The 72,089-nt window shown below is 40.5% G+C and overlaps 1 protein-coding gene across 2 annotated transcripts; it reads left to right on the top strand.

The window, feature by feature from the left end:
- Positions 1-15,122: 15,122 nt before the first annotated feature.
- FHIP2A (FHF complex subunit HOOK interacting protein 2A) lies at positions 15,123-49,449 on the top strand. 2 transcript variants are annotated; one of them, XM_025880460.2, is made up of 17 exons: positions 15,123-15,504; positions 21,794-21,872; positions 26,261-26,430; positions 28,116-28,220; positions 28,677-28,799; positions 33,726-34,019; positions 34,205-34,401; positions 35,450-35,564; positions 36,144-36,220; positions 36,303-36,495; positions 36,671-36,840; positions 37,225-37,368; positions 38,484-38,574; positions 40,454-40,597; positions 45,420-45,560; positions 45,921-46,024; positions 46,126-49,449. In XM_025880460.2, the coding sequence occupies exons 1-17, from the start codon at positions 15,460-15,462 to the stop codon at positions 46,229-46,231; spliced, it is 2,298 nt and encodes a 765-aa protein (XP_025736245.1). In that variant the 5' UTR covers positions 15,123-15,459; the 3' UTR covers positions 46,232-49,449. The 2 variants fall into 2 exon arrangements, with proteins under 2 accessions (XP_025736245.1, XP_073760263.1); XM_073904162.1 differs by lacking the exon at positions 15,123-15,504 and adding an exon at positions 16,107-16,295.
- The last annotated feature ends 22,640 nt before the right edge of the window (positions 49,450-72,089 follow it).

Genomic DNA, 72,089 nt, shown 5'->3' with positions numbered 1-72,089 from the left:
ACATCTTGGCTCTTTCCACAGTTTGGCTATTGTGGACATTGCTGCTATAAACACCGGGGTGCAGGTGCCCCTTTGGATCCCTACGTTTGTATCTTTGGGGTAAATACCCAGTAGTTCAATTGCTGAGTCATAGGGTAGCTCTATTTTCAACTTTTTGAGGAACCTCCATACTGTTTTCCAGAGTGGCTCCACCAACTTGCATTCCCACCAACAGTGTGGGAGGGTTCCCCTTTCTCCGCATCCCTGCCAACATCTGTCATCTCCTGACTTGTTAATTTAAGCCATTCTGAAGTCCATGTTTCTTATCCCATGCTTAACCTCCCATCCTTGCTGAGGTGGCCATCTTCTTGTGAACCCACTGAGTAATGACAGGAGTGGTCGGGGAAAGAGGCTGATGGACCCCCACAAAATGGGTCATCTTATCCAGCTGATTAAAATTCTGTACATAGGTTGCCTTCTGAAGAGCATTTACATGGGATGCAAATATATTTATACTCTGTTCCCACTCAAAGGGCTCTATCCACGTACTTCTTCTTCAGACCTCCTTGTCACCAATCTTCCAGTCATATCTTTCCACGTTTGGCTGACCATACAGCCAAACCATTAACCATATCTCAGGAATCAGTGGACATCCATATCTCTGGCTACCTCCACTTTCAGGAAAAGCAAACAACCTGGTGCACTGTTGCACATTCTGCTCCCCAGAGGCTTCTCTTCCCTGTTTTGCAGGGTCATCTTGGAATGGGGCCATAGTGCTGTCCACATCCAGGTGCTACCATAGATCATGCAAAACCATCTGGAAACCAAACCAGAATTTTTTTTCCTTAGCAAACTGGTCAGAGAATTCTTCATGAGGCCACAAGTGATAACCAGGGGAAAAACTGTTGTAGAAGTAGGGCCATGGTCATCTGGACCACTTCCTTATGCAACTTACTTGCATCTCCAGAATCTTCTTGAGCCCAATCTTGTATATATGAAGTGCTGCTGGGCATGCCCGACTTAATGGATGACTTTATGAGTCACACACCACCAGGTCATTAAGCACAGCTTAGGTCTCATGGTAACGTGGTGGTCCACTGTCAAGCATTCAGTGTACACTAAGGCCACATGATAAGTAAGAAGCTGCTTTAAAAAAAAAAAAAGCATAGTTTTATATATACAATTTTATCTGGCTTTGCTCCAAAATCCTGAGAGTCTGTACTGCAGCTCTTGTTTAAGAGGCTTCCAGGTGCTCCAGACAGTAACGCTATCTTCCTCCTGACACGTCATACACCGTTGAGTCTGCTGGGTCATAGGGCCCAAGTGGCAGACCAGCATATACCACAGCCTGAACCTGCTACAAAACCTTCTATCGTTTGGAGACCCACTCAAAATTGGCAGCTTTTTGGGTCATTTAGTCAATGGGTCAGAGTAGTGGACAAAAATGAGGTATATATCGCTTCCAAATTCCAAAGGGGTCTGCCAGGTCTTCTACCCTTTATTGGTGGTAACATGGGGCCAGATGTCACAACTTGTTCTTCACATGGAAAAGATATCTTGATGTGCCCCAGACCTTTGAATCCCTAGAAGTGTCTCCAAGATGGCAGGCCTCTACATTTTTGTGGGTCTTCTTTCCCCCCTCCTGGCCCATATGTCTCTTAATAATGTGCATAAAGATGTTAATACTTCCCGCTCAGCAATCAGCATAATATCATTAAAGTATTAGACTAGCATGATGTGCTATGGAATGGAAGGGTAATCAAGATTTTTGCAACCAGATTATGACAGAGAGGTAGAGAGATCTTTCAGCTAAAACAGTGAAGGCATATTGCTGGCTCTGCCTGCTGAAAACAGACTGTGCTTGATAATCTTTACAAAAGATCAGCAAACTGTGGCCCAAAATAAAAATCTGGTCCACCACCTGTTTTTATAAATAAAGTTTTACTGGAACGCAACCCTTTTCATTCATTTACATATTGTCTATAGATGCTTTTGCACTACAATGCAGATTTGAGTTGTTGTGACAGAGATCTATGGCCCACGAATCCTAAAATATTTACCATCTGGCCATTTACAGAAAAGTTGCTGATCTCTGATAATGAGGTAAATACATTTGTCTTAGTAATAGCTATGAGCCAGGTGCAAGAGGATATGTTGATTTGCTTCAGCAATGAAAGCACATCTGGAACAACGGCTGCAGAGTTACCACCTAATTGGGTTTACAAAAATCCACTGTGGTTATACAAGTTTCATCTGTTTTCTGTAAGGTAAATAAGCAAGCTGAATGGAGATGTGGTAGGATTCACCATGACTGCACCCTTTCAATCCTTAATAGTGGCACAAATCTCGGGAGTCTTTCCATTAATATGACATTGCTTTACTGTTTTCATAAAGAGAGGACATTCTAGGAGTTTCCACTTGGTCTTTTCTGCCATACTAGCATTCACTCTATGAATCAGGGAATCAATGTGGATTCTGCCAGTTGCTGAGTGTGTCTACTCCAGTTACGCATTATAAAACTGGGCAAACACCCACAGGCTAGATTCAGGTACCCACCGGGACCACTATGAAAAGAACCTGAGCCAAAACTCCATTGATCACCTGACAGCGATTTTTTTAAGGCCCTACTCTGGCTGTTGGGTTACAGTGACATTCTGGTTCTCTAAGAATTCAGTTCAGAGCCAGTGTCTAGGAATCCCTTAAAAAGTCTGACTTTTTCTCTTTCCCCAGCACAGAGTCATCCTGGTAAATAACAACACATCCTTTGGAGGAAGGCTAAAAGGAAGACCAACACTATAAATATTTGGCAGTATGGCATGGTCCTTTCTCAAGAGTACCTGGCTTCCCCTTTATTCAAGTGACTCCAGATCTGTGAAATGACTCAAGTCTGGGAAATGACTGAGTAATGGAGGCTGTCTACTTTGGTGATTCAAGTCGGACTTCTGTTCATTAGATCAAGTAAGACATTAGTGGTGACACCCATCTGCTTTAACTGTAGGGACACTATGATTAACTAGCTAATGCCAAAGATCTCTGCAGGTTAGGCTACTCTAATTACTGCTTTGCCTCTGTTGCCCATTATGGTAACTAAATCTACCTTGACTTTGGTAATTAAATGCTGCCACTTGGCCCCTGCCATCCTATGATCCCGTCATCTCCATCCCCATTTAAGGATCCCAGTTCAATGGTAGCAGTTCCCAACTGCAATTACTTGCCTAGAGAAGAGCCACCACAGAACTCTTCAAGGAGGCTGGGGCTCCCCTGGTGACTCTATTTCTCACTGCTTTGGTAAAGAGTGTATCCCGTGCGTCCTCCTGAATATAGTGGGAGGCTGGGTGAGCAGGTCTTATATGATTAATCACTAATATTCCAATTTCCTTAAACCATACAATTTCCTGAATAGCTTCCTCTATAATATATGAAAGAAGTTTGGCATTTCTACTTCATGTAATGAGAGGTGCTTTTGGGTCCAGGTTTTGGGTCAACCAATCAAACAAACCCTTAAATCTATTCCATGCTCACTCAACACACTGAATCTGGAATCTCTGATTAGTGAGCCAATATTTGGCCCAATCCAACTTTATATTCCTTCCATCCTGATCGTGCAGCCTTAAGATCTATTTCCAAACATAAGTTTGGAATAAGTTTCCTTATAAATGGTCAAAATCATGCTGTGGGACACATTACCTTTAAGAAAGCAATACTAAAACTAATAGCTGACTTCTCAAAAAAAAAAAAAAAATGAAAGCCAGCAAAATGGAATAACATCTTTAGGGTAGTGAAAGAAAAATACATACCAACCCAAAATTCCAGTGAAATATTATTCAACATTGAAAGTGAAATAAGTGAATAAAGAGATAAAGATAAAATAATACATAAAGGTAACAATATCTTTCAAAATAAAGGTGAAATAAGGATGTTTTCAGGCAAAAAAACCCCAAAAACCCTAAGACCAAAAAAACAAAACTCAAGAGGCACCTGTGTGGCTCAGTTAAGTGTCTGACTTTGGCTCAGGTCATGATCCCAGGGTCCTGGGACTGAGCCCCGTGTGGAGCTCCCTGCTCAGCGGGGAGTCTGCTTGTCCCTCTCCCTCTCCCTTTGCCCCTCCTCCCACTTGGGCTCCCTCTGTCTCTCAAATAAATAAAATAAAGATCTTTAAAAAAAAAAAAAACAACTCCAGGGAGTTCTTTAGGGCAGAAAGAAAATAACCTAGAAAGAAATTAGGAATTGAAGGGAGGAATGAAAAACAGAGAAAGTAGATATGTAATAAATATAAATGGATGCTTGCTGCTCATAATAATAATAGTAATGTCTTGTGGGGTTTATATAAAGCGTCTGATAATAATCCAAAGAGCAAAAGGCAATTAGTGAAATTAAGATATTTTAAGGTCCTAGCATTATCAGAGAAGTGATAAAGGTAATAATTTGTATTAAAATATGTCAAGGATGGGCGCCTGGGTGGCTCAGATGGTTAAGCGTCTGCTTTCGGCTCAGGTCACGATCCCAAAGTCCTGGGATTGAGTCCCACATTGGGCTCCCTGCTCCTTGGGAGCCTGCTTCTCCCTCTGCCTCTCTCTCTCTCTCTCATGAATATATAAATAAAATCTTAAAAAAATAAATAAAAAATAAAAAAATAAAATATGTCAAGGATATATGTTATACTCTCTAAGCTAACTGTTAAAAAGAAAATGTATAGTTATCAATTTTTAATAAATATATAATAATATATATAAAATATAACAGTATTAAATAATAATGAATTAACAAATAGAAAAAAATGGAAATAAAAAAATCTTGATAAATCCAAGGAAGGTAAGATATGAATGAAAAGGAAACAAAAAACATAAAATAGAAAACAAATAATTAGATGGTAAACAAAAATCCAAATATATCAGCAATTACATTAAAAGGATTAAATATTCCAAAAAGAGAACTGAGACTCTCAGACTGGGCAGAAAAACAAACAAACAAACAAAAAACCCATGTGTTGTTAACAGACATGTCTTATTTTTTAAGCACATAAAGTTGAAAAGTGAAAAGATGAAAAAATGTACTGTGCAAGCAGCAACCAGCTATACTACAGGAGACACAGTAGAATTTAAGGCAAGAAGCATTATTCTTATAACAGGGACATGCATAAAGATAAAGGAGTCAATCCATCAGTAAGTTACCAAAAGTCAAAATCTGAATATACACATAACATAGCTTCAAAATAAAACAAAAATTGGCATAATTAACAGTAAGAAAAAAAAAAGCCATAATCATAGCAGATGACTTCATCACATCTCTCAAAAGCTGACAGAACAAGCCAATCATCACTAGGGGTATAGAAGATCAGAACCACGAACTTGACTTTTAGAACACTGCACCCAAAGATGACAGAATACATATTACATCATTCCACAAATATGAAGTTCAAAATGAGGCAAAACTAATGTATGGCGTTAGAAGTCAGAACAGCAAGAGCCCATGGCAAGGGTTGGGGACTGGGAATGGGCACTGAGAGGCTCCTTCAGAATGCTCTTTCTTGATGTGAGTGTCCATTGTCCCCGCCATTCACTTTGTGGTAACTCACTATGCTTTACACATATGAGTTTTCTGTGTTTATTATACTTCTATTAACATTTTTACATGAAGAAAGGGGGAAACCTTTGGGTTTCATAGCATTGAGAATTACTACTTTCCATGATCCGACTCCTGGCCAACCTCCCTAACTGCATATGCATTGAACTGCTTTCCTCAATCAACTACCTACTCCAGCCACGCTGCCTTCCTCACATATGCCAACATCTTTCCCATCAGAAGGTATGTGCACTCGCTGTTGTCTCTGCCAGAAACGTTCTCTTTCCTCGGCGCAAAGCTAATTTCCTTGCTGTATTATGTGGCACCTCCTCAGAGAGGACTTCTTTGGCCACTTGATTTAAAATAAGACTTCCCCAAATCATCTTCTCTCCCCTTACTCTAGTTTACACTCTTTATATAGTGGGCCTTTGGTCTTTCCCTAGGATGTAACGTGTGTGTGTGTGTGTGTTGCTCAATAAAGATTTGATTACAGAATGAATATTGAGTCTTTGGAATTTCCTTAGGCTTCCTCTGTGCCTTGGTACATAATCAAATTTTCTGAATGTTCCATCTGTGCTTGAAAATGTGGTATCTTTGATTGGTATAAATTTCTACATAACTTTTAGTTCAAGCTTGTTAATCTTGTTAATCATGTAATTCAAATACCCTGTATCTTTTCTTATTTTCAGAGCTTGATGTATCTGTTCACGTTAGGGGTGAATTAAAACTTGGGGTGCCTGGGTGGCTCAGTCAGTTAAGCAGCTGCCTTCGGCTCAGGTCATGATCCCAGGGTCCTGGGATTGAGCCCCATGTCAGACTCCCTGCTCAGCGAGGAGCCTGCTTCTCCCTCTCCCTCTGCCCCTGCTGCCCCCCCACCTGTCCTCTCTGTCAAATAAATAAAATCTTAAAAAAAAAAACCCTCTAAGTACAATAGATTATCACTTTATCTCTGTAGTTCTGTCAGCTATTGCTTTCTATATTTTGTGTCTATACCATATATTTTGTCTATATCAAGTATATTCACGAACATAAAAATTATGTCTTCTTGATCCACTATTATTTTACCAATATGTTATATCTGTTTTTACCTCTTGTGGTGTTTTTCATCTTCAATTCTATTTCGTCTATAGTTGTTACCTGGTTTTTCTTTGTTTCATATTTCTAAGGTACATCTTTTTCTATTCTTTATTAGAGCCTATCTTTACCCTTTTGTTTTAAACATGCCTCTTCTAGAAAATATGGTACTAGGTATTTTTAAAAATCCAATCTATGCATCTCTGGCTTTTAATTGGTGAATTTAGTCCATTTCTGTTTATTGTAATTAATACAAAAACCTATTTTGTTTTCTATTTTTCATGCTTTGATATATTTTTTACCATATTCCATTGGACTGAGCAAAATTTTTTGCACTGAACTTGAAAGTTATACTTTGTATTTTTATTTTTCTAGTGGCTATTCAGAATTAAACACTACATTTCCCAACCACCAGGTGTGGTTATGTAAGTTCTGGCTGATGAAATGTTAGCAGAAGTGTGGAACTTTCAGAAAGAATTTGTTAAAAGGGAAGAGGTAGACCCTTTTCCCCTTGCTTTCCTCCTGCTACTTTTCCCAAAATTGGAAACTGGACGTGTAGCACCTGTGTGGGGCCATGAAGTGATTTTGAGTGTGGCAGTGATAGATGGTATACAGAAAGTTAAGAGTGTATCTCCATGATAATGTCCTAATACTAGTCCCGGCTACTGACCAGGCAAAATTCTTTTACCTGACTTTAAGTCACTGTTATTTGGGATTTTTTTTTTTTTTTTGTCACGTGCAGCTGCTGGAGCTAATATAGCATCGCTCAATTCCAGGAATTATTTATTTTATTGTAATTAATCTCTTAGCCTATGAGATGAATGTGTATCTCCCTTTATGCACCCAATTAATTTGTGGCACTTGGCCTTTCCGTCTGGACTTCTTCCACTCTAATTCCCACACACAGTGGGTTTCCTCAAAAGTAGAGCCTGAGATGAAGACTTGACTGTAAATAGTTTACTTCAGATCCTGGGAAGTGAGGGTGTAGGGAGAATAAGAACGAAGGAAGAAAGGCATAAGAGGGCTACTGAGGTCACTACTGTGGTCAGTAGGTACTCGATCCTACTGGGAACTCCCAAAGAGTGCTCAGAACACTTCCTAGAATTGTTTCCCACCACAGAGACGGGACACTGCAGTATTTACCCACTGGATTCCAAACCCTGTTGGCTAAGAGTTGTCCTCATGGGTTCTAACTCCACCATGCTTTTGGAAGGAGCAGGCTCCCCATACAGAATTTTCAGGGACAGAAATTCTAACGAGAGTAGCATGAGACTGAGATGAGATGCCGTCACCATGAAGTGAGTCTGAACTTGCACAGAACTGCCCACCACAGCTGCAACCGCAATCAGAAACGGGCAAAGGGAATGCGGCAGCAGACACCAGTGGTTATCCGCTACGCTGGCCAAGGAGTTTTCACAGTTGCTATGTAAGTTTCTGAAATCTATCGGCTTCCTCCTTGTTTCTCCGGCAGCTGTAGAGCTGAGTTCCGGAAATGAAGTGTGTAGCCTATGCAAATTCACCATTTTATCTTGAACCAAACTCCCACTTTTAGAAACTCACTTCTCCCTGAGCTTTTTCACAATATGTTTTCCTATCTCTTTGCTTTTTTCCATTGAATTCCTCCTCCCTATTCTGGCCCTTAAATGCAAGCCATCCTCATGTTTATATTCATTCTTTTTTCTTTCACTACACTATCTCCCTGAACTATCTCCCTCATTGCTGTATCTCATTTACCACCTATAAGATAACTTTTCCAATCTTTATTTCTAGCCCAGATCTCTCTCCTGATTTCTAATTCAAATTTGTCACCCCATAGTAGACATGGTCACACAGATTCATCATACAGGTAAGCAAATCTAACATATTAAAAAAAAGATCTTACCTTTCCACATCGCAATTAAAAGCAATCTCAGTCTTCACCTAACCTCATGCAAGCTAGAGACTCCATCACATTTTTGCTTTCTTCTTCTTTTCTCATATTTAATCATTTACAAAAGTTGGGTTGCTTTTACCACATCTTTCAAGACTACGCTCTCCTTTCTATTCCCATAGTAATTAACCTTTATAATCTTCTCTGAGTTTTTTAAAAAGTACCAAAAATGGTTTCTTGCCTCTAGTTTCTCCCTTTGCCAAATAAAAGGCATAGTGTTTATACCAGTCTATAGTTTAATCAATAAGTTTTACATGGTTTGTTATGAAAGCCCCTATCCTTCCTCCAAAACTCCCAATTTCCTGCTCCATAGAAGAATCTCTCTCAACACCTTGAGCAGACTCTTATTTACTTCCTTTCTTTAAATAATATGCCCATAATTTCACTTCATGATATTTCTGTTCTAACCAGTATCTAATGTTTCCTCATGACAGATGATAAGGATTTAGCTTATCTCTCTCTCTCTCTCACACACATACACACACACACACACACACACACACACACACATCCCGCCCCCACTTCCACCACATATCCATCCTTTCATCTTCCCAATATAGCAGCAGTAACATAATTTTAATTAGATCAGTGTTTACATTATTACAGTTATATAGACATATCTGTAGTCGAGACATGTATGTATTATGATTACTTGTTCCTACAGAATATTTTTTTAAAGGTCATTTATTTATTTTTTTTAAAGATTTTATTTATTTATTTGAGAGAGAGAGAATGAGAGATAGAGAGCACGAGAGGGAAGAGGGTCAGAGGGAGAAGCCGACTCCCCGCTGAGCAGGAAGCCCGATGTGGGACTGGAGCCCGAGGTGGGACCCGATCCCAGGACTCCAGGATCATGACCTGAGCCGAAGGCAGTCGCTTAACCAACTGAGCCACCCAGGCGCCCCCCTACAGAATATTTTATTTTCCTTGGTGTTCATAATGATCTCGTTTTTTTCTTTGCTTAGTTTTCTTTATATTTATCACTAGTTAAACCTCAGACTCTCCTATCTTGTAAATCTCCTCAAACACATAGATAATCCAGCTGTAAGTTTTATCTTCTTGAGGACATCTCTTCTGACCTATTCCAGTCTGGACTGGTTGGTTGGCTGTCCCAACTTGATGCATAGTTATCCTGGAATTCTGCTTCACCAACACCCTAGGAATTTCCTTCCCCTCCTTCTGATGATGCGCCCTCTGATCTGATTCCTTTATCCCTTTTGCCTTTGGTTTACTCCCTGAGGTTTCATGGAGCATGTCTTCTGATAGCTTCTTGAGAATGCAAGGTAGGGGAAATTTTCAATACCCTGCACAACTGAAATGATTTATTTTATCCTCATACTTGACAATTTCTTAGTATAGAATTTTAGATTGAAATTATTTTCAGAATTGTAAAGGCATTGCCCCAGTGCCTTCTTAGTTCCCATGCTGTTGTAATTCTTAATTCTCTGCATGGACTTTTCTTTTTTTCTCTCATTGGAAACTGTGTAGGATCTTCTCTAAACTCAGTGTTCTGAGTTTCACAGTAACATCCACTAGAGTGAGTCTATTTTCATTCATAGTTCTGGCATTTAATTGAAAATTCATGTCTTTGAGATCTGTAAAATTATATTGAATTTTTAGTTCAATGATTTCCTCCCTCTGTTCACTCTAATTATTCAGATGTTGGATCCTGGATCAGCACTCTAATTTTTGTAAAATTTTCCCATTTTTCATCCCTATATCATTTTTGTCCTAGTCTCAGAGAAAATATTTCAAATTTATTTTCTATCCTTTTATGTTGTTTTTCATTTCTGTTATCATATTCTTGATTTCTAAGATTTCCTTTTTGTACCCTAAATGCTTTTTAAAATAGCATACCATTCTTGTTTTAAAAGATGCTATATCTTTTATCTGAGAATATTAATGATTTTTTTTCTTCTCCACCTCTTCCTATCGAGTGCAATTAATTGTTCCTTTCAAATTTCTTTTTTGTCCTGACTTTTCTTTTGGTCTCTATCATTAACTTTTTTCAAATTGTTGATGACCCAGACTCTCTGATCCCATTTAAGAGAGGTGCATGAAAAAACTCAGTGGATGCTCCAAGCATGTGTACAAGCTTGTCAACTACAGGCTGCACTGTAGGGTTGTCTGGTTTCCCTCTTCAGTATGTTTAGGTCTTTTCTCTTAGACTAATCAGATTCTCCAGAGAGGATACCTATTTTCGGGGGGGGGGCGGTGGAGAGAGGGTGGTGGTCAGCCTGATGCTTTCATTCTGGGGGCCAAGAAGAGGATGAGGGTTGGGGATGTGTTCAATATACACAGTATCTACCTTCACTTCGATGTGATTTGAAGGTTGGGATTCAGAGCCAATGGCCAAGAAAGAATTCTTGAGATGTCTTCAGTGCAAAAAGGTGGTTTTATTAAAGCACAGGGACAGGGCCTGTGGGCAGAAAAGAGCTACACTGGGGTTGTGAGGTGGGGGAAGTAAACACAAAGGGAGGTTTCCAAAAGGACTTTCATATACTAAAGGAGACTCACAGGATCCTGGAGGTCTAGCTATTGTTGGGAAAAGGTCATTTATTACTGTTTAGTAAAACCCTCAGTCATGAGACCCTTCAGATGTGTATCAGTGGGCCACATGCTTGGAGGATGATGGCTGTAACTTGGGGGTAGAGATAAAGGAAGTCTCCAAAGGAACTTTTGTATTTAAAAGAAGATTTACAGGATCCTCCAGGTCAGGCTAAGGTTGCCTTTTGCCCCTTAGCAAAGTGTCAACATCGAGGCAGTTGAGCTCCCAGAGAAAGGTCACTCTACTGGTTTCAAGGACTTGCCAATGCGCTGTAGGCAGTAAGGAAATTTAATTTTTTTCTTTTGCCTTTGATTCCCACATCAACTCTATCCTCTTCTTCTCTCCTGACAATATGAAGCCTCTGATCTTTCCTGGAATTAGTCTCTAATCTGAAACCAGGGTGGAGAAGGGGAAGTCAGCCAGTCTTGTACCATGGGGATGATCTATCTACTTCTAAACAAGCTTTCACTCCATCCTGCTATTTTTCAGTCCCACTTCTACCTCTATTTCCAGAGGTACTTATTTTTTTTTTAAAGATTTTATTTATTCATTTGAGACACAAAAATACAGAGAGAGAGAGAGAGAGAGAGAGAGCGAGAGAGAGAGCGAGCGTGCATGAGCAGGGAGAGAGAGAGGCAGGCTCCCTGCTGAGCCAGAAGCCTGATGCGGGACTCGATCCGAGGACCCTGGGATCATAACCTGAGCCGAAGGCAGACGCTTAACCATCTGAGCCACCCAGGCGCCCCTCCAGAGGTACTTATTGCTACTGACTTCAAAGTCATTGAGAAGGTTCTGTAAATGTATTAATATATCACTTTGGATCTTAGTTTTCTTAATTGTTGCCTTAGGATTCAGCTTTCCTAAGGCACCATATCAGTTATTCTCTTTACCGCTACTTTCCAATTCTCAAAATTTTGTTGCCATTTCCTTTCTTAATTTGTTTGTCCTTTTGGGCTTATACTCTGAGAAATCCCTTTACTGTAACTGTAGTAGCATTTAGGGAGGAAATGTTGCTAAATTCAATCTTACCTATTTAACCAGAAGTCTGCCAAACTTTGGAAGTAGGTTTCATCTAACTCTCGGTCCTCATCCAAACTGAGTTTCGGTTTTATGGATTTTTCTGTGACCTTGCTGATTAAACTTCATTCAGTAAAGGATTTAGCAAACTCATTCACTCTGAAGTGTAATGAATGACAGAATTTGATGTATTCTCTCTCCCAAGGGTATTTTAATTCTTAGTGGGGACTAAATTTCTTATTTCACTTAAGTCAAAGGAATAAAGAAATAAAGTGCTAATTGAGGAATTTCAGCTTCTCGTATCTAAGTGGCTTGGAGGCCAGGGAAGCCTGTATTATGCTTTCTCAAATCATACTTTGTTGTGGGAGGTCCAACCCTGCCCATGTGCCACTACAAACTTTCTAGGATGAGAAGAGTATCTGCTCAATTATAATTCTAGCCCAACTTGTATGTCTTGGAACCTAGATATCAGGGAGATGAATCATCTTCCTAAATATTGATATTAATCTCAAACAAAACATTTTTTATGATGTTCATAATAAGTATACAAAGATGGGCATCATCAAATGCAAACAACTCTCAATAAGCCTGTGTTAAACAGACCCTCTTATACAATTAGTGGTTGTAAGGCATTATGAAAATACAAAATACCACATAAATGTATTTATTAGGTCAGGAAAATAATTATGGTTAATAATATGACTAACCACCTCAAGCTGTGTGCATGATAAAAAATATGTCCTCTTGGTTGAAGCAGACACAATTAATCAGAATTTGGTAGGGAGCACATTTCAATTTTTAAGCAAACAACAGAGGGTGCCTCCGGCATTCTGGAGACTAGTACACAGAAAATTAAAAGTCACATTTATTTACCTGCATTGCAAGGATATAAGCAACAGAAACAGAGGAGAAAAGAAGACAAAATTACACACAGTTCCCAGTTTATAACGGTCTGACTTAACGATTTTTTTGACTTTATGCTGGTGTGAGAGCGACAGGCATTGAGTAGACACCGTACTTGGAACTGGATCTGTTCCCAGGCTAGTGATATGCCGAAGGGTGCTCTCGCGATGCTGGGCGCCAGCACCTTCCACGGCTCCCCATGGGCCGCTAGGGTAAACAACTGATGCACTTAAACTCATTGTCACTTTCAGTAGTTTTCAATAAAGTACATGAGGTATTCAGCACCACTATATAACAGGCTTTGTGTTAGATGATTCTGACCATCTGTACGTTAATGTAAGTATTTGTCCTGAGCACATTTAGGTAGACAGGTAGACTAAGCTATGATGTTCTGTAGGTTAAGTGTATTAAATGCATTTTGACTTAAGATATTTTCAACTTATGGTGGAGTTATGGGGACATACCCCCACTGAAGGTCAGGGGAGATCTATAGTTAAAGTGTCCTCCTTGGGGCTCCTGGGTGGCTCAGTCGGTTGAGCATCAGGTCCTGAACCCAGGGTCCTGGGATGGAGCCCTGCACAGGGCTCTCTGCTCAGCAGGGAGTCTGCTTCTCCCTCTCCTTTTACCCCTGCTCCTGCTCTCTCTCTAATAAATAAATAAATACAATCTTTAAAAAAAAGCGTCCTCCTTAAACCTTGATTTCTGGCTCTATCATTTTGTTAAATACTACTATCACTACTACTAATAATGGTAATAACAAATGCCAATGTACTGCTTACTATGGACTGGACATGGTTAAAGTATTTTACATATGTTAATACATTTCCACACAATCTCTCACTGGTAGGTGCTATTATCCCCAATTTCACAGATGAAAAAAACTAAAGCACAAAGAGATTAAAAAACTTGCCACGGTGAGTGGCAGAGGGATTTAAATTCAAGACTACCCACCTCCAGAGCCTAGCTCTTAACACCACTCCACATCGCTGCTACTTTTCTGCTTTTTTTCTGTTCAACAAACTCAATCACAAATCCGTATTTTCATCACCAGTTATGCAAAACTTACTCCATGCTCACCTTATCAAGAACTTAACAGTCCTTTTGATAAAATACCAATACTAGCAAAAACAAACACAAAGTTCTCCAGGATATGAACATTTTTCATAACTTGTATCAACCCAACCTAAAATTTACTACCGCACTGTGCTTCTTCAAAGCTTGGTGAATATACTGTTGCATAGTGTTTGTTTGTTTTTTTTAAGATTTTATTTATTTATTCATTCATGAGAGACAGAGAGAGAAGCAGAGGGAGAAGCAGTGTCCCAAGGAGCAGGGAGCCCGTTGCGGGACTCGATCCCAGGAGCCTGGGATCATGACCTGAGCCGAAGGCAGACGCTCAACCATCTGAGCCACCCAGGGGCCCTGCATAGTGTTTTTAAGGAGCCTCCACCCATGGGCTTACAATGTAGCCCCACTCATCTGTCCTATGCATTTAGCAGAATCCCTCCAGATTCTTTCCCTCACTGTTTTCCAGTATCATCTGATAAACAGAATAGAAAATGCAATACTGAATGCCGTGCACCTATCAAACAAGTTACAAACTATTGACTGAACCATCTTACCATTTGTCCATTTGGGGCTTCCTGTTTTAATGGTGAATAATTAACAATTAATAATATATTTTCCAGTTAGCAAAACCATCTCACCAACATTAATTGATTTGTTCTAATTCTTAGCATTTATATGCACGGACCAATTTTGCCTTAGGAATACTGTACTGTTTCTTACGAGTCTCCCAAATCTGCCCTTAAAAGACGAATCTCGGAATATTATGTACAGATATGGCTACGTTTCCCTACAAAATCGGCCTGTTAACTGCCCCCGCAGAAACAAAACTGAGAGGCTGGATGAATTTTTCAAACGTGAGGACTACAGTGCGCCAGGCGCGCGGGAGCAGGGAGAGGGCGGCGGCCGCACCCGTCGGGTTCCCGCCCCCCGCCCGCTGCCGCCTCTCCGCGCCGCTTCTCCCGCCCCCGCGGCGTCCAGCTGCCCCGCCGCTGGGCAGGCCCGGTCGGGGCCTCCCCGGGCCGCGGCGGCGCCCCCTGCAGGCCGCGGCGGGCAGAGCGGGCGGAAGGAACCCGAGCCGCGCTGCCACCGTGTCCGAGCCGGAGCCGCAGCCCGCTGCCGGAGCGTCGCGGGGCCCCGAGTCCGAGCCGAACGCCCTCCTCGCCGCCCGCTGCGTCCCAGCGCCCGCCGGAGCCGCCGCGCCGCCCGCGCACCCCCGAAGCGGCCGGGCCCGAGCCCGCCTCGGCCCTCTGCTCGTCCTCCCCGCCCCGCACCGGCCTTCACTCTGGAGCCGCCCCGGCAGCCGCAGCAGGGGCGGCGGCGGCGGATCGAGGAGCTCTCCAGGTCGTCCCGGGAGAGGCTGCTGCAGTCCCGTGACAAGATGTTCTCCAAGTTCACCTCCATCCTGCAGCACGCCGTGGAGGCGGTAAGGCCGCGGGCAGCGGGCTCACGACAGACCGGGGATGGCGGCGGCCTACGCTTCCTGCGGCTTCGGCCCGGGCCTCCGTGGCCCGGTTCCCGCGGGGGGGCGAGGCCTGGGGGGCGCTTCGGGGCGCGGCGGGGCCGTCGGGGCGCCGGGGCCTCGGGCCTGGCTCGGAGCAGGCCCCCTCCTCGCCGTCCTGCCCCGGGCCGGCGCGGGTCTCTGTGCGTCCGCGGGAGGGTGGGCGGGGGTGCCCCGGCGGGACAGGAGCCCCGGGCCGGCGCGGCGTTCGCCTGACTCCTGGATGGGGACGGGGGGTCGGGAGTACCTGGCGGGGCCGCAGGGCGCACCCCCGGACTCCCGGACCGCTAAGCTGCTCCGGATAAAAGGTGGTCAGCGTGGAGCAGGACAAAAGAAACGGCCAGACGTGGCTGGGGCTTGGGTTTGGCTTGGTGTTGTGCTGACTTTGGAAGGTGGGGTGGGCGGGAAGGTGTGCCCCGGTTGGGGGTGGGGGCGACTCTGGGAGGAGGCAGCCCGCTAGACCCGGTTTCGTAATCCTGCTGGCTTTGCCTTCGCAGGCCTCACGGCCCGAACTCAGCTGCACTGTATTGATTGTTGTGAAATGGGAGTTTGGAGGGGTCTGGTCGAGTGTGGTCTACACTCTTCCAAGCCCTCGGCAGAGCAGCGAGACCATCTGTTTCCTTTCTTGTCTTCTCTTCCTGGACTCTCTCCTTTGAGGATTTTAGAGACCAGCACCGAGAGACGTTCAAATGCCCGAACAGACTAACAGAAGAGAAGTAAAAGAAAATGCCTTGCTCTGTTTTCATAATAAGAGATCTAGTTTGCTTTACTTTGGTTGTTTCTCTTTACTCAGGGACAGTTGCCCAAATTGGAAAATGCATCTTGTGCAAGACGCCAGTACCTTGCTAATTTAAAAAATGTCATTTTCTTTCTATGTTTAGACTGTGTGATATAGCACCTTGAAATCCACACAACTTAAAAAAAAAAAAAAAAGCCAGCTGCAATAGAACCATTTTTATGGTCAGATAAAAATAAAATGGATTTTTAAAATTAAGTTTGAAAACAAAACTTCAGTACAGTTGTTATTTTAAGTGATATGTGGGAAATGCTTAAAAATCATTTAAGCTCTACCACAAGTTCTTGGGAAAACGTGTATCAAATCAAAGAGAGGGTTTTCATGAATGAAGAGCAGTACTACACATGGAGGTGACAGTTTTAGACTTTAGGACAATTTTTAATTTTCCCTTGTTATACACAATCTACAGCAACTTTGTTAAAAGAATTTAACCGAAATGTATAAAAACAGCGGCATTTACATTTTATATTATTCTTTAACTTAAAATCACTTAATTTTAACATTGAGTACAGGTTAATACTGAGATAATTGGGAATAAAAAATATGTTACATTATTTACATCCTTTACCTATCAGGTTGATACTTACTGAAGTAAGTACTTAGAAAAAGAAAGATAGCTTTCCTACTCTGCCAGTAAAGACTCATTTTTATCCTGAGGCTTGTGTTTTCTGTCCTCATTGTCTTTTTATAACTGTATATGCTAGCATCTACCAAATTACCCATGTAAATTGTCTGACTCTGGCTCTGTCATATCCAGCTTCTTTGCTGAGGTGAGAAAAAATTAAGAGTGGATTATGTTCACTTGGTCCTAGTAACTGATCCATAGCATTTAGAAAACTAATGTTTTTATTTGATTAGAGTTAATGTTTTCAGCTGTGATGCTTTGCAGTTTACCTTGATAGGTTAAATCAGAAAAAAATTGGCAAACTTTTTCCTTTTTCCATTCTCTCTTGGGAATGAACTCATATATAATGATAAATAAGCCATTCTTGTGGTATTTGAAGAATGTTTTTGCCTAGCCCAAGACTGGTTTCCATTTTTTCAGTTCTGTTTGCCTTGCATTTTCTTCTGTAAACTGCTTTTATCATTCATCAGTTCATTTCATTAGCTTTTCTCTCTACTCCTTTTAATTTGTATGCCCAATTAGCATTTTCTGATACAGTATTGCAATTAACATAATTATCTGGATTTTTCAGAGGTGGGACTTTATCCTATGTGCAGGTGCTGACATGACCTGAAGTGTCACTGTTTTCAGCCACTTTGATATTATTACTTTATAGGTTTCTTTGTACAATTGTGGTTCAGCCTTCAAATCTTCAAAAGTTTTTTTTAGGGTTGACCAGATAAACATATTCATTTAAATGAGGTTTACATGTAGAGTTTTCCTTATTGTTTAATTAATAGTTTCTTCTTACTTCCTGTTAACTAGTACAAGGAAAAAATCTATAAGATTTTCAAGATTAGTACTTGAAAATGTGTTATTGAGCTGACCGATTACATTTTGAGTTTAGAAGAGAAATTCATATCTTGATCAAAAACAAAAACTGTAATGTAACTCTTGCTTCCCTTTTCAGAAGTGAATCTTCCCTCAGAATAAAAAATGATTGGCCAGTAAGTTTGCAGTGAATCCATTTTGTTAGCCTGTTGCCACATGTCATAAGAGTGAAATGTTGTAGTTAGTTCCTAGGTTGGACTAGATCATGTTAGCACAGTTTCTCCAAAGTACAAGTAAAACACTTTCCATTTAGTACAATTAAATATTTGTTGAGGGCCTAGTCTGTCCTAGGTAATCTGCCAGGAGCTGGTTCTTTCTAAATTTCAGCCAGTTTCACCCTTGGAGGGCAGATTTATTCCAAGAGGATAAGGGAAGAAAGTTTTATCTACTTTAACGGGTTAATTCAGTGGATGTCCTCGTTCAGAATTTGAATCTTTTCTTTTCAAATTACAGTTAAGAGTTGATGATTGTTGGGACCGGCAATATTTTAAAAGCTCTTCTGCCCTGGGCATTAAAACCTCAAGTCAAACATACGTAGTGTCTTCTTAAGTGTATTCTTTTCTGATGGGATCTCAAACTTTTCATCCTTTAGTCATTCAGCTAATGTTTTATGAGCCTGCCACGAAAGTGTGGCACAGCACGGAGGAAACGGTATACCTGCGTCCTTGCTCACAATGCTTACAGTCTAATTTGGGAGACAAAACAAATACACAAGCTAAAAATTAAACAGTGCACAAGAGTGAGCCCTAGCCCCAGAGCCATCCAGAATAAGGTTTCAGTCCTGCAGCCATCCCTCCCTTCTACACAGGAAAAGTTACTTAATCTTTGTACATTTCAGTTTCCTCATTGTAAAATGGAAATAATTATACCAATCTCTTAGGATTATTGTGAAAATTAAAATGAGATAATACATATGAAGTGCCTAGTGCAGTGCCTGGTACATAGTCAGTGCTTCATTAATGTGAACCATTGTTATTAATTTTTGGATGATTGTTCATCCAGTGAGTTCTGTGGGGGCAAGCAGTTAGGATTGAAGGGCTTGGGGGAGAAGGCCCCCTGGAGGAAGGGAGGCTTGAGCTGGACTTGGAAGAGGGTGGGGAGATAGGGGGGCCTTAGGGATGTTGGAAGGAAGAAGCACATTCGAAGATCAGGGTGTGGACTGTTCATGAGACACGTGAGAGAGTGAGCAGATGGGGCTTATGTGGCAGATGTCTGGCTCTCCTCTGAGTTACTGCTCTAGGTCCTTCTGTGTGGTAGGCCTTCTGGAGAAAGACGGTCTGGGTTTTTAGTTACAAGCAGTTTTTCCCCTTGGGTGAGGCAATTAACTGGCTTTCACTCTTAATAGGAGTTTGGGGAAAATCGGAGTTTATTTTAAGATCATTTAAGACCATATAGGAATTGTAAACTTTGCAGCACTGTGCCTGGCACATAAGTACTCATTAAATGACAGCAACTGCTGTGCCATTGGATTAATCACTCAGTGACTGTCACCGAATGCTTACTCTGTGCCATCACCGAGTTGAAAACCAACCGGGAAGTCAGTGATGAAAGAGACGACATGGTCCCAGCCCCTTGCTGAGTTTGCGATTGAGTGGAGGAGATCAGCAATGACAAATGTGGGATAAGGGCTAAGAGAGCGAGCAGGCTGGGAGAGGGTGCCACAGTTTGTGGAAAGGACTGGATCCTCGGCAGGAAGTCTGGCAAGGCTTCTCAGAGAAAGCCATGCCCAACGTAGGCACTCAGGTCCAGTTTTGGTTGAGAGTGTGATTGCATGAATTTTCAAAAATTTAATCTCTGTTTTGCAAAAAGTGAACTCAAGTGAGAATCCCCTCATGCTGATTCACTCACCTCTTCCTTTTTTTATTTTTACCCATCGCATGAGTGTTTCTTTTATGCAATGATAAAACAGGTAATTTGCATGTTAGAGTTAGTAATGAAAGACAATTTTAGTAGGAAGTTTTATATAAATAAGGAAACTTACTCATGTTTGAACAAAGATTGTTACTAAGTTGTTAGCAATTCGGAACTGTCTCCCTGTCTACTTAAATAGATTTCTTACTTAAATCAAACTCCTGGAAGAGAGGTATTCACAGGTAAGCAACACCATCCTGCTTTGAGTTGGACTAGAAGAGCAAAGGTCCTAACACAAATCCTGTAGGACCTCTGATCTAGTGACTTAACTTGGAAATGGAGTTAAGTCCCACAGGTAAAATAATCTGGAGCAAGGATGCTGTAATTCCTTATAGACCAAGGAGATGCCCTCAGAAAAATTTAACAAATTGCAATATTTACACTTAAGAAATTAGGTAGTTTTTTTTGAAACGCCAAATTTCATTTGACTTTATCCCAATTGTTAATACATTTAACTATAGAAAGATGGTGTATAAAAAACCAGGTCCAAAAAAAGAGAATTTTGACATATTTTGAAGACGATCCTAAAAACAAGTAGCTGATTAAAACATTTTTTTAATCTGAAAGTTTTGGGAAGATTAATCTATCTTCCCAAGGTAATACTTTCTAATATTCTTTTTAATTTTTTTTCTCAATGTCTCCCAAATAATTTCTCTGCCATGTTCTTCTTGAAGGATAGTAATCCCAAAGGCTTTAACTACTTTTAAAGATCTTAAAGCCTTTTTAAAAATTTCCTAGCACTCTATTTGGAAATGAGGTGAATACTTAGATCTCTTAATCCAGTGTGATACAGAGCAGTGCACACAGGCAAGCACGAGAGCGAGCCTTAAAACATTGGCGATTGCCACGAAATGTTGAGGTCCACTTCTTCCCTAAGGACATTTCATCAGGATTGAAGGTCGTAATGTGTCTATGACCAGTGTTTATAATTTGTCCAGTAGTTTTGAGATTGTTTTATTAGGATTCCAGACTTTGAGGTCTCTGCTTGAGGACACAAAAAATCAAAATGGAACACGTAGAAGACAGGAGTAACGTGATCCCTGAGGTCATCAGTTTAGATGAAGTATCTGGGAATGAAAGATGACTGTGCCAGGCTTTCGGTTGCCAGAATAGAAACCTGGTTGTTTTTAAGTAAGCTGGATCCACTGTGAACTTTCTGACCAGTATTTATGGGCAATAGTAGGACTGGGAGAGCATTCTCTCTCTCTCTCTCTCTCTCTCTCTCTCTCTCTCTGTTTAAGGAAAAGACAGTGTTGTGGAAGGTGCATCTAGGTCTTTTATCTGTTTAACACACATTTGAAGTACTTGGCAGGTTGGCTATGAGATGGCTGAAGGCATATAATTTTGGTCTTAAAATTTTTGAAGTAAATTTTGAACTTACTTTGAAGTGAAACATTTTTGGCTTTGTGGAATTTAAATTGGTAGTGTCTTGTTCACACAGGTATTTTGCTAAAAATATGCACTGCCTAATCCAGGCTTAAAAAGAAAAGGTTTACATCTGTTATGTCACTGAAAGTAGGGAACAGTTTTAATCAGATTACATGGTTGACTTTGGTATATGTTTTTGTAATGGTGACGTGTAACTGCATAGCAGCCTTTTACTGTTTTGCATTTCAAAGTCCTAGGTACAAAGATCCCTGGTTACTGATAATTTCATTTTACTGATAATTTAAATAGGATTTTGCATCTTTTCACTTAACACCATTACTTTTGAAACCATATGTAGTTAACCAGTTTCGGGGAGGAAAAAAAAGTCCCAGCCCTTGTAGTTTAATAATAATATTGATAAATATGTTTTTCCTCTTTCTTAATAAATCATTTTTACTTTCTTGATTTTGACTCCTTTTTTTCTTTGATATTCTGACATATAAAGTCAAATTAAAGCTCATCCATTATTTTTATGCTGCTTTTGTATTATTAGTGGACAAATACAGAGTTATACTTTATGGGAAACGTTTAATGCCATTTTCTTAATTGTTGTGGTCTTTTTGTGTGTGTGTGTGTTTGTGTAGCTTGCACCTTCTCTTCCTTTACAAGAAGATTTTGTTTATCACTGGAAGGCAATTACCCATTACTACATAGAGACTTCGGGTAAGAAACAAAGCTAATGTTAATTAAACAAAATTTATGAAATACTAAAATATATTTCAAATTAGTTTTCAAAGTTATTTTATATTTAAATTTATAAACAAGTTATTTTACTTTTAATTCCTCTTTTAGATTCACTTTAAAAATGTATCTATTGAGCACCTACTATGTGTAGGCATTGTTCTAGGCACTGAGCAATAGAACAGTAAATCAAACAGGCAAAATCCCTGTCCTAATAGAGCTTATATACTGATGACGGAGAAGCGAGCCCAAAATAGACAAATACACATAGTGTGTCAGATGGCAGGGGCTGAGGGGGAAATGAGGCAGGCTAAGGGGATAGAAGTCTATACATGGGGGAAGAGGGGCAGTTGGCTTTTGTAGGTTAGAGAAAGCCTCATTGCCCGAACAGACGTCTCAGTTGGAATCTGAAGGAAAGAGGAAGCAAGCCTGGGGGGTTGGTTTCAGGAAGAGGACCTAGTGCAGAAACCCTGCAGCTGGAGCATACAACATGCTTGGCATACTCCAGGAACTGCAAGGAAGCCGGTTTGGCTAGAGCAACGTGAACAAGGAGAAAAGTGTGAGGAGGTGATGTCAGATGGGAGCCAGATGCAGTCACAAAGGGCCTTGGAAGCTATTATAAGGGCTTTCGCTCTTACTCCAAGGTGGGAAGCCATCAGAGGGCTTTGGGCGGCATGTAACATAATCAATTTCAGCTTCTGTGAGAAAAAATTAGATTGGAAAGACACAGAGGCGAAGCTATGGACCGTTAGGGGACCATTGCAGTGGTCCGAGCAACGATGGTGGCTTAAACCAGGGAGCTGGTAGGATAAGATTGTATTCTAGGTGCATTTTGCAGAAAGCTTTGTTGACAGATTGGATGTTGGGTATGAGAGACTGAGTCAAGGAAACTTCAAAGTTTTGGGCTTAGGCAGATGGAAAATAGGCCACTTACCAGGACAGGGCGACTGCAGGAGGAGCAGGTTTATAAGTGTTCTGGACATGCTAAATTTGAGATGCCAACTATATGTCCAGTTGGATATGTTGAGTAGACAGTTGGAAATAGGAATCTGGAATTTAAGGTGGAGTTCTAAACCAGAGATATGACATTGAAGTCATCACATGTAAGTAGGATTTAAAGCCATGAGACTGGATGAGATGTAGGGAGTAAGGGTAGATGGAGGAGAGAAGATGTTCAGAAATGGAGCCCTCGGGCCCAATGCTCAGACATTGGGATGGTGAAAACAATAGCAAAGGAAATCACTTTTGCTAGTGGGGTAGAAGACAGCCAAGAGAGAATGATGTCCTAGAGGCTAGAGAGGAGACAGGGATTAATTGTGTCAAATGACGCTGATGTCAGTTTAATGAAGACTAAGAAAGGATCTTTGGACTTAGCCGCAAGGAGCTCATTAGTGGACTTGATAAGAGCCGTTTTAATGGCAACGAAGAGAGAGGAGACCTGATTGGATTATGCTTTAAGAGAAGAGGGGTCAGAAAACCTATATAGACAATGGGACACGTCCATACACGTTAGTGGGAAGGGGAGCTGAGAAATGGAGCATTAGCCAAGGGGAGATGTGGTTTCAAGAGAGGGTTTAATTTTAAGTATCTATTTATCTATTTAATCTCTGTATCCACTGTGGGGCTTGAATTCACAACCCCGAGATCAAGAGTCATATGCTCTTATGCCTGGGCCAGTCGGGTGCCCCTCAAGAGAGGGTTTCACTTTTTTTTTTTTTTCAAGATGGAAGATATTTTAGTTTGTACTTTGATGGAATGATCTAGTAGAGAGGGAATGGTGGACAAGAGTCAGATGCAGTCATTTCTGAGCAATACCCTTAAATGGGCAAGGGGAGTAGGGTCTAGTGCACAGGTGAGGGCTGAGCCTTAATAGGCACGTGGACAGTCCATCCGTCAAAATAAGGTGTGGAAAACAGCATATAAGTATAGATGAAGAAGGAGGGTGGATGTGGTCTACAAAGTCTTCAAGAGTTCTTTTCTGGTTGCTTCTGTCTTTCTCAGTGAATAAGAAGTATGGAGAGTAAGGGGAATGTGAAATACATAGGTCAAAGGTTGACAAACTTTCTGTAAAGGGCCAGATAGTAAATATTTTAGGCTTTGTGGGTCCTGTGGCCTCTCTTGGAACTGCTCAGTTCTGTTGTGCAAAAGCCGCCATCAACAGTATGTAAAAGAATAGTGTTTCTTTGTTCCAATACAACAGAAACATGTAGTAAGGCTGGATTTGCCCCCTAGGCCAAAGTCTGGCACCTCCTGAAATAGAGTATTCAGGCAGTCTGATTGGGGAAGCTGATGGGGCCGTAGGTGATAATTCCTTGAAACAAAAAACCCTTTATAGTTGTATGATAAGTAAAAATTAGATACAAAATATATGTATACCTTTCCACGTAAAATATAACTTCTACCTTAAGTTGGGTATTTAGACAGCAGATCTGTAGGAAAGATTTTTGAGAGGACCTCCCTTTTCAAATGACTATTCCTTAGCCCTTGTGAATTTTTCACTCCTCCATAGCTTTAAGGAAATACTTTAAGGGAAAGGCTTTAAGTTCTTGCTTTAAATGATTTTTTTTTTTTTTTGCAGTTTAGTAGAAACAAGTATGTACATTATAATAAAGTATGGGACGAATGTGTGTATATGTGTCAGGCACAGAGAGAACAAAGAAGGGAGAAATAGAAGGCAGAGTCCATAACGTGGGGCTTAAAGGATGATTAGGAGCAGGCTCGAGGAGGAGGAAAAAGGCATTTCAGGTAGAAGGAGTGGCATATGGAGGCACAGGGGCCTACGTGCAGCTTAGGAGTGAAGGGGGCAGAGGGCAAAAACAACGTCTTGCTTTCTAGGGAGCTAGGATTTTAATCCTGTCAAGTCACATTTACAATTCATTTGTCTCTCAATTTACAAAGCCTTTCTGGTCATTTTTCTCCATTGATAACTGTAATCAAACCATACTTGAACATTCATTCTTCCCTGGAATGTTTATATAAAGTCTGCAATTAAAGAGGAAAAAACATAAGAAAAAAAAAAGACCCAAATTTCAAATAAATTTACAAATTATCTTCTGTTAGTGGCTGGCCACTCGTTTTAGAAGAATACAAAATGAAACATCAAAAGTTAACATTTCTTGAATTCTTACTGTGTGCAAAGGCATTGAGCTTTACACACATGGTTTCATTGAAATCATATGACACTTCCTAGTGTTGATTACCCCCATTTTACAGGTGGTGGTGACAGAGGCTTAAATAGTTTGCCAAGGTCGTCCGGCTACAAGCGACAGAGCCAAGATTTGAATGCAAGTTGTCTTACTCCAGGCCCCATGCTTTTAGTACCTGCCACATTGTATATCAAATTTGGTACATGTGTTATCCTTGGAAACAAGGGTGACCTCTGTCTCTCCATTGTTTTCTCTGTAGGGCTTGGTGTTCCGGTTTACACTGCGTGTGCATGTGTACGTGCATACATGTGCACACATACAGGCAAAGCAACATACCATCAAAATATATAGCATACTAGGATTGTGTTGCACATACTATGGAGTACTAAGGAAATTACAGTAGAGACATAAATAAGAACTTGGCATTTCCAAGTATATTTTGTATTTAAACATTCTATTAAGAGCAATTTAGCCCTCGTACAGTAAGGGTAAGTTGATAAAACCGTGTGATTTTTAAGTCCCAGTTGTGAACTCAAAATCTATCAATGGATTTTTATCTTAAAAAATCAATAGTGCTTAATAAGAATTCTCCTGAGAAGAAGTTTTGGCTTTGGGAAATAGTTGTCTGTTCATGAGAGATGCCAGAAATTGTTCTTTGGGCTCCTCATGTTTTCACAGATGGAGATGAATTAGGGGCTGTAAGTGTCTGACTTCCCAGTGTTACGACATGATTCAGTAGCAAACAAAAACAGAACCTGCCCTTTCTATGTATCCTACCTAATTCAGCTTGATGTTTAAGGCCAACCTGTTTCTATATAAAGAGACTTAAAATTCAGATCCAAAAGTTCAGAACTTCTGAACTAGCTGTTTGAAAAAAAATTGTTTTTAATTGTAAGTGTATACAAAATTTTGATGTTATGTGTATTTTTCTTGATCATGTTCCCATTTCTGTATAAATGGCTCTTATTTTGAATTATACATAGACATTAGTTAATAGAATATATTTCAGAATATTGATTCCATTTTTGAATAAGAACATGGCAAAAAGAATCACCTACATCCTGGCAAAGATAATTACATACCAATTATATACCACTTAAGTGTGTAGTTCAGATTTTTCTCACATTTTGAATTGGAATAGAGAAATATCAAAGGCATTTTAGGTACAAATAGGCAGTTTTAAATTGTTTGAATGTTTGATGAATTTTTTTTATTATTATTTAGATGATAAAGCCCCAGTGACAGATACAAATATTCCCTCTCATCTGGACCAGATGTTAGGTATTTTGCTACAGGAAGAACGGGAGCGAGAGTTCGGAGTGACAGGGCCGTGTATGGAATATTTGCTTCATCACAAGATCTTGGAAACGTTATATACCTTAGGAAAAGCTGATGTAAGTTCCTATCCACATGTTCTTGGGCATGTAATACATGCATTAATGTCTTAGAGGTAAAGAAGCTGCAAGTACTAAATTTAATTATAGAGGTATGTATTAAGCATGGTGGAATCCAAGTCAGGACTGTGAAAAACAGAAAATGTGCAGCCTGCACAATGTGACTGTCCAGAGAGCCAGCAAAGCCCTAGGATGCTCTAGGCGACAACTGGTCCTCAGGCTGCTGAGAATTACAGTGTAAACATTTATGAAAATATGCTCAAGGGCATGTACTCAGAATCAAAGGACGTGAGAAGGAACCCAGTGTAAACTGGGTTAGGAAAATAGGGCTTATTTTGCATAATCCAGAAAGAAAATGTCACTGATTATTCTGACATTACCTCTACCAATGAGTGGAGCCACGTTAAGTTTTTAGGCCTCATGAATCCTGAGAAATCTTTGCAAAACTGGTATTTATGATATAAATAATATTCTGTACCAGGAAACTTTAAAACTACATAAAAAGGCAAGTTTCAAAGCCTGTGGGGGTGCGAGGGAAAGGGAAGAACTTTGGAGTGCGGTTGGGAGGCCTGGCTTTGCCACTAACGCTATGACCTTGAACGTCCCTTTGGTTAACCTTCTTTCTCTTTAACATTTGAACAGGTGATCACGGAGGGCCTCCCTCAAGTCTCAAAATCTGTGCTTTTGTTCTGTGAATTTCTATAATATATGTGAAAATCAAACTGGAAAAAAAAATCAACATGTTTAAACACCAAATAGAGTTATGAGTAGTGGTATTACGGAAAGTTTCCTTTTAACTAAGTCTGTAGTACTCCCAATTCATTTTAAGTTAAATTCATGCAATTTATATTTTTGAGGCAGGATATCTGCTCCCCTATCGTGTGGAGAGAGGGATGGTACAACACTAAGTTGAATACAGATTAATTGATTTTTGAGTGAAGGTCAATAATTGTAGCATCTGGCAAATTAATTTTTATATCAGTGATTGTAAATGTTACAGGTCTATCTGAATAATGCAAAGTATTTGCTATCTAGAAAAAATACTGTGCATGAGATTATCGTTTATACCATTTCCAGATAGCATGTCTATGAGGATGCTTTGGAAATGCTCATTTTGTGACTGTATTTTAATTGCAAACAGTATAAGCAGGTTAGCGATAGAACACATAACCTTGTTAGTTTGTGCTCTCTTAACCCACAGCGTAAGCAATCATCAGGTTTACCTAGTTTTCAGCAAAGATTTAAAGCATGGCATGTTATAAAAACTTCCTTTTTAAATATTCATTGTTTATAATAATCATAATGTAAATAATTTTGCAACTAATGCAAAACAGCCATAGAGTTAACCATAATAGTTCGGGGTTACCCTAGCATTTAGAATACAAATAGGTTGATGTTGCCCAAACCAAACTGATTTCAACAGCGTGTCGTTACCATGCTGTCTGTCATCACATCGGCCTGCAGTTCCATTGGCTGTATTATACAGTCCCAGATGTAATTTTATTTCTAGAATGCCAGTCATTAATATTTGGTGGAGAATTGTATATTGAAAGACTCATTAATTGGCTGGTTGCATTGACTTTTGAGGGTGAAATACGTTCACATTCCTATTCTTTAAGCTTTTTGAGTAAGCATGTTTGTATCGTCTGTTCTCCCTTGTTTGCTTTTCTGTTCTTTGCGCCCAGTGTCCCCCAGGGATGAAGCAGCAGGTGCTGGTGTTCTACACTAAACTCTTGGGGAGGATCCAGCAGCCGCTGCTCCCGCACATTAACGTCCACAGGCCGGTGCAGGTATTTTCTTCTCCTTCTCCAAACAGCATTGGGTTCCGTTTCTTTTCATGTATAAATACTTTAATGTGATTGTTCTAAGATGAAAAATAATAAAGGAAATTATTCCAAAAATAACGTGTAAATTAGCAAATACTTGAGCTTCTGGTATGCAGCACGTTGTATTATATGCTCTATTTTTCTCTTAAAGTTTTATACATTAGTTTTTCCTTTAACTTATCTCTTCGACATCTCAAGGGGTTTATTGTGTGCTTATGAATTTTCTAGGGTGATATATTTGAAGAACTTACTAGTAAATCTCTTTTGTTGGAAGTGATGGTAAATAGTGTTCTGTCTGCAGAATGCAAGGTATTTGCATTATATGAAAATTGTAAATACTCTTAAGGCAAACAGATGGCTATTTACGTACCTGTAAAAAGTAACCCAAGTTTGAAACATTTTTTTTAAATTTTTTAACAGAAATTAATTCGACTGTGTGGTGAAGTACTTGCAACACCAACGGAAAATGAAGAAATCCAGTTTCTCTGTATTGTATGTGCAAAGCTGAAACAAAATCCCTACTTGGTTAATTTTTTTCTGGAGGTATGGTACTTGTCAACCTTCGAAGCATGCTTATATTACAATTATTTTGAGAATTGAATTCTGTAAATAATATTAGAAGGAATTACATTTTGTGGGTATCAGATGGCTTGTTTCACTTCCCAGAATTATTTTTCATTGACGATCAGTGTTTGTTTTAACCTGAAATCTTTTGAGGAAGCCACTCTTCAGAGAAAGTAGTTGAGCCGATCTACAGGGCAGTACAGGGCCTGGACAAATACAGACTCAAGGCTTAGCAGGGATGCAGCTTGAAGGGGAAAATCAGGGAGAGTGAGTCAGGAGCTTATAAACTATCATGTTATCAGCCAAGTCTGCTCTAGTGTGGAGCACGGGTAATCTGGCCTGGGGTCTGTGTGCGAATTGGGGCAGGATGCGCACAAGCCCGAGTGACCTCTCCAGCCTGGTATAGCAGTGGCAGTTGCTCTAGTATTCCGCCCTGTCTTTTCTTAGCCATAGTCGGTGGATCATACTTTACGTATTCCATCAATCAATGTTTTGGGTTTTACTCCCAGTTTTAAATTAGAAAATACTTCGTGTACTTCTGTCATTCACTTCTTTTTTTCTGCAGTGAAGTCATTTAGGAATGTAGTAGAAAAATTAGTTTGGGGGGCGCCTGGGTGGCTCGGTTGGTTAAGTGTCTGCCTTTAGCTCAGGTCATGATCCCAGGGTCCTGGGATCGAATCCCTCATCGGGCTCCCTGCTCAGCGGGGAGTCTGCTTCTCCCTCTTCCTCTTCTCCTTTGCCCACTTACGCTGTCTCTCTCTCAAATAAATAAAATCTTGAAAAAAACAGAAAAAATTAATTTTGCTAGGTTTTTTTAAAAATCTTTTTGTTTTCTTTTTCTTTTTGTCTTTCTTTCCCTAGATTAGGTACAAGTGAGGTACAGTGCAATTTGCTCTTTTTGGTCTGTGGTTCTCTTGAGTTTAACAAACCCACGGTCATGTAGCCACCACCAGCCTCAAGCGACACAGCAGGCCTGCCAGCCTCCCGCGGCTTCCTTGGAGCCCCTCTCCCTCCACCCCATCCTCAGCCATCACTGATGTGGTTCTGTCGTAGGTTTCCTCTTTTACAGAAAGTCACACAAATGTGATCAGCTTTCACGTCTGCCTTTTTTTTTTTTTTCCTTAGCATAATGCATTTGAGATTCAAAGATGAGTTTGGTCCCTGATACTGTTGAGTAATATCCCGTGGCGTGGGTGTATCACAGTTGTTTATTCATCCACCCGTCGAGGGACGTGGGGTTGTTTCCAGTTTGGGCAATTATGGGTAAAGCCACTATGCACATTCACACGTGGTTTTTTTCTGAGGACTTAGGTTTTCACTTCACTTGGGTAAACACCGAAGAGTAGGATTGCTGGACCCTGTGGCAAGCGTGTATTTATTTTCATAAGAACCTGCCAAACTGTTTTACCCCTTATCGTTTTGCATCCTGTCAGCGACGTGTGAGAGCTCCTGTTGTTCCCCATCCTGTCAGAGTGAGCGTTGTCAGGGTCTTGTTTTTAAAAATTTTAGCCATTCTAGTAGGTGGGTTTGTTTGCCGCTTCACTCTATTGACTAAGTCACCCAAGATCCTCTTCTGCACTCTTACTGAAGACAGGTGAGCAGCCAAGCTGCAAAAGTGCATGCATTTAAGTTTTTAGGTAGCGATAAAGAGGCCGAATGCCAGTTTTTCATGGTGGGTGTCCTATTTTGAAGGTTTGTTTCAAAATGGCTGAAATACACTTCTGATTTCAGATTCTAAGGGTTTATTACAGGTTTTTTAGGTTTTGGGATATAAATGTAGCAAATATCTCAATCTGGCTGTCTGAGATTTTTCCTCTCAAAGTTCACGTTAGTTACTTAAAGTTTTCTTAGATACCCTAGTTACTTTTGATGCTTGGATTTTTGCCCCAGCTTGAGCTTTAAGGACTTTTTCTCAGAATCCCTGAAACTCGTTCAGAAGGACACAGCCGTCGATCAGAAGCAGAGAAAATTTATGGGCGTACATATGCTGATGGAGAGATAGGTGTCCTCTGTTTTCCTGTCTCCCCAGAGACAGTTCCATTTAGACCTCACTACAAAGAATGCCCGGTTTTAAAGCGCATACTTCTCCACAGCCTGAGGTAGTAGGCATCTCCGTTTTCTCAAGAGTATTCATAAGCTTTTAATGTGGTTGTTACAGTCTTCCTGTCGTTAGAGTTATTTAAATGTATTTTATTTTCTCCTGCTGGTCAGTAAGCTCCTTGAGGACAAGGACTCTGTTGCATTAATCTTTGGGTTCCCACAACTTGTCTAGTATCCAGTATAATGTATAATAACTGCTTAATTAGCACTTGCTGAATGAATTTTCAGAGAAATGCAGCTATGTTACTTCTAAGTACAGAGAGTAATAAAAGTTCTTTGCAGTTGTCAGGCATATATCCCCTGAATTCTAATCTCTCTTTTCATGTAAAGCAGCTACTCTGTGCATCTACTATGGTTTAAGTGCCTATGGTAAATGAGTTAGGAACAGTCTTTGCCCTAAAGGAGTTCATAGTCTGGTGACAAGGGTAAGACTAATATTCAAGCTATAATCTGAGGTGGAGTAAGGTGAGTATCCTAAGAAGGATGCAAAGTAAATACGCCTTAAGTCTTCCTCAGATGAAGGGATTACATCTGCTCTTAGGTTGTTGGGAAAGACTTCATGGAAGAGTTTACCTTTGATTTGAGTCCTGACAGATGTTCAGATAAGAATGGGTGAACATACGTAAGGAAATGAAGATATAGAAGTCTGTGGTGTGTTCATGAAACAGTATAAAATTAGGATATGTGATAAGAAATGGGCCTGGAGAGATGGACTAGGAAGGATCAAAGGCTTTGAATGGCAGGATGAAGAATCTGAACATAGTTGAAGTCACTGGGGAGCCACCGAAGGTTTTTGAGCAGGGATGTTACTACATGATGGTGTCTGTACCTTAAGTCAGATTGATGGCAGCATCTTGTACAGTGGATTCCTTTGAAAGGAAAAAGAAAAGCAGAGGAAACCAACTTGGAAGCTGAGGGAGTAACCCCGACGAGAAGTGGCAAGGACTGTAAGTTGGAGGCAGTGAGGTGGAACGAAGTAAATATATTCCAGAGAGGCCAGAGGTAGGTGTTGTGTGGTCTTGTGCAGGAAGCAAGAGAAAGGATGATGAGTGCTTGAGTTTCTGAACCAGGAAGGTTGTCGCTAACAGAAAGTAGGGAGCCCTGAGGGAGCTTATGTTGAGGGGAAGATGGTAGTTACAGTTCTGGATGTTTTGAGTCCTCCTGGTATCCAATGGAGATAATTGGCAGGCATTGATCTTGCAAATCTGTGATTTGGGAGGGAAGTCTGGCTTCAAGAGATTTGGGGGTTATGTGTATAAATGTGCTGTGGCTATCGTTAAAACCCCTGAAGTAGAAAGGGAACAGTTTTGGTAAGAACCAAAGTGTAAGACAAGGCAACAGTTCCTCATCATCTGGGAGCTTGCTAAAAATGCGGATTCCATCACGACATTGTACACCTGAAATCAGTATAACATTGTCAACTATACCTCAGTAATATAAGTAAATAAGTTAAAATGTGGATTCCTTGGCTCTACCTCCAGATATTCTCATTCAGGTCTGGGTGGGACCCAGGAATCTGCATTTCTCTCAAGCCCCACAGATGACCGTGACGCCAACGGTCTTGAGTCACACTTTGAGAAACACTCGTCTGAGAAGTGAATGCTAGTCCAAGATTATTCTTCCTTTGCCATTCTTATCTGAGGTACCATTTCCAACAATACTCACATTCATAAGGACTGTGACATGCAACTGATTTTATAGGAAATTGGGAAGTTGTTTGGAGTAGTTGTTTCTTTTAACATGTGCTGTGGGCTCAATTTCTCAAGAAGATTGGTCCAAACTATATCTTTAACTGTAATAAAAGTGATTTATAATAACTATAATATAACTTTGGAAATAGAACTCTGAATTCATTCAGTACTGAGTGCACCTCTGTGATGGGTGAAACACGGTGAGAGGCCCCTGAGGAGACTTCTAACCTGTGTGTGTGATTTGATTTTTGCTCTTAGGTTCAAATGGAAAGCAAAACGCTTCCCCTGAAACTAATGATTTGCTTTGGTTACAATTCCTTTTTTTTTTTTTTTTTAAGACTTTATTTATTTGAGAGAGAGAGCACACACGAGCCAGGGGGTGGGAGAGGGAGAAGCAGACTCCCCACTGAGCAGGGAGCCTGACGTGGGACTTGATCCCAGGACCCTGGAATCATGATCTGAGCTGAAGGCAGACACTTAACCAACTGAGCCACCCAGGCGCCCTGCTTCGGTTAAGATTCTCTTTGTGTTTGTGTGTGTGTGTATTGGGGAGGTGGGACCGACATTTCAAGTAAATCTTTTCTCATCAAAAACACTAAAAAAAAAAAAAAAAAAAACACTAATAAAAAGGTCCTGAGAGTATTGAGTTCTTTTTATAAAGCAGAGGTACAGGGGAAACACAAAAATCATCTTAGAAAACTGATCTTAGAAGAATCAACATCGAGGCTCTGTATTTTAAGTAGCCCAGTGATGAGAAGACGATTAATTCCAATTGAAACCTCCTGAATCTTTTTTCCCCACTAACATCAGTTGTTACTAAAAACAGTTGTTTTTAGCAGTAGTCATATAGTTATCACTAATACTGTTCACTGCTTTTGGTCATGGTAAACCGTTTTGTACTTAGTGTAAAGAGTGTTATAAATGCCTGGGCAATTTTAAAATATCTAAAACACAACTTGTTGACGTCTGAGTGTTTTCATTTGTCATAACACTTTTTATCTATTGCCACATTGGCTAGACATTGAACGTGAGTTATAGAAAAACCGATAAAAATATGATTTCTGTTTTATAAGTCTTTTGATACGAATCTTACAGAACATGTGTTCTTTTTCAGAATAAGTTGAAGTCATTGGCTTCCAAAGGCACACCAGATGTAATTTCAGAAGACTCACTGAAAGGTCAGGATTCCGTGTCAACAGACACGGGCCAGTTCTGTCAGCCAGAGGAACTGTCTGGTGCTGTGGGGCTGGAGCACACAGAGACAGAAGATGAGCCTCCTCAGCAGATGGATGAGCTGTCCACCAGCTTGGATAGCCTAGCCGTCAGCCCACTGCCTGAGGCCACGGTTGTTCGTCCAAACCAGGATTACAACTTAGTGAATTCCTTGTTAAATCTCACTAGAAGTCCTGTGAGTCTTCCTTACTCTTTCCCGCTTACCTGATCACAGTTACGTGCATTTGAAATAGAAAAAAAAAAAAAAGAAAGTCTGTTCTTTTAGTGTAAAACATTACATCTTTTTCAGTTGAATTTTTCCCAAACAACTTGACATACATCTAATTCAAGAATTGAAGGGGTCTGTGTGTTTTCCCTCAGGATGGCCGGATAGCTGTGAAAGCCTGCGAGGGCTTGATGCTGTTAGTCAGTTTGCCGGAGCCTGCGGCTGCCAGGTGCCTCACGCAGAGCACGTGCCTGTGCGAACTGCTGACAGACAGGCTCGCCTCCCTGTACAAGGCCCTACCTCAGTCCGTGGATCCGTTAGATATCGAAACAGTGGAAGCGATTAACTGGGGGTAAGAATCATTACTTGTGTTTTCCCGTAGAAGCGACTTCTTAACACCTATACCTGTAAATTCGCTGCTATTTTGCAGGGATACAAATCTTTAGTTTTGGAAAATGTGACATTACTTGTGATCATTAAATGGGATTATTTTCTGAGGCTTGTTTTAAATGTGTTGCCAGTCAGGAGTGAACTGGTATGGGAACAATCCAGCTGTTACATAGTTAAGCTATTTTTCCATTATAATGAATAATTAAGACCTTAATTACATTAAAACCAATAACTTTGATTTTTTTTTTTTTTTTTATTCCTGAGAGAGGGAGCATCCTTTTGTAAATATGCCTCTTGGCAGTCTCAGTTTTGTGGCCCGCGTGTATGGACTCTCCCCTCCTACCCATCTTTTGGGGGTCCCCTGATTCTCATAGGAAAATGTGATTATCGCAGAACATTTATAAGTTTATAAGCAGCATGAGGAAAAGTACCCCAAATCCTGTCATCTATAAGCTGCCTAATGTTTTAGTATAATAACCTGTTACAATTTTTCTCTGCATTTTTAACTCTTCCTTGGTTTTTACTAGTCTTTTTCCACCCGCTATTCTGCCAACATCGGTAGGGCAGAGCCACAGGTTAACTTTACCGCTGTCCGGTGTTTTAAGGAGGAAGAGAAGCAGGCCACTTGTTTCTTTTTGCACACCCTCCTTTACCCTTTCTTCCACCCCAGGAGCTGAGAACCTCCCACACTTCCTTCCTGCCACTTGGTCAGATTTACCATGGGAGCATCAGGAGCTGTCTGTGTGGTTTTTCCTCTGCAGTTGCATTCTGTGTTAGTTTCTCTCTTCCCACTTAATGAGTGCAAGTTATTTACAACTGTAATTTGAAAGGTTTTCTCTAATCCTTGGCTTACTTTTATAAAACCTGCTTCTGGTGGTCATCCAGCACTGCCTGTATACATGTATCTTACTGCGTAAGTTCATTCACGGGCCTTCGTTGTTCCATGTGCGCTGAATTGGATTACCCCTTTGGGATTACTTTGGACTAAGCATTTCTTCTACGTCCTACAGCTTGGACTCATATAGTCATAAAGAAGATGCTTCAGCATTCCCAGGAAAACGAGCCTTAATTTCATTTCTTTCCTGGTTTGATTATTGTGATCAACTTATAAAGGAAGCACAAAAGGTTTGATTTTTTTTGTTACTTATTGATAATTTTAAAATGTAAATGTCTATTAAGTAAAATTTTGTCAGTTTATATCCCTGAATATGTCTTAATTATCTTAGGATAGCACAGTCAGTAAAATAAATACAACCAAATAAGACAAGAAAACGTGTGTGTGTGTGTGTGTGTGTGTGTGTGTGTGTGTGTGTGTGTGTGTGTGTGTGTAGTACAACTCTGGAAGAAATCACAGTTCAAGTTCTGCAATAGAAAATTGTATTTACAATATTACAACAGAAAGCTCCATAAGGTGACATTGGCCTCCCTCCATTTCTCCTCTTTGGGGAGACGTTAATACTCTATGGGGATTGGGATAATATTTTTGTCCTGTTCACCTTGTTCCTGAAAATTTAGATAAAATGTAAAGGACCCAGTAGCTAGCATCTAATCTAGGTTTATATGCCATTGACCGTCTCAATAGGCAAGTTTGTTTTTCCACATTAATTCAAATGGAGAATGCAAACTGACTTATTGATGTTACAAATTAATTTCTCTTTTCCGTTAAAAAAAGAAAAAGATAGCGATGCTTTTTCCATATTCTAGACCGCTGCTATTACTCTTGCCAAAGCTGTCCACGAAAGGTTTTTTATTGGAGTTATGGAACCTCAGCTGATGCAAACGTGAGTGGCCTTTTCCCTTAAAAAACAAAAAGTTGCTATTTCATGTCATTTTCCACACTAATGACGTGTTTGTTGTGCCCAGTTCTGAGATGGGTATTCTAACATCAACTGCTCTGCTCCATCGCATTGTTCGGCAAGTAACCTCTGATGTTTTGCTTCAAGAAATGGTGTTTTTTATCCTTGGAGAACAGAGGGAACCGGAAACTCTGGCAGACGTTAGCAGACACCCTTTAAGACATAGGTTAATAGAGCATTGTGATCACATATCTGATGAGGTAAGCTGTGTAAGATTTAGAATGGGACTTTGAAGCGTAATTTTAATGTACTTGTGATGTTTTGAATATAGCTTCTTGATGTGGCTTTAAAATCAAAAGCATGACTTACAGGATGGCAAGAAGAATCGTTTATTCAGAGATGTTTTTCAGTTAGCCTTTATCATTTTGGTTTCAGATAAGCATAATGACGTTAAGAATGTTTGAACATCTTTTACAAAAACCCAACGAGCACATTCTTTACAACTTGGTCCTAAGAAATCTCGAAGAAAGAAATTATACCGAGTATAAGCCTCTGTGTCCAGAAGATAAAGATGTGGTGGAGAATGGATTGATAGCAGGAGCCGTGTAAGTCCTCACCCAGCCTTGCAAGCTTAGCATTTCCTACAGAACTGTCATCTTCTCTCTCCTCCTACTTCTGTCCCTTATTTGTAAAAAAAAAAAAAAAAAAAGGCCTCTAACAGTTTACAAGATTTTTGAAAATAAAATTTAGATGCCATGATATCACCATACCTTTAAATCACAAGTGGTATTCTTTAAACGGAACAAAATCAATATATTCTGGAGTTTGATGTTTGTATAAAATGTTAATTTCCCTATAAAATGTAATTCTTTAATTCTTTTATTAGCAAAACCATGTAATGTTTTCCAAGAACATGACAGAGAATCTCATTGGTTTAGAAAAATGTAGTAAAATGTTGTCTTTTTTATACATCATTCAATTAAACGTAGAGATCTGGAAGAAGACCCATTATTTACTGACATTTCGCCGGATAACACTCTGTCAAATCAGGAGTGGCTTAGCTCTTCACCCCCTGCTACTCCAGACCACCCCAAAAATGATGGGAAAACTGAAGTCCATAAAATTGTAAATAGGTGAGTTGCCATATAAATTTGACTTACATCTCTTTTGCTTGTTTTTATAACCCATAACAGCTCTGTTCTTAGATTGTTACAAAGATATATTGTAAATTCAATCTTCCCTTCTTTAATCTAAAGATTATATCAGCTTTTTGTCATGTTTATATAGCAAGTGACAGCCTCGGGGCAACAATCGATAGCAAAGGGGAAAAGCTCTACTTAACATAGAAACAAAAATAGGTAGTAGTGGTTAGATGAACCTTCAGATGGCCCTGCTTTTTTTAACATAAAAATTTTTAAGTCATTCTCAGTTGGAACAACACGGAGAATGTCCAGTTTGACAAATTGCACTTCTTAGTCATGTACTCATGTATGCTAAGCATGGGGCCATTCCCTTTTGATACTTGTGGTTTTACTTTTTTCTTTTTCTTTTTCTTTTTTTTAAGTGCCCTTTCTCTGGCGATATTCTCTTTCTTCCTTGATGTTCTGTTTCTTCCTTTGCAGCACTGTCACTGATGTGCCTGGTTCTGGCAGGTGACTTTAGAGAAATTGCATGTGGCTCAAGATGCAAAATTAGGGTGTATAAAAATCTTCAATTACTTAAAAGCCAGTTTCCTGACAAGAACAGATATCATGGCAGTCTGTCATTGTGCTGGAATGTAAAAGATCATTTTAGGCTTACTTCTTCTTTTTTTTTTTTTTTTAAAGATTTTATTTATTTAATTGACAGAGACAGCGAGAGAGGGAACACAAGCGGGGGGAGTAGGAGAGGGAGAAGCAGGCTTCCCGCCGAGCAGGGAGCCCGATGCGGGGCTCGATCCCAGGACCCTGGGACCATGACCGGAGCTGAAGGCAGTTGCTTAACCAACTGAGCCACCCAGGCGCCCCTAGGCTTACTTCTACTTTAAGTGGAAAGAGTGATTATTAAATAAAACCTTTGAGATATGAAAGAGTAATCAGTCAGTAAAACTGATTCAAGATGAAGTACTTAAGAATGTATCATTTTGTTTTTCAAGTTTCCATTTGCATCAACACTTGGCTAAACTGAAGATATCATTTGATAGTTTAAGGTATAAAGATACTGAATTGTGGGAGTATTTCTGTTATTGACTATGGCTTTCTCATTTAAGTTTTCTCTGTCTGGTACCCGATGAAGCAAAATCGTCCTACCATGTCGAGGGCACTGGATATGACACCTACCTCCGAGATGCTCACAGGCAGGTAAGGGAAGTAGTTAATTTTTGGAAGTGAAATCTAATGAGTGCACATACACACATTGTCCCATTGCCCACAGTCATTTCTCCGAAGGTTTCCCTCAACGAGACCCGAACTCCCTCTTGTTACTTTAACTTCAGGCAAGTGACCTTACTTTGCCTTTTGCTGGCTGTCTGTCTCAAGATTTCTTTATGCTTGCTCCCCTTCCTTTTCCTCCTTCCGCTGTGTCTCCCTCCCCACCTCTCCCCTTCCCTTGTCTCCCTCCGTCCCTCTCTGTCTCTTCCTTCCCTTTCTTTCTATACTTTAAATTCTATCTACCCCCCTACCCTTTTCCCTGCTGATCCAAAACATAACTTCTAAATGATTCTACCCACCCCCCCCTTACTCTTCGTCTACAGGAATGCCCTGTCCCCTTCTCCACCCCTTTTCTTACCTGAGCAGTTACATACGGGTGCCTCGCTCCCTCCCTCCGTGCGCTCCCTACTGCCTGCCCCCGCAGCTTGCTACCTCCCTGATAGGACCCTCTGAAAGGTCTGCTCTGAAGTAGTCACCTAAATGGCCTTCTCAAGGTCTTCTTTCCTCTCCCTAGCATTTTACAGAAGTCCTAATTTTAAAATGTCTCAAGTCAGAAAAATGCACATTTAATTTTCATTTAAATCCTTGAGACTGAAGTGTACAGTTCTGTATAATTAATTTGCATGTGCCTGTAGCATGAATGCGCAAGTCCAGATGACTGCAGGAGTGACTAGAGTAATTGTGTAGCTAGCGCCTTCAGGGACGAGAGGGTGAAGGCAAGACTTCAGGAGTATCAACTGGATTTTTAAACTGCGTTTATTCTTTCTGTAAAGTTCCATTTCCATTCTCTACAAATGCAGTTATTGTGGATTGTTTCAGAAATATTAGAAGACAGACAAGGATAAAAAATGTTTAATTTCTAGGTAAGAATTTCAGACATGTTAATGGGAAAATGCTTTATTAAATATTGGGGTGTGGTTTAGGATAGAAAACTGTCTACTGAAAGCCAAATTGGTTGAAACTCACAAAATACTGAAGAAGCTGGCTTTCTGATTGTTTTAAATAATGTTTTTCTTTCAAAAGTTGAAGTTAGTGCTTCATGGTGAGAATATGATTTAATTTCAGGTAATTTCCAAACTAGAGAGGTCAGAGTAATGTTGCCTTATTGAATAAGGGGAATCTGAAAAGGGAAAGAATGGGGAAGAAAACTTTGTTCCAAATTTCTTTTGTTTAAACTCAGGTAAATTATGTGTTGGGGAAGACGTTTCAAATTTATTTTTATTACCTGAGGTCTTGTGCTTATCAAAACCCATGTTGTTTATCCCAGTGGTAAACTGTAGTGAAGGACCAGTTTCTTATTATTTCCAGTCTGTCACAGACAGATTACACTTGGGTAAAATATAATAAAAATGAATTACTAGAAAGATGAAAAAAAAAATACCGCCCCTGGTTATTTTATTCGATTCAGCAGACATAAAATCTGCTCAGTTAAATGCAGTCAGCCCGACAACATGCATCTGTTCATCTATTTGCATGTAATGTTTTCAGATAGATTTGATAATGTGGCTAGGGCTTACTTTGCTTTTTAAATTTTCTCTGAATCTGTGATAAAAGTAAGTAGAGTTAAATTCCTCTAAAGGAAAACACATGCCTATGTTTTCATCAACATATGTTGGCACTGGTGGTCCTAAGCTTACCTGTGCTTCTCCTTAGCCTGTTCCCTGAGTCCTTTCCTCTCCCACGGGCGCCTCCCACGGAACAGACACTCGGCACTCACGTGCACTCTTATATGCCTGTTTGAGGAAATTATTTCTGTTTGAGCTCGATTTGTTCTGGTTTGTTCTTTAATGATGCAAATGCTTTTCCCTAGTTCCGGGACTACTGTACTATCTGCTTAAGATGGGAGTGGCCTGGATCTCCAAAAGCATTGGAAAAGTGCAATTTAGAAGCTACTTTCTTTGAAGGTCATTTTTTGAAAGTTTTATTTGACAGAATGGGAAGAATTCTTGATCAGGTAATAAGCTTTAAAATACTAATTTTCACATGATTTTGTTAATGGGTGAATGTCTAGTTTTAGTTTAGATCTTTAATAAAGTAGTTTTGTTTTCTTAGTTTTTCCACTAGATGACTTTTTCGTAAAGCTTGATTGCCAGCAAGTGGTGCGTTTCTGATGCATTCATTATATTCGAAACCTTTATTCTGCCTGATGGCTGTTACGTAATCATATATTTTACTTCTCATTATAGACCGTTCTCTTAATAACCTTCACACATTTTGGAGGTGATTAAAATGCTTTCCTTGCATGACGTAGAAAGCCTTTTCTTTTATTAGTAGAGTTCGTACAGATACAAATTGAGTCAACCTTGTAAAGTTCAATTCAGACGACCTTAAATGTCATTTCAAATTGAATCCTGAGCACTCCGGTCTCATTAAAATGACAGAACGATATTAGATGAATCTGCTTCTTCAGATAAAGAACTTATGAAAGATACTCATTTTCATAAGGGGGAGATGAAATGAAAAAGGTAAATTTACTTATTCCAAGGTAGACAAAAAGCACCATCAGCTGGTATGTTGCTGTGTGTGTATGTCTGGCTGTCAGGAGAAATGAATTTGGGATTACAGAACCCCTCCCACCCTCCCTCTCTCCTTGACACATGAACAAAGTGAGGCTAGAGCTTTGAAATGCTTTACACCCTGGGATATACACTTGAAATACAACCACCTGGCATAATACTTGCCTCAACAGAGAAATTTGACTTAACCAATTCGGAATTAATTTAAAATTATATATTAAAGTACTTGTTCTTTTTTAGCATTTTAGTTAAATATTTATGTGAGCATAGGGAGTTGTAAAAGAAATTTACTCCCTAAGCAGGCTGTCTTCAATTCCCAGAAAGCCAAATAAAGAAATTATAATTTAAGAAGTATTTCACGGGGTTAGACTTCAGTCAGTACTGTTTCTGATAGTAATCAGTAAAGATATAGAATAAGTCCTTTTTTCTTTTAACCTCTTAATAGCAAGTGCTGTATTTCGCGTGTTTGGTTGGTTGGTTGGTAAATCCAGCTCTTGTAGGCATTAGGCCGTATACACGTCATATACCTCTCGGCTGTGGAAGCCCCCTGGGTAGCGGGGTTCATCAGTTCATTTTGTTCTTTGTGCTGGTTTGCTAAGCTTCATTTGGATCTCGGGTATTTTTCCCTTTAGTTTATGGAGTGCTGACATAAAAGGATACTTGGAGGCAGAATATCCTGAAATGCTTTGAAGTTCTTTTTATTTCAGCAGCTAGCACGTCACAGGGCAGAGCTGATTCATGCACGCTGTCTCCACCATTCTTCTGTAACGCTCAGTGCTGGGCAAGACTGACTTCTGGTCATACTTTGTCAGGGAGGATCCCTAGTTGCAGTTAATGCGACGTACAGCTGGTTCACTACAGGCCCCAGCCTCAAACCTTTGGTCTTAAAACCCTTGATTTTCCAAGCCTTTTTTGGTAAGAACATCATGTAGTCAGATCTCAAAGACAGTCATGAGTCCTGGTGTGCTAAGCGTGCTTGGTTTAGTTTCATTTTCTCTCTTTTCTAAATGTGTTTTGGTGAGGAGGATGTTTGCCTGTATTTTCTTAGTATAGAGATAGCGTCAGGGTAACCAGCCTGGGATTAAACATTTACTACATATAATTTAGTGAAGTAGCTAGTTTCCTGCATGTATAATTGAGAAATTATGAAATTATTATATATAATATATAATTATATGTATTATATATTATATACATTATTATAAATGAGAAATTATTCATAATACTGTCATGTTGTCACAATGTTAATTTTTCAAAAATACCTTATAACACAAACATTTAGTATTATTTGTGATGATTTTATGAAGATAGTAAAATGCTGAGGTCCATAGGCAGAATGTAAAGAACACCATGAAAAATGTAGGGAGGTAGGTCCAGCTTCTCTCTGCCCCAACAGGGGAGAGTGTGATCTTGGGCAGCTGTGCCCCTTGTCACATTTTCTTCTTGTTAAGGTGAAGCTGATGTTACTTGCTGTAACCTCCTACATAGATTTGCTTGTGAGAATTAAAATGAAGAAAACAATTTAAAATACTTTAAAAAGTACAAAATCTTGTTAAGTACAGGAGTTTTTAGAAATTTCAGAGGCTATCATACTGTAATTTTGACTAAATCATATGATTTTGGCTATCTGTAAATTTAGCCTTTTAGGAGAAGGGTTGAGACTGAGTTTTCTGGTGACGCAGTATGTATGTTTTTTGTTTTGTCTTGTTTTGGGGTGTTTTTTTTTTTGTTTTTTTTTGTTTTTTTGGTCATTAGTATGCTTTTAAGTCAAAATTTATTGCCCTAAAATTCAGGCCTTAAATTTAGTGTGAGCTCGAAGATGGGCCAAGTCCATTTGATATGTCAGAAAAATCTGGTTAGCTTTCGTTTCAGGTGAATACTGTATGTAAAAGTAGAAAATACATCCAAAATAATAGATATAAGCACTTACTGTTAACCCAGGAAAGGGTTATTCATATTAAAGAAAAAAGGCCAACTTGTTTTAAAGTTATTACCATTATGAAGTAGAGACCATTTCAGAGAGAGAACAATTTCTGTGTAGCTGAGATTTGTTTTCATTTTCACATTAAAATATAATCTGAGTCAGCCTTAAACTTCTTAAACAACCAAGAACATAGATTCTTGTTCACATAAAGCTAAAAACCGAAGTAACACCCTGTAAGGAAAATAAAAAGTTTAGGGGGCAACTTATATCCCTGCTGAAAGCCAAATTCTCTTGACTTGTTGAAGCTCCTATAAATGGCAGAATTTAGTGACCTAAAAATCTGAACTACCAGAAATCAAGTCACATACAAAACTGTACTAAAGTTGTATTTTAAGTGATTTTGTTCACATGCTTTACCAAATGCATTCTTCTTAAAGATTTTTAAAAATGTTTCCTCTGTGCCTAAAATACAACTTCATGTGAATTCATTGTTTGTTATGAAGTGAGTCCTGGAGGCTATATTCTGTTGCATATATTGTCAAGCTGGAGAATATGCTCTTCAAATTACCCTTCCATAGGAATAGTATCTCCTTTCATTTGTCTTGCTTGAGGCTTGATTGTGAATAAGAGTGACTTAGGGATCGTTTTTCTTCGTTCAGAAAATCCATGTTCACAAATCTCATGGTAAAAAAAAAACAAAACAAAAAACAAACCAACCCGCTACAGTTGGACTTCTAACACAGGACTTGTGGTTTCTCCATGTCACAGGACTTTCGCTCTTTTTTGGCACATGCCCTAGCATTTGTTGTCTTCCAAATGCCAGTGTTCACTTCTTAATTGGTGTTCATTGTATCAAGGGTTTATTTTTATTTTTTTAAAGATTTTCTTCATTTATTTGAGATAAAGCGAGAGAGAGAGAGCATGAGCAGGGTAGAGGGGCAAGCAGACTTCTCGCTGAGCAGGGAGCCCGACTCGGGGCTCCATCCCAGGACCCCGGGATCATGACCTGAGCCAAAGGCAGACCCTCAAACCGACTGAGCCACCCAGGCGCCCCATATATCAAGGGTTTAGCAGTTGCTCAGTGAATGGAGTGAAGCAGGCAGAGTCTGTAGTTAACATTCACTCGTCCCGAATCCCTTTTCTCTTCCCCAGCCTCAGCGCGGGTTACTCACTCGCCTCCAGCCCTCCCACAGAAGTCAGTTTTGTCGCAGCCACTCGGTTTCCTTTGGCTGCTTAGAAGAAAGCTGGAAGGAATGAGATTTCTGTTGAAAGTTCTAGGCATGATGACAGCAACTGTTTTTGTACAGTGTGCCTTTTGCTTTGATTTTGATATAGTCTGTAAAGCATCTCCAAGCTGTTTTTTTTTTTTAAATATTTTATTTATTTATTTGACAGAGAGAGAGAGCACAAGCAGGGGAAGTGGCAGGCAGAGGGAGAAGCAGGCTTCCCGCCGAGCAGGGAGCCCGATGCGGGGCTCCATCCCAGGACCCTGGGATCATGACCTGAGCCGAAGGCAGACGCTTAACTGGCTGAGCCACCCAGGCGCCCCTCCAAGCTGTTTTCTATGTGGAGTAAACAGATTAAAAATAAAAAAACTAGAATTCAAGTAAAATGTGATACAACATGCAAAAAGATGTGTGAGGAATTGTACCCAGATGTATAAGTGTTTTGGGAGCGTTAATGCTCTTGTGTAAATGAAATGATGCTTGTCTGTTGTAATCACCATTTTGAACCTCTTCATTCACTGTGAGGCATGTGGTGGTCATTTCTATCCCCAGGTACTCTCCTTCTGCTGAGAAGGTTCTCTGGTGTATCTGACTTTATTTTATTGTATACATGCTCCTGATAATTGGCAGTAGTTGAATAATCTAAAAGATGAAAAATATCGTTTCTAAAATTAGACTACTGTATTTTGAAAGATCTTAATAGTTCCCTTTCTATCTTTGGTCTTCTATTCAGTGTGTCCTATGTTGCTGTTATTAATGTTACATATGACACTTCAGTGAGTTTTGATGACCTCTTGAGCACTCATTACTTAGAACAACGTGCGTAAAACAGAAGCATTATGACTGTGTTACATATTTGTATTTTTCACATGTCTATATGCACGCTTTTTTTCCCTCCTGAGTTTTAGCACTGTGATATATGTACTTTGACTAAGACGGTGAGAGCCAAGTTAGTTATCAATGTTTTCGTTGTAGAAGAGCGTGTGGAGGGAGGAATAAGACGGAATATTTTCCTTTCCTGAAAAGACACATTGAAATGGTAAATGAAGTGCTCAGGTATATACATTATAAATAATGTCAAATGTCTTTTTGTTTTCTACCTCTTCATAGCCATATGATGTAAATTTACAAGTCACCTCCGTGTTATCTAGACTTTCCCTCTTCCCTCATCCACACGTACACGAGTACCTTTTGGATCCTTATGTAAACCTTGCTTCTGGCTGTAGATCCCTCTTCTCTGTCATCGTCAGGGTGAGTTCTTAGTTCTGTTTATGTTCTCTCGGATTGATGAAACCTGTGATACACATGTCCATTAACGTTCCTTAACCATTGTATGTGCTTAGAGTCACATAATGGGAAATACTACTTGTGTACTGTCAAGAAGTCGTTATTTTACTCTAGCATGTGGAGAAAAAAAGAAAAATCCATTCTTTTAAATGGTAACATTTATATTTTAAGGAACAGGTGTGAGGCCTTTGCCAAAATCGTTAATGTGAATAGTGAAGGGTGACATTCTTCATTTAGTAATAGGAAGTTGAGTGTCTTTTTTTAATCCTGGAAATCCCTGTGTAGTTGGTTTCAGGAACGCAGTTCCTTTTGTCTCTGATGCAGGTTGTCGGAGACCTGATGGTGCGAATTCAGCGTATTCCAGACTTTACTCCCAAGCTTCTGTTAGTCAGAAAGCGATTGCTTGGCTTGGAACCTGAAGGCCCTATGTAAGCCAGTGTTTTACATGTTTTTGATCTAAACAAGTCACCAAAGCTTGATGAAATGGTAGTATCTTGAATTGACTTACTGTTTGCTTTCCTTTTACCAGCATTGACCACATCACTTTGCTAGAGGGTGTGATCGTGTTGGAAGAGTTCTGTAAGGAACTGGCGGCAATTGCATTTGTGAAATACCATGCTTCCTCCACACCGTAATAGCGTCCTCCAAGGAGCTAAGGGAGCAGAACTGTAGTGTACATTTCATCAAAAAAGACTCAGCTTCACCCAGCCGAGAGGATAAAAAGCCTTTTTAAATGAAGTACTGCTGTAAACTGGACAGAACCATTAAGAACCCATTGAGTGGACATTCTCAGTAAAATGTATGATGTTGTTTTCATTGGCTTTACCGTAATGGTTCTATATGTAAGATTGCACGTCCTTGAATCCAGGATACAATCAAAGGAACTTCAGGAAAGAAGCATTTCTAATGCCTGTGTGAAAAGCTGCAAAATTTCTGATGTCATGACTTTGATGATATTTCTGTTATTTTAATATCCTTTTAGGTAGCAAGGCATTTTGACATTCTCTGGGACTCAAATGCTTATATTCTTTTGGATTAATAAGTAGCAAAGAAAAAAAAACGAACTAATTTTATAACTTTTTAAGGTCAGAATTCTTATCAAACAAAATATGGAAAAAAACTGTAAATGAGAAAAAATACAATTCAGAAACCATCAAATGAGTTAATAGGAGATAAAAATGTGTAGAGCACCATTAACTTTCTTCAGCTTTTCTAAGAATAACAATTTAATATGATAAAGAAGTTCTTGATTAATATATATTTTTTAAAAAAACGTTCTTTTACTCTTGGTGCACATAGCCATGTTAGTGATTGATTTTCACGTATGGGTCCCAGTATATTTAAACTGTCATTTTTGCAACAATGTTGAATTTGTGCTCACCATTGGTAATGTTTGCTGAAATAGTATTTTTTTAAGCTAATGAAAATATATTGGGTTGCGAACCTTTTTTTTTTTCCTTCTGTCCCTCTCTGAAAGTTGCTTTATAAAAATTGCTTTATAATTTGATTTCTTACTGAAATGCATGGTAGTGTCTAGGCGGGAACGGATAACCCTTTGGCAGCAATCAAAATGCCAGTGGGCCTCCTCAGTGTTTACAGTTGTTTGTTTTTTGGTTTTTGTTTTTTTTTCCATTTTGTTCAGTCTTTTGTTTTAAATGATTCTAAGATTTAAAAGGAAAACCAGTCTGTCCTGTTTACGTGTTAAGGAATTTTGGGTCAATTGGGTCTATATGAAGGACTGTGTGGTAGTTCAGCGGAGCTGTGCTGTGCACGGCGTGCTTCTCCTAGATTTACAGAATGCTGTTTGCTGATCCACTTTCTACTCCTCCTTTGAGTGATGCTTGTCACTCAGATGTTGCTTTTAAGCTTTCTTCTTCCTCTCCTCCTCCTCCTCCTCTTCCCGTTGAAATGTTAAGCAGCAGCGCTTTGTGCTTTATCTCTCCATTTGCTGAAATTTGCCGGGAGCGGACTATCAAAATTTCCAGCTTGGAAGGAGGCGTCGCTGCTCCTTGTAAGAAGTTGTTTTATGTAGCGTGTTTGTGTATGTACATCATGTGGCATGTGCATAGAAGCGCATTTTACACCTTCTGCTAATTTTGTTGTATTTTTCTGATTTATAGTTAGTTTTGGCTATTTATTAAGAACAAAATAGCAAAAGATTATGAATATTCTTGGCTCTAGAATGCTTATCAATGTTAAGACTACCTTTCTAGTTTAATGCAAATCTTTGTTAGCTCAGTCTAAGCACATTTATTAAGCGCAACAAGGAAAAAAACAAAAGTGGGAGATGGTTACTTTGTGCGTGATTTTCTTCAAATGATTTTTAATGACGGGAAAGCATTGTTCAGTGCTCTGTATTTATTGACCAGCCCACGCGAGAAACACTGCAACATTTCCATTTTTAGACATGGCTGTAGTCAGTTACTTTGATGTAGGTTTATTTAAAATAAGGCATTAAGAGATAGTAGATACTTCTTAATGTTTGCGCAGTGCTCAATGGGTGTATTAGCAATTACCTCTCAAGCCAAATACTATTTTATCCTTGATTTCGCAATGGGACCTTACAGCTAATACATGACACCAAGCTCAGAAAAGCTTTAACTTTTATATTTGTGTGTGTGTGTATGCTGCTTCTTAATTTTCCTAAGTTATTGTAATGATTTTGATCTGTAGTCAGCTAAAGCTTAAGATCTAAGTTGTTTCTCTTCTGAGCTTCTCTTTCTTTCTTCTTCCTGTTTAGTTCAGACAGACCTAGAGCCAGCACAAGTTCTCACAGTGAGTTGGATTTGTCAGTGAAACAATGTGCTACTAGTCTATGTCGTACTGTCTTGTGAAAGCTGAATATTTCTGTTACTCAGTACTTGCAAAACAGTGACTCAAATGCACTGTGTTGGGTGGAAAGTAGCACCTTAACAACCGATTGCCATAGCAAGTTCCAAGATGAATGTTAGCCCGGCTTCACATCAGTATAAATAGGTATGCACATTGTTTTTAACTTTCTAACAGTATAGTCTTTGACTTTATTTTTAGTAATGAGCCACATTCTTCACTTGCTAGAACTCAGATTTGTCCTCAGCCAATTATCATTGTATTAGTCACATTCTAACTATGTAATGTTCTCATAATGTATCTATCTGTGCAATATGGAAGCTATGAGAGGATTCATAGCCCTTTGGTTTAATTGTACATTATTATGTGTGTGTACATGTGTATATATGTGTGTGTGTGTGTGTATGTGTGTGTATACACACACATACACACACACACACAAAAGGACCAAAATCCTTGGCTTGCTTACACTGTTGCTAGTGTAAAGATTGTTACACTTAATTTTACGGGGCACAAATTATGGAATTACTTCATAATTCATGGTGACATATTTCCATAAATTATCACATTAATATACAATTCCCTTTTAATTATGAAGTTCACAGGTATTGACAGAAGTTGCAGTCAAGTGCTAAAACCACAAATTATATGGCACTTATATTTTGGGTTGTATAATTAATCAAAATATGCATGTCATTGTGACACTTGATATGTTAAAACATGATAGATAATCATATTTCTGGGCCCTGTAAAATAGTGTTACTATAATACTCTGGCCTCCTGCCTTGTTTACATTAAACAAAGGATATTTGGTAAATTTTTCTATTGAACATTGTGTAGGTTACTGACAGTATTACCAAGGCCGGAGTTCTTGGGCCGTCTGTGAAGAAAAACTCTTCAGATGGTGATTGTGTACCTACTATTTCTTCAAAAGGAGGTTGTGATTAAGTTCAACTTTTTGTGCTAATGATGCATGCAGGACTAAGAGGGATAATCCAAAAATAAATAATGTAATTTAAGCAAAGTGTCTTATATTTTTATAGAATTCTAATTGAAAACATTTTATTCACTGATAAGCCTAAAACAGTAATTCATACACAGCAGGGTATGGTACACATTGGGGTGCCTGGCTGGCTCCGTGGGTGGAGCATGAGACTCTTGATCTAAAGGTCGTGAGTTCAAGCCCCCACATTGTGTATACAGCTCACTTAAAAAAAAAAAAAATATGACACACAACAGTTCATGGGTCACTATAGCATTGATTCCAGGGAGAGAACAAGAAGGAACAGAATCAGAACATTTGTGGCAGGGGAATGTATAGCTTGAAAAATCCCCCTGAGTGAGCCTCATTATATACCCTACACCCCACTCCTTAATAACCACATCCTTAAAGGAAGGAATGTTTATACAAGTCTTAGAAAAACAATTCATTATAAGCATTATTTCTTAACATATCTGTAACGCATATAAAAACTGTTTTCTTTAACTGGCCCGTAAAGACAATTAGACTCTAGGCTTATTCCATTCATTTGAATATTTGCCAAAGTGCCCTGATTGGAAACTGAAAGAAACACATAATACATAGCGCAGTCAGGGAGAGAAAAAGCGTAATTATTAATCCCACCTACCCAGGATCTTTCAGCCACTGTTATTCAAAATAGTTTTAGAAGGACTTAAAAGAGAACAGGTTGAAAGGATGTAGGGAGGTAGGTTTAGACATTGAGTTGAAATTACCCTTCTTGCCTTGAGCTGCTATAAAAGAAAAACTGCATTTTAGGGATGTATAATCAGATCCCTAGTCCAAAAACCTGGTTGAGACTGCTATTCATTAAGAAATTTGCAGTGTTTCATCTGGAAAACTTGTTATCTCAAGGGAATTTAAAGAACTGACATAAAATTGTTAAAGTCAAAATTTTGGGAGAGTAACTCTCAAAAGTTACATCTCAAAGCAAACAAAAAATGAGCCAGCAGAAGCACTGCATGACAGTTTGATGCCGAAGGATCCATGGATGGAAGAAGTGGAATCGGTTTTAGTTGGTCTTAAGCCGGTTAGGAAAGTTGTTGCTCATGGGCCTAGCTCTTAGGAGAGACTGGCTTTTAATTTTACTTGATCTATACCTGACTGCCATTCAGGGAGATCCATCAAAGCCTGTTTCGTGTACACTCACCGCTTATGGTTTGTTGTGTGCATCAGAGATTTTTCTGTGTTAGAGTAGCATCTCTGAACATGTCAAAAATATGCTGTCACAAACAATAATTTGGTTATTCAACAAATAACCTACTGAGAACTTGGGATGAGCCAGGTTTTAAGGTGCTAGAAACAAGCAATTTCTGTCCTCAAGAGGTCACAGTCACAGGTGAAGGAACTCTGGTGAATTCCAGCCCCCACTGGTGAATGCTGTTAGTACCCAAGTGTTGTGAGAGCAAAGGCAGAAAGAAGTAGTGTTAACCCTTGAACAATGCCAGGGTGTTAGGTATGCTGATCCCCGCCCCCGACCCCCCCACCCCCGATCATGAAGTAAAAAAATCTGCATATAATGTCACAAAAATTGTCAACAGATATTTTCTATGTTATGTGTATTATATACTGTATTCAGTATATAAAGTAAGCTAGAGAAAAGTAAATGTTACTAAGAAAATCATAAGGAAGAGAAAGTATATTTTCAATACTACAGCCAAAAGATTTGTAAGTGGATGTGTGCTGTTTTAAGCCCATGTTGTTCAAGGGTTTACTGGTGTTGGAGATCACCTAAAGGGAACTAAAACTCAAGTCTTGACTGAATTACATTCTTACTTGGAACTAGAGGTATGCTGGATATTGTGAGAAGTCGTAACCATAAAGTCAGGTCAGCGAGAAATGGAACACGGTTCTCTGTCCTGTTACGTTTATCACAGGTAACTGTTTTGTTTCACCTTCTTCATTCTGAGATTGGTATAAAGCACCAGCCCAAACGATTGTGCTTTGGGGCCCATATTTTCTCAGTTGGTGAATAGTAATAAACTGTTCTGATTTAAATGATCTCTTTCTAGAACTATTACATAGAAGGCAAAAAGTCAACTGAAATCTTAAAACCAAAAGATTTAAGTAGGCTTCAAAAATGACCTGAACACTAGGCATAAAATTTGGTTTAGTAAAATATTTGTAGAACCAAACATTTCTCCTTGCTTTAACTCAATGCTTCCTTGACCACCATTCTTTTTTGGGGCACAAGATGGCTGCATATCCGGTTGAGAACCAGCTGGGTTGACAAAGACGGGAGAGGTGAATTCAGAAGCCACAGGCTAGAGATGGGAGAGGGATGAAATGTCTAAACCTCCACTGGTTCTCATTTCATAACTCCCACTCCTGAAATTTAAGGCTGAGGTAAGGCTACAGGGCAGGACAACCTAAGGGTCATACCTGCCAGGGAGCAAAATGAAGAGACCCGACATGTTTCCCTTCCTACCCTCAGTCATCTGGAGGTAGCCTCAAGGAATTACCTGGTCTCCCAAGGGTGAGTCTGAGGAATTAAAAGAAATTCAGCATGTTTTGTAGTTTTATATTTTGATCTTACTCTTCACTCTAATTAGACTAGTCAGTATATCAACCAATAGAAATTTTCTTTTTAAAAGGGTGGAGGAGGCGGCATTTAGGTAATAATTCTGACTTTTTAAGATTTTATTTATTTGAGAGAGCAAGCGAGCATGAGTGGGGGAGGAGCGGAAGGAGAGGGACAAGTAGACTCCGCGCTGAGCGCAGAGCCCAACGCAGGGCTCAGTCCCACAACCCTGAGATCATGACCTGAGCCGGTATCAAGAATCAGATGTCAACCTACTGAGCCACCCGGGTGCCCCAAATTCTCTTGACTCTTGATGACTAACCAAGTCCTGACATGAAAGGAGGACCCAGTAGGACGGCCAGAAACTCAAGCACTACCATGGTTACTTTGCTCTCATTTGAGGAGGTGAGGGCAGGGAAAGAAGGAAGACATCCGTTGACGTCTGTAGCTGTTTCCTGATGGTACTCATGTTGTTAGGTGCATTCATTCGCATGGTGATCATTCTATTAGTTCTTAACAAAATGTTTAATTCCAATAATGTGCCAAGGGCTTCAGGGATAATATTCAGGTTAGAGAATCCAAACAAGCCAAGAACACATCCTGGGTCTAACAGACCACTGTTTTTCAAAACACATTTTTTTAGGTTGAGAACTATAACCAGAATTGCAAAGCGTGAAGAGCTAGATGTGGTTCAGAAAAAAAGCAGGTGACACGCCCAGCCTGTGAGAGTAGGGAAGACAAAGCAAAGGCATCTCCAAGTCTGTTACTGCCTCGGGCCTGTAATTTATGGGTAAGGAATCATAAAATCAATTTCACTGTAATGCAGACAGATGAGATGGCATACAAATTCACTGTAGTCTGGATGAAGTTATATTTCAAAGCCCTGAAGATGAGATTCATTTATGTAATAACATGAGAAATGTATTTCTCATGCCACTCACAAATGGAATAGCATGTTGGGTTTTAATTGATTAGACTTCCCCAGAGAACCATGTACTACTGAAGATTTCTAGAGGGAAACAAATTAGCAATTCCTTAAACATTATTCTTCCATGTTTAAAACATGCTTTCTTTCTTAAATCTCTTTATCCTGTTGCTCTTATCAACAATGTAGCAAGTCCCAGAGCATTTGATGGCTCTCAAATCTTTGTTGGCTGCTTCAATTATTAGTGTCCTGCAATCTTTGTTTCCATTCCGTTTTAGAAATTATTAGACAATAGATCATCTTTTTCTTAGGTTGAATTGGTGGTGGGTTCCCACAGAAATGGAAATTGAGGAGAAACCATGTACTATTAAGATATAAATATTAACCCAATAGTTCATGTACCTTTGGACTCCTTGACAATAAACAGGTTCCATTTTATAAAGACTTGCATTCCCCCTAAAATGATCCAATGTGATGCAGCCACAAGTAAACTTTTCCCTGAAAATACTGTTGGCAAGAGCACATGACTCATTGGAAGTTGGGTTCAAAACCACATCCTAATAATAATAAGAGCCATAAATGCAAATGTGCGTAGCAATTTCTGAGTGTTTTCTTTGGAATTTGACATTGAAATAAAAATAATTTTGCATGATTCTAAATGGTTGGAGTGTTTTCATGCATAGTGTATAATACAATTGATAGTCATTGAGTTGGGTATTTCAGATAAAAAGCTGATATATATCTTGCCAAGTAGTGTTGCTCATTTATTATCATTTTTATTTCAATAGAAAGAAAAAGATAAGGGAAGTGTAATTAATTTGACATAAATAATTCTGGGCTGAGCATTTCACTGTCAACACCATTCTGAGGCCATTATGAAAAGTTCTTTGTCCTCATACAGTATGCCACTGCTATACTTTGTGATACAAACACATTGTATTTTGGTCTTTCCTCCAGTAAATTATGTGATCACGCTAATGCCGTTAACTCCTTAGAACAGAGATCCTCACTAGTGGCCTGTTTTGGTTAAGAAATGCTGGACAGATGTACATGCTGAGTTTTTCTACTGGTGTCTGGATTATATTTGGAAAGACCTTGCAAGTTTCTCAGACTCTGCATTTTATATATATATATATATTTTTTTTTTTTTTTTTTTATCTGCAAACACTTCAGAAATCCCCACATCACCACGGAGGCTGATCCCTGCCTCTTACCATGATTAAAAAAGGAGAAGGTATTTCGCACGGGTAGGTAAGCTGCCCTCATTACTTCTATTCATCAGACCACTGATGGCAAGAGGCTACTCCACTTAGACAAAGGCAGAGCTCTGCCTTCCTGATAGAACTCTCCAGAATGATCCTGCTTGGCGTGGGAAAAACTTTCTAGCGAGATACATAAAACACTATAATCAAGTGCTATGTCTGTAAACGTTGAGGTCTGAGGTCCAAAAGAGATTGTTTGTCCCAGGACTATAGTAACATCATCCATGGAGCTCAACCAGTGTTTACTAAAATCCCACCTGGCTATGAGAAGGAATTTCAAGAAAGTGCCTGTCTTTGAGAGGTTTGCTTTTCAAAGTAAAGGTTGATAAGGCAAGTTCTGTGCAGGTTATCAAGCTGTTGTCCCTCAGTTCCAAATCTACTCCTCTAATCGTTTTTATGATGCTGCGCTAGGATCCCACAAACTAGATTTCTCCTTTACCAGCCGGCTTTCTACTCGGTTTTGTTGATAAGGGTTTCTACGGGGAGAAGGGGAAACAGGAGGGGCGGGGGAGGAACTTTGAGTTTGCTTGCTGTTCCTGACCTGTCACCTCAGCACTGGGTTCAGCTTCTGTATTCTTTAAGCTCGCCTGGCGACAGCATGGCAGCGCTTCCCTCAGAGGCCCAATTCTCAGCTTTCTTTCCAGAGCCTTCCTCCACGCTACCTGGGGTGTAACCCCTGCCTCTTCCCTTCGCTGTCTCAGCCCCGGGTTCCTGTTTCCTGGGTTAGTATTAATGGGTGAACTCAGTGAATGACGCTTTTTCCTCGTTCAGCCCTCCTAACCTTACCACCACTAATTCCCATATTAAATTCCCTCTCCTGAAATGCGTATGACATAGTTTCTATCTTCCTGACAGGACCCATCTCAGTATCTTCCATTATCAACCCCAGCCTAGGGATGACAGTCTGCACAGAGCTTTTCAAGGATCCTGATGCTTCCCTCATTAATAATCTTTCTTAATAGTTTAATGGAGACATTGCCCCCTGGACCCCATCAGGAGCTATGGTTGGGTATTCGTGCCCCACATAAATCCACATCCCCGTCTCCCCTAAGTCTTTGGATTAGTTTTCGACATGACACCAGGAAACTATGGCATCTCAACTCATTGAATGTAGGCCACTAATGAGAATACATTTCATTGAATCAGCCGAGAAAACCCCTCGGGCCACTCGCGGCTGGGTGAACTAACACACTCAATCCAAAGTCAGGTAAATACATCCCAGTCCATACATTTGACCTGACCAAATGTTCTATTTTATCTTTGTTTGACTCTGTTCCCAATAAAGCTATGCCCCACCTCTTTCCATACTGTCCTCTTTGGAAGCAAGTGCATAGCCCACACTTTTTTTAAGTAAACTCTGTACCCCGCATGGGGCTTGAACTCACAACCCTGAGATCAAGAGTCACATGCTCCTCTGACTGAGCCAGCCAGGTGCCCTTATAACCCACACTTAAGAAATGGGGAGTTATATTCTATCTTCTTGAGGCTGGAGAGACTACATAAATTATTTGGAATTCTCTAAGGAAAATTTGCATCCTCCCTCCCATTTATTTGTGCAATCATTTGTTCAATTTATTTACTTATTTATTTAGAAAATATTTTATTTATTTATTTTTGAGAGAGAGAGAGTGCCTGCATGCACACAAGTGGTGGGGGAGGGGCAGAGGGGGAGGTAGAGAATCCCAAGCAGACGCTCCACCTAGTGCGGAGCCCAATGTGGGGCTCAATCTAAGGACCTGAGCCAAAATCAAGAGTCAGACACTTAACCGACTGAGCCACCCAGGCACCCCTATTTGTTCATTTATATCAATATTGACTCATGGATATTTATTTTATACTTTGGGTTATCCAGTACTGCTTCATTGGTTTGTTGCTCAAATTATTCCGGTCTCGCCATTGGGAACTCTTTCAATCGGCTCTTCTGCTCCTTTGACATCCCCCATCCAGGAAAGGGTTTCTGTCTGTTTTTGAACATGTCCTTACTTACTGGCACTGCAAGATGCTCCAAGCTCACCTCACCCATTTCCTGCCCCAATCCTGGAATCAGCAGTTTCTTCAAGGAGCACCAGGGCCATTTAAAAAATTGAGTTCTGCAGCAATGCATTGACTTGGCATGGTGCTTTGGGTCCAAATAGCCTAAGAAAGGCTATGGGACTAGATGCAGGGTATTTGTAAAGCCCTTCCAACCTGAGAATTCTTAAGACAGGCTAGGGGACGTTGATATACTATCAGAACTGTTTCAAATGGGTGACACAGTTGGATGAGCAGTAGAATTTATTCAGAGACAGGAGTGTCCACATTCACAGCACAGAGACCTCCACAGTCACCAATATTATTAGCTGGAACATGGCCACACAAAAGATTTCAATTTTAGACTTACGTTGTTTCCAAAAGAATCATATACTGATGGGATCAAAAGAAGTTTTTCAAAATATGGCTTTCTACCTGTATCCCATTACCTATGGTGCCCTGTGAATTATTACTTTCTACGAATCCTGTAATTAGTTTGTAACTAGAACAATTACATTGCCTAATACCTTTTGTGTTAAAAATATTAAATTGCTAATGATAATCATTCACAATCAACTAAACTTTTATGACCTTATTTCTGCATTTCTTCATTTCTTCATTTTACAACTTCTGGGAGACAACCTCTGCCTCTCTAGGCCATGGAGGCCTGTGTATATGGATTTTTCCGTTCTTCTGACAAAACTGGTTTGTTTCAATCTGTACAGATGAGAACACAATTATTGTAAAATAGGAAAACCCACATCGGCTTTGTATATTTGTGTTTGTTCTGTAAAGGGCAGCATTTATGTATCTTAAGCTGTATCTTGAAAGCTTTTCTGTCTCAGAAGCTCGCTTGCATTAAACATGAGACGCTGATAAGTGCTGTTGCCACAGGAATTACAGGTTGCTCTTGGCGGCCCGGGGATGATCTCAGCTCTGTGGGGAGGGCGCTGGCTGAGGAGGCTTGGGGCTGAGGCTGTGCGCACCACGGGAAGAAGACAGGCGTGGGTTTTGACTGCAGACAGAGCTGATTTTGATGTTTTTCTTTACTTAAACGATTGATTGTTCTCCTTTACATCCTGTGAGAGAGTGTGACATGCTGTGTGGACATGCCTTGGATCTGTGAGGGAAGATAAAACTCCTCCTCTGCGGGGTGGGGGGAAGAGAAGAAACAGGAAGAAAGGATGTGGGAGAAGAAAGGAACATGAAAAGACCCAGAAGAAAGAAGGGAGCTCAAGGGGAAAGGACTGCGGGAGGATGCGGAGGAGACCCCGGTCCCCCATCCTCCCAGCTCACCAGCGCTCTGCCTGGCCTGTGCTTTCTGCAGTGACCGCCTGGTTTCTGGGCCCTGCCTTGTCTTCCGAAGCTCGACCTTCTGTTCCTCCCTCCCCCCATATCCACCTCACCCCCAGCCTTTCCTTTCCCACCAGCATAGGTTTGGCATCATCCCAGAGTCTGGGGCCTTTCCTCAAGGAGACCGGAAGGTCCTCAAGGGGTTCTGTAGACTCGGCGTGCAGGTCTGCCTACTGTTGGTCGTGCTCTGACTTTAGGCACTGGGTGTAGCAGTTAAGGATTTGACTTGTTCTTGTGGCTTGTTCCTGTGATCCGCTCCCTCCCACCGCCAACCTGGTAGTCCAGTCCTGTTTCATCCCTGCCCAGCTATGAAGCTTCAGGCACCTAATGCCGCCTCCCTGAGCCTCAGTGTCCTCATGTGTAAAATGGGAGTGGTACCATCTAGCTCAGAGGATTGTTGTAAGGACTCAGTGAGGGAGTAATATTTTAGCACCACGCCTGGAACCCTCTACTGCGTCCAAAATCCCCTGAGATCCCTAGGCCGATTGAGTCATAACTGGTGGAATGGGCCTTCACAGAAGACTTCTGGACAAGCTTCCCAAGTGGTTCTGAGGTGCAATAAAGTTTTCTTCGCACAGATTAGTCTTCCCCCACATCTTAGCTCCAGGACCCAGGTGTGTAGTCTGGCCCATTGTCCCTGTCCGTCCTGGCGACACTTCCTCTCCTCAACTGTCCCCTCCCTGCAGTGTACCCCACCTACCTCTAATTTCCAGCCCACACTAGGGAAAGAACTAAACTGAATATTCTTAAGAGTTCTGTTTGCTAAATATTTACATTTTTCCTCCTTCCCATACCCTACAACTGTTGATGTGATTTTTTTTTTTTAATTTTATTTATTTGACAGAGAGAGACAGAGAGGGAACACAAGCAGGGGGAGTGGGAGAGGGAGAAGCAGGCTCCCCGCGGAGCAGGGAGCCCGACGCGGGGCTCGATCCCAGGACCCTGGGATCATGACCCGAGCCGAAGGCAGATGCTTAACGACTGAGCCACCCAGGCGCCCCTGATTTTTTTTTTTTTCTATAAAGTTACAGGAATAATTCTAGCTCAGCTCAGCAGAAAGCAACCCTACAACTTTCCTCTGCAACTGCTAATCCTTAAAATTAAGGACCAGTCTGGAAACTCTGTCCCAGGTTTTATGGTTCCAAGTCTGTTGCTGACCTGTCAGGAAGGGGCAGACATATTACTAACTCGAGGGAGCTTTCAAAGGGAAGGCAAGGCCCACGCCCAGCCAGTCATTGGTTGAAAGGAATGCAGACCCGATTGGAGGCTCTGCCAAGCAAGGAAGGCTCAGGAGAAGCCTTTGGGCCTGTTCCTCCGAGAAACCATCAATGGGAAGGGTGAACCCGGGCCTGGCGAAACAGTTACCAAGTACTGCCACTGGAGGGCGATGTCTCCAAACAGTCTCTCACCACCAGGAAAGGCACGACTCAGGGGGTGGGTTCCAGCCCGAGTTTCCAATTCATTCAATTAGTAGGGCATTTGAAAATCATGAAGCTCCTTCTGAAATCCTAACAAATATGGATATATTAAGCTTTAGACAACGAAATACTTGAATATGGAATTTTGTATTCAACTAGGTATTCAATTAGCGGTTCCCAATCCTGCCTGAAGATTAGAATCACCTAAAAAGATTTAAAGGTATAGCTATCTGGATCCCACAAAAGACCAATTAAATCAGAATCTCTGAAAGATGGAACAATGGTATTTGCATATTGTAAAGCTCCTCAGTAATTCTAATGTTCACTCTACAAGATTCTATTTGAGAGATTGGTAGCAGACATCATGGGAAACTTTATGGGAGAAAAATTTAATTTTAGAAAATTCTATTATGTTTTCTCCTACAAATTGGGAAATCACTATAGATATTTGACTTTGGAGGTAGAACTGATTAGCCTAGTTCTAGAAGGAGTCAATGGTTGAGAACAGCTGTATGAAGTCATCTTGCCTCTGGAAGCCCATTTTCAATAACACCGTTAAAGAGCTAACAAGTTAGTAACACCTATGTGCAAATTAGCTTATCAGATATCAAAAAAGCTAGGATTCTGATAGAAATGAGGCCAGAAGAGCTTAACCTTTTAAAGAAAAGGGGGAAGAAAATTTACATTGGCTTTTGCCCTCCATTATATAGACTTAACCTGAAAAGTCAGAAAGTATTAAAAAATAAATAAAATCATTCAGAACCCCTCTCTCACTATTGACATTTTTAGGTATTTCCAGTATTTTATGCACATGTATTATTTTTTAACCTATGAGGGCTACATAATTTTGTTTTATCCTTTTTACCTTAGCAATATAATAAAAACATTTTCTCATTCTTTAAAAAATAAAAATAAATAAAAAATTCTTTAGAAGCATTGCGAATAGTCGCCTAAAATCACCCTGTATGAATACAGGTCAAATCCCCATGTGGCTACAGTGGGAGATGAGAGTGTCTGTTTTATACCCGTACCTTGTTTTTATGCTTCTAGTAGGAAATAGCTGCACTCTCTTGAGGGTTTACATATTCTCTTCCCCAGCGTCCTGGAGATACTGGCTGGAATCCCTTGGCCCCAGTTACAAATTCCCAGGACAGGGACTCATTGGCCAAGCTTGACTTGGGTGTCCTCACTTAGTCCAACCAATTACGCCTGGGCAGGGGGGTGAGGGTAAGATCACACGGTTATGGGAGCTGCTGGAAGCCCGCTGCTGCTGCTGCTGCTGCTGCTGCTGCTGCTGCTTCTTCTTCTTCTTCTTCTTCTTTCTTCTTCTTCTTCTTCTTCTTCTTCTTCTTCTTCTTCTTCTTCTTCTTCTTCTTCAGGCTTATTTATTTGAGAGAGAGCGAGGGCACAGGTGGGAGGGGCAGAGGGAGAGGGAGAAAGAAACTCAAGCGGACTCTGTGCTGAGCACAGAGTCAATGCCGGCACTCTATCCCCTGATTCTACGATCAGGACCTGAGTCGAAATCAAGAGTTGGACGCTTAACCAACTGAACCACCCAGGCACCCCAGGAAGGAAACTTTATAGATGGATGGTGGCGCCAGGATAACCCTTAGGAAAGGAGAGCCTGGACAAGTGGCCCATGGGTGTCCTCTATAACCTGTCCTTCCTCCTTGACTCTCTTGGCTTTTGCTCGTAAAAAACTATAATAGGAACTATGCAGGAATCAAAGAACTTTGCACAAAGGAGCTTAAAATCCAAATAAAGAAACATAACGTGTATGAAATGAGAAGTTAAATAACAGTAATATTTGCTACTTTTTACTGAGCAGATATTTTGTGCCATGTTTTATGCATTTATTATATCATTTACTCTTCAGAATCATTCTATGAGCAAAGCACCAATATTCCAAAGCTACAGGCCAAGAGAGAGAAGGTGACATTTATTAAAGGTGGACCAGAACTTGAACCCGGACAGCTAGCGCTCTCATGATTTCCACAATGCCAGGCAATCTCACGTAGCTCATAATTATGTAGTGACCTGTTCTTTATTCCCATTTTACCTCTTTCCCCTGGGATTTGGCTTAGGTAAACCCCAAAATCAGGTTACAGAGGGGAACTGATCTCATCTATAAAATACTAGAGACAGACTAAAGCGTATGTGAATAAATTTTTATGGAAACACACACACACACACACACACACACACACACACACACACACACACTGGGGTACTAACACTTTTCTAGAAAGGCAACGTTGTGGGAAAAATTGCCTCTGAAATAGAGAATTGTATAGTGGTTTCCAAATACCTGTGTGTACACTCCCTAACATCGGAATCACCAGAGGCTCTTGCCCAGATATCTGGAGCCCACACAAGATTTTACTGAATCTCTGGACGCCCAATATCAAGAGATGGTTCTTCAGCTGCCTTGTAAGGAGCAGGAAACACGGTTAACTGTGGGGTTTTGGTTTCTCTGAGTCAAGTTTTGCTTGTCTCTAGTTTTCTGAAGATATAGTTCACATACCATACAATTTACCCATTTAAAGTGTATAATCCAGTGGCTTTCAGTATCTTCACAGGGCTGTGCTTACATTTCCACGGGTTTATAATATTTTCATTATCCCAGAAAGAAACCCCACTTCCCAGGGCTCTTGGGTGGCTCAGTTGGTTAAGCTTCTGCTTTTAGCTCAGGTCTTGATCTCAGGATCCTGGGATCAAGCCCCGCGTCAGGCAAGCCCCGCGTCAGGCTCCCTGCTCCGTGGGGAGTCTGCTTCTCCCTCTCCTCCCTGCTCATGCTCCCTCTCGCTATCTCTCTCTCAAATAAATAATCTTTAAAAAAAAAAGAAACCCACTTCCCTTAGCCATCACCCCTAACTCCCCCAACGCCACCCCAGACAATCACAAATCTACTTTTTGTCTGTGTGGATTTGTCTATTCTGGACATTTCATATAAATGGACACACACACACACCATGTGGTTGCTGAGCAAAGGTTGCAGGTTTGGGGCAAGAGCAGATTCCCGGCAAGCAATAGAGGAGGCTTCCCAACTTAACACCAGGTGTCTCTCCTCTAAATTAAGTGTTGAATGCGATATTTTAAAAACATTGGCTTGAGGGAGGCCAAACACTCATCTTCCCAGGACCCCTGCCGATCTAGACCTGGATTAACACCAAGCCGTCGCCAAGGGTCCTTTGCGCACTAAACATCCAAGGGAAAGCTCCCATCTGCTGTTTTTTTGCTACTAGCTGGGCATTTGAATCACCTGAAGAATCCTGGGCCCATTCTTGGATTCAGTGCGTCCTGTATGGGATCCAGGTAGCTGTATTTTAAGGGAGTATTCTGGAGATTCTGCATGTGGGGCATCAGACAAGCATTCGGGAACCACTATAAAAGGCTGTTTCAGAAACAAGACAAAAGCTGCCTTTGCTCATACACTCCCCTTTGTCAATCTGTCTTTCTTTGCAATAGCTGCAACAAGGACTTTACTTCCACATGAGACCATCTCAATTATTATATGAAAATTCCATTCTTATAGAGACCAGAGGAAACTTGCAAGTATAAAAACAACAGAAATCCCTGGAAACAATTGCAAACTGCTGACCCACTGAACATTACTGATTTGCTGGAAGATGGCTTAGGGACTTCAAATAATCATTGTGCCTGAACTGATGTGAGTGTTTGGGGAGCTTAATGTGCCTAAAAGTTCTCTTCAGCCTCCCAGTGCCCCTTCCTGGGCCTGAAACTCATTCTCCCAGCGAGCGGAAATGCTTCCTTAACTGAGTCTCTTTTTATGACTTTGATTTACAGAAGCTTCCCAACAAATAAATACAAGTTGATTACTAGGTCACAGCCTCTGAAGAGCTTTCCAAAAGCCTTCAAGGGTAAGGAAGATAAACTGGAACAATGTTTGCGAAATAATCCCTGTTGTTTGTCTATCACTTCACCAGGGGCTGAGACACTGATTATATCAGGGCTCCTCATGATCATCTTATAAGGTAGATAGGGATTTTTTTAAACTACTTTTTGCAGGTAAAGAAAGGAGATAGAGAGAAGAGATTTGCCCAAGATTACCCAGATGGCCCGTGGCAGCCTCATCCTGGGCCTTCATCCCAGATCTCCAAGCCCCTGGGTTTACCATGTTGCCTCCCTCCTGTAAATATTATAGAGAAGCCTGCCAGGATGTAGGAGACTTCAAAGATTTTTGTCCCAGCTGTTGAGCCACAGAGGCTGGGTTTACAGAGCCACTAATTTAGTCTGGCAGTTCCTTGTGGTCTGCAGAGCCTCAGCAAGAAGACTGAGGAAGATCTGTACATTTCAAGCATGGCTAGCCTAGCAGTTCTCCCCAAATGCCCATTCTGGGGCATCTTACAGCTCTGCCACACACACACACACACACACACACACACACACATGTACACACACAGAGACAGACACAAACTCTCTCTCTCTCTCTCTCTCTCCTGGAAAATCCAAACATGACCCGTTTTATCTGTAGGTTTACTTAAAAGCCCAACAGCCAATCCATTTCCCAAACAGTCAAGACCTAATGAGTCAATCACATTTGTGAGCACATGCACATATGTGTGTGTGTATGTGTACTTTATCTGTTTGTAACATCTTTTGTTTAATAAGGCTGTTTACAGCTCTTCCTGTTCGGCTTGAATGTGAGCAGCAAGCTAGGCCTCACCCAGGAGAAGAGACTCTCAAGGGCTTGTTCTGAGCAGCCTCAGGCAGGAGGCAACTGTTCATCCCCTCCTGGGAACCAGAAAAGCTCCAGCAGCAACCTCAGGCATGCAACTCTAAGCAAGGGACTGGGCAGAACTCAGCCTCTAGCATTTCTGTTCCCTTCATAGGACAGGAAGAGCTCACGTGGTTGGAGAGCCTATGATGCGCCATGCTCTTCGCTTGCATTGTTTCCTTCTGTTGTCATAACAACCTCACATGGTACACACTCCATCATGCACATGAGGATGCAGGCTCCGAGAGAGGACATAGACACTAATTCCTACTGGTGCAGTAAGGAGGACAAAAGACATGCCAGGTGGTGCTGCAGTGGTGTTTAGAAAGAAGATTTGGTCTGAAGGTCAGAAAACACCTCCTGAGCAAGTCCCATTTAAGCTGGATCCAGAAGGATGACTAAGGGATGGTGAAGGTACAAGGTAGGGTTGGGGCAGGAAGGAATGGTCCGAGGGAAGGACTAGGAAACATGAAGCTTGTGACAGAGCAGAGCATTGGAGGCACAAAGAAGGCCAGGGTGATATAGTTGGTGGACAAAGTAAGGAGAGCTGAGAGATTAGAAGGGAGAGCAGGATCCAGACTGGGGAAGGCCTTGGAGGCTAAGGATTTGGGATCATTTTGTGATATTACAGGGTTAAATCATTTTTTTAAATGATACCTGAAATAGCAGGACCTTTAGAACATTCTTCATATGGGGAAATAGTCCGAATTTTACATCTATTTTCCAAGGGACATTTGGAACATAACCAAGCAATTGCTAAGCTGTGGAGTCTCTACCAATGGTACCAGTTCTCGTCTTTTCTTATCTGTGCATCTTATCTTCTTATCTACAGTGTAATTCCTTGGTTTCAAAGACATCATGCTTTTTAGAACATTCTCCCCCCAACACATACCCCTACAGCCCTAATTATTTACTATTAGAGTGAGCAATTGTTGATAATGCCTCTCTTCGAGAGTAAAAGAGATAAGACATCTGATTGGTCTGTACTGGATGAAAATAAAAGGAATATTCCATCCCAGCTTGGCATACTACACAATAGAGTTTCTTACTCTACAGGTCAACTTATACTTCCTCTGAAATGTGTGACTAGTTAATAAAAAGATTGGTTTCCTTCACACACAGAGATTCATCTGATTACAATGGCATCATGTACAGAGTAATATGTTCATCTTACTTCATAATATGCCAAGAATGAATTAACGCCCTGCCCTATCATTAAAATTTCAGTGGAAATGAATTGGAATACATTAGGTTGCAAGTGTCAGAAACTCAACTTGAATTCACTTAAGAAAAAAGCCGGTCTATGGGAAGGTTCCTGGTATGATGAGGAGGGCCAAGAAGGTAGGCTCTGAATAAAGATGGTAGCTCCCATGTGGTTAGAATGAGCCCTTCTCAAGAGAAAGGAGATATTGTCTTGACAGAAATTAATGGCAACTATATGTGTCTACTGTTTAAACTTTGGGGCTTGTTCTATAATATTATCAGAAGAACAAAGTATGGTAAAAAAAAAAGAGCATGACTCTTTGGGGTCAGACAAAATGGAGTTTGAAACACTAATCTGCAACTTACTAGTACTGAGATCTTAGCAAATAACATGAACTCTTTGGACTTGCTTTTCTTCAGCTGAAAAAGAAAAGACCATTTAAAGATGCAAGGAGAGTGTGTATAAAAAAAACCTAGCACAGTGCCAGAGACTTACTGAGGGTTAATAGTATTTAGCACCATTCTTCTCTCTCTTCACTGGGGAATGAGGATTAACCACTGTGTGTGTATAAAGTGCTAGGACAGTACCTGACACATGGCAAGAGCTCAATAAATGTAGCTGCAATTATCATCATTTCGATGATTGTTTCCATTTCCCTATAAGAATACCCCTAAGTGAATCCAATTGCTTCCCATACTGCCCACCTTCCTGGGGGAAATCGACCTGAGAAGATGTTGACCTTTTTTCTTGATCTTCTTTTCATCTTAATGCCAGGAATTGTTCTTGCTCTGCAGTGCCCAACAGACTTTGGACACTTAGTCAATATTAATTAATGATGTTGGTGTTGGTGTGCCAACTCTTGGACACTAAAAATTTTTATGCCAACAGAGCTAAGGTAGAATCCAGCAGCTGTGCTGCAATCTTGTCTCAGATGTAACCACCATGCACTTTGGTCCTATTCCACATGCTGTTCATGCCACTTAATTAGCCCAGTTTTACTGCCTTTATACTGATTGTCTTGATGCCCCTTTGGAAGCCCCTTCCGGGATAATCCTCCCTCATTCTTCTCTTTCTGTAGCTGTGGGGATTGCAAGACCCCATCTCTCCCTCCGCTAGGGCTTGCCTAAAATCTGTGGCAAAAACAGTGTAGAGAAGTCACCAGGTTTTGCTACCATGGTGCATGGGGCGGGGGCGGTTCTCAAGGCTTTGTTTATCCTGATAGTTTACCTGTCATTATTGGTTGTCAAAGAAAACCTTCCTAGCAACATAAAAGGGTGGCATGGACATGGTTCCATGAAAGGCGTTTCTCAGGTCCAAGACAACATCATCTTCATGACCATGATATTGCATAAAGCATCAGTATCTCCTCTAGTACTTAGTTTAGGGCTTTGATCAAATACAATAATAATAACAACAGGAGGGAGAGCCAACACTTACTAAGCCCTTATGGATGCTAGGCATTATTCTACGCACTCCACATATTATAAATGGCTTAAATTTCAAAACAGCTCAATGACATAATCACTGTTATTATTCCCACTTTACAGATGAGAAACTGAAACACAAAGAAGTTAAGTAACTTGCCGAAGGCCACCCAGCTTTCACGTGGCAGTCCTGGCTCTCCAAGCCCTAGCAGCACACTTTGAATCTGTGATAGCAGACACTCAGGAGATACTTATAGATGGATTGTTTTTATTTTTATTTTGTTTTATCTGTAAAGTGTCCTTTAGGGGCTACTGGCTGGCTCAGTTGGTAGATCATGTGACTCTTGATCTCACGTTGGGTGTAGAGCCTACTTAAAAAAATTTTTTTCAAACCCATGTCAAGTGTCCTTTAACATTTTCTCAGAAAAAAAGAAAGGAAACATTCATTGAATATTGATAGTGGATCAAATATGGCATTCGGTGTTAACTTTATCTCACTTCATTTTTTGAGTAACTTTGCAAAGTAATAACCCTGCAGTTTTCTATTCTAATAGAGGAGGACACCAAGGACCAGAGAAGTAAAGGGTGTTGTTAAGATTCTATAGCTAGTAAGGAAGGTAGGGATGGGATTTGAATACTCATAAGACTTTCTGGCCCGAAGGCCATGATTCCATGCATTTCCTATAGCAGCTGGCTTTGCATCACAGATGGAATCCATGGAGTCATTTTCTGTAAATTTTTCACAAAACTGTCCTTTTGAGGTCTGCTCAGCAGCTTATGTAGATACTTTTATATATATGTACATTGCCACTGTGATTATACTGTGTGAATACCAGCCAAAATATCTAGAAACACCTCTAGAAGCACCTCAATACTAGAAAAGCAGCTCCTTTTCAAGATGGACCACAATTGTAGCCATAAATACAATACCAATAATTACGACATTTTACATGTTTATATTACAATTTCATTAATAATAAGCACCTTACTTTTTGATGATGCTTACTATATGCCTGATATTATTCCAAGTATTTCACATGTATTAAATCATTTAATCCTTACAAAAACCCATGAAGTAGGTCTAATATTACTTCCATTTCTGGAATGGGAGACTGAGGCACCAAAAGACAGAAAATTTGCCCAAGTTAAAAAGTGGTGGAGCCAGACCTGAACCTAGGCAGTGTTGCTCCAAAGTCTGAGCTCTCAGCCATACCCCACACTGCCCCTCATTAATTAATTATCTCAGAAATGGTAGTTCCATTCCTCTGTCCATACCTTAGGCAATGGGGATTAATATGAGAATTAATCATGTGTAGTACATGACCTAATAAGTGTACTAAATGAGCTAAATGTTTGTTTATTTAATATATATATATATACATATATATATATGGCATAGTGCTAGGCCCTGGGAATGCAACACCTGTCTTCCAGGAACTAAAATAAGGAAATCAGCAAACACAACACCATGTGATATAGGACTCCAGTAGGAATGTTAGCTGTTGTCTATTTTCCATCTATTCTCTGCACCTCTCTGTCAAACACAATGTCCCAGGAAGCTGACCCAGGCTTTGTTGCCCTCTGACTTCTGGTTAGGTACAGCTTATGGGAGGAGGAGAGAGAAGACAGTATATTTATTCCCCAGCCTCCCGGCACTGCCCAGCCTCGGTTCTGGCCGTGTTCTCATCCCCTGTGGCTGTACGTTCTGTTGGGTGACTACTCTTCCATGGCCCAGCTCTCACAGGGTAACACATTTCTCTCTCTTTGTGCCTTCAGGGTCTTTTTTTTTTTTTTTTTAATTTTTCTCCTTCAGGCTTAAGGGTAGGAGCTTAGACGTAGCTTTATCATCCCTTGTTGAATTCCTTAGCTCTTGAGTGCACATTTCTTTCTTGCAGGGAGCCTGATCGATACTAGATGTGAGCAGAAGATCGTGGAGGAGCATACAGAAAGGTACCTGACCTAGACTTGGAAGGAAAAGGGAGGCTCCTCAGAAGAAGCGAAATCTAAGATGACTTCTAAAGAACGAGTAGGAATTATCCAGATTGGGAAAGAAGAGACAGGAAGAATACGCTACAGAGAAAGAATAGCAAGTGGAAAGAGAAGAAGCTAGCGTGTAGACACTCCTAAGAACCACAAGCGGCTGCTAGATACCGTTCACGATGAAAAGCAGTAAGAACTAAGCCTAAGTAAGCAGGTTTCAAATCACAAAGGTGGGGATTCTGATGAAGTTTTGCTGTATGGTTCGTCATGTAACCTTTCCTTGCATTTCCTTATGGAGCATTCAGCAAAATCTCTATGACTTACCAAGAGCTCTAGAATTGGGTTTGGGGGAGCTGAGTGAGATGAAGTGCTGAGTCTGGTTTCAAGGAGAGCATGAGGGTAATCTGGCAATAAGCTTTGGATTGCTCTGTCAGATTCTGAAATTTATGAGGCCACACATACCCCTGCTGATGTGTAGTTGTGGGCATGGATAATGGATGAGACCCACAAAGTTCATTTAGGACAAATGATTTGGACAGGAAGAATCAGCAAAGGAAAGTTCTGAGGAAAACAGGCAGTAAATGCTCAAATGTTACAGAAGAAGCCTTGCTCTCTGCCTTTATTTGCATAACCCCTAGTGTAACATACCTGAATTATTGGTAAATACCATTTAAAACTAACACTGAGTTCTGATGAGGAGACACGAGACAGTCTCTCCTCTGTCTATCCTCCTACTATCCCTCTATTCTCGCCTCTTTTTTGGTTACAAATGTTAAGAAACACCCTTGTTGGCATCTTGTTTATTTTATTTACCTATGGATGCCATGCCCTATTAGTTATTTCCATAACTTTTCACAATCCAGCCATCTCGGCTGCCCTTTCTACATTGCTAGTTATGAGCGTAATTATGGCCTAGTCTTTGGTGGATAAGTGCTATCACCTAGCCTAAGTACCTTTGGGGCCCCAGCGCCCCCGTGAATATAAACAAGCCCAACTTTGAGACCATTTTTCTACCATCCGAGAAACACTGCCACTGAACTTGTTAGCAATGCTGGTGTCCCCTCACCAGCACATTCCTAATGGTTTTGGTAAATGGCATGTCCTCTGGGCCCTCTGAGGATTATAGTCCTCTGATGGGTCTTCTAGCCTTACACTTAACAGCCGTTCCCTCATGCCTACTTCCCTTAGCCTCTGTCTCTTAGCATCCCTTCCTCAAGCATCGGTCAGGGCAACTCTGGCATTTCCACTTTCTGAGTGTTGGTCATTGCTTTTGCCAGGTTTCCAAGAACCACCCAGCCGTGAGTTTGCCCCATCCCCTGAGGGTCTTGCTAGGTGTTGTGAAATAACAGAAAAATACATGTTGGTCTCTGCCCTCAGTTCCTGGCAGAGCTCCTCAAACCCTTGTAATCTCCTAAGTGACAACAGCACTAGGAATATCTTCTGTTCTAATATTTGGTCTTTGCCTTCAGTTCCTGCCATAGAGTGCCTAAATCCCTTGGAATTTCCTGGGTGAGAGGGGCATCTTTTTTTCTATGAGGCAACTCTTGCTGGGCTCCTGAATAGCTTCTAGATGGGGGCAAGTCACCAGAAAGATCAAGCCATGATTAGCCTGGAACTTGGAGCCCCACCCCCTGTCCTCCAGGAAGGAGAAAGTAGCTGGTGATTGAACAAATGATTGATCATGCCTACCTGATGAAGCCTCCAAATTATTCCAAAAGCACTGGGTTCTGATAGCCTCCAAGTTGGTGAACACATCTATGTGCTGGAAGGGTGATGCATCCCAGTGCCCCAGGGATATAAGCTCCTGTGCTCAGGACCCTTCCAAACCTCACCCAATGTATCTCTTTATCTGCCTGTTCATCTGTTTCCTTCATCATACTTTTTATTATATAATAAACTAGGAAATGTGTTTCCCTGAGTTCTGTGGAGCCATTCCAGCAAATTATTGACACAGAGAAAAGGTCACAGGAACCCCAATTTATAGCCAATCAGTCCCAACTATATGTGACAACCTGAGGCTTGCTGATTGGTGTCAAAAGGGGGGCAGTCTCGTGGCATCTGATGCGAACTCCAGGTAGATAGTGTCAGAACGGAATTGAACTGTAGGACACCTGGCTGGGCTCACAGAAGTGCTTCATGTGGAAAACCTACATACCTAGTGTCAGAAGTGCTGTGAGCATCACAGTAGTGTAGGAGAAAAAGAAAACACTGTGTCTCCCTGCAGAGGTGTTAAATCCCACGTGCTGGGAAAAATGCCCCCAAACCAGTGAATTCTTGCTTTTCTAGTTTAACATTCTGTCCCCTTATCAGTCACTCTCAAAATTCATTCCTTCTCCCAGGACATTTTTCCAGGTCACCACAGTTGAAATGTTCAGCTCATGAGCTGCTGCCTTTCCAATAGATGGTGTATATCCCACCCCCCAGTGAGGGTGACGTGTTTATCCAAAGTCCTAAAACTTTGCTGTAATACTTGACTCGGAAATTCAACTTCCGTGAATCGATCCTAAAACAATAAACAGAGATATATGCAAATATTTAGGTACAAATATGTGCAATAAGTCATTGTTTTTCATAGCATTAAAATATGTATAATAATATTAATTCTAATAAAATAAAAAGGAAAGCAGGGAGATAGGCAGGCAGGCAAGAACACCAAGAAGGAGGAAAGGGAAGCTGAGTATGTGACAATAGGAAAAAGTTAAAGAAATTGGGTTACATATACAGATACAGATAGACACAGTATTTTTCAGCCATTGAATGAGACTATATGATGGATGGCAAGGCAAGATATCCAGGACAATTAATTAGGTGAAGAAAGGAACTGAAAAAGACTACGAGGATTCTTATTTGTGTTTATTTGTATACTTTTATGGAAGCACAGAAAATGAGCTAGAAGGGTAAGCACTAAACATTCAACAGCGATTATATGGTGGGGAGGTGGGTGGCTTATAGATGATTTTAATTTTCTTCTTTTTATGCATCTATATTTTCTAAATGTTCAGTAAATAACCTGTGTTACTATTATAAAAATTTTCTTAAAATCTTCTGTTGAATCAACACTCCACTTCCAGGACTGTTTCCTAAGAAAATAACCAGAGGTGTTCCCAAAGACTGGTTAGGATGATCATTGCAGCATTATTTACAAGAGAAGGAAAATTGTAAATAATACAATTATCGCAATTACTCCACAATAGGAAAAGGATTAAACAAATTATAGTATTGAGAATACAAATATTTCTCCTGTTCCTAGAGAAGTGCTTTCTGTTCTGTACTCCTGGTACCGAGGACTGTTATAGCCATTTTGAAATCCCTTCTATGATTCTACGCAATTTGGTTCAGTGACCCTGCTCTGGCAAACCAACCAGTAAGTGACAGTCAGCCAATCAGGAGCGAAGTTAGGCCAATAAATATGTTTCTCAATGCCAACCAATCAACAGTGGTCTCAATAGAATAGCCATATTTCTGGAGTTGATGTCAACCTATTTAGGCTCCTAAAAAATCTGACAATCCCTGACCTCCACATTTCCCCAAAACCCTATATAAAATCTTCACTCTGGTAGGATCCTCTGGCTTGTGGCTGGCCAGCACATTTGCCCCTTACTATACAGCAGGCAACAAATTCAACTTTGTGTTGTGCTGTGTTTTGTGTGTGTGTGTACTTTACTATAGTAATAAATTCAGCTGTGTGCATGTTTGAGTGCATGTACCTATGTGTCTGTGTATACACAACCCGAGGGGGCACACATACATACACACATACGTATATACAGACATATGATGGAATGCCATTCCCTGTTTAATGCATTTGTTA

The sequence above is a fragment of the Callorhinus ursinus genome, unplaced genomic scaffold (assembly GCF_003265705.2).
Source record: "Callorhinus ursinus isolate GAN/ISIS: 27379988/994484 unplaced genomic scaffold, GSC_fseal_2.0 scaffold20, whole genome shotgun sequence".
NCBI lineage: Eukaryota > Metazoa > Chordata > Mammalia > Carnivora > Otariidae > Callorhinus > Callorhinus ursinus.
This window is presented reverse-complemented; position numbering and strand designations above follow the sequence as displayed.

Excerpts from the sequence above, each read along its gene's own strand:
- FHIP2A (XM_025880460.2), top strand. The coding sequence starts at position 15,460 with ATGTTCTCCAAGTTCACCTCCATCCTGCAGCACGCCGTGGAGGCG. Across the intron at positions 21,873-26,260 it reads TTACTACATAGAGACTTCGG|ATGATAAAGCCCCAGTGACA; the intron begins GTAAGAAACAAA and ends ATTATTATTTAG. Across the intron at positions 28,221-28,676 it reads ACGTCCACAGGCCGGTGCAG|AAATTAATTCGACTGTGTGG; the intron begins GTATTTTCTTCT and ends ATTTTTTAACAG.